Source organism: Elaeis guineensis, chromosome 2 (genome assembly GCF_000442705.2).
Source record: "Elaeis guineensis isolate ETL-2024a chromosome 2, EG11, whole genome shotgun sequence".
Lineage (NCBI taxonomy): Eukaryota > Viridiplantae > Streptophyta > Magnoliopsida > Arecales > Arecaceae > Elaeis > Elaeis guineensis.
In genome coordinates this window covers 70,160,458-70,232,546 of record NC_025994.2, presented here as the reverse complement: position 1 = coordinate 70,232,546, position 72,089 = coordinate 70,160,458, and the positions used below count along the sequence as shown (strand labels likewise).

Here is a 72,089-nt window from a genome sequence, read left to right as displayed (position 1 = left end):
TGCTCTCATGATGAAGGTCTCTTTGGTGTACTAATGATTTATATGTTGCTGAACTTCTTTCTCAGAGAATATGATCACTGTCGCTGTATGATAGAATGGTATACCAGTTAACTCAAACTTCTTGCACCCACAAATTTTTCTCAAGGTCAACAATCTAGGTACAATCATAATGGTCCACCTCAAAGCTACTATCTCCACCCCATGTGATATGATACTGCATGGCCTGTAGCTTTACTAACTCAACTTTTTTTTTAAATTTTAAGACATATAGGATCATTGTACTTCAATGCTGTTTGCCTTTTTCTCTGGAACCTCTATATCAGAAGCCTTCTAATGGTCTCCAGACAAGTGTTAATTGACTTGTCCTTGGCTTCTATGATGTAATTGTTAAATGATTTATATATATTATTCAGTATCATATCACATCTCGGCTTGAGACTGAATGCATGTGTGTACCATAAAGATAACTCATGCCTAAGCAGCCAATCTATTACTTTCTGATTCAAGTCAGCTAAGACCTTCATCCTTAGCTTGGATTCAAATTAGATAGATGTCCGAGCTGTGGCATATAGGGCATCTTTAAAGTTTTTTCCTTTGAAGAACTTTCTAAAGTTGGCATACAAAGACCTCACATAGAACCTATGATCAGCATTTGAGATCATGGAGTTGAATGTCTCCACTAACCCATTTCAAGATAAGACAAAGGTCAATATATATTTATGAAATATTAGAAAGCCTAATAAGGATAGATAAGTGTTGGTACCTTTTTTCTATTCGAAATGAATGTCCAACATCATTCTTCATTTGTTTCTAGGTCTGCTAAGAGGTTAGTTAGAAACCATATCCAGCTCTCTTTATTCTCGACCTCAACAACAGCCCATACAATAGGAAAAATGTCATCATTTCCAACTCTCCCAATAGCTAATAGAAGTTGTCCTCTCATAGATCCTTTCAAGTGGCACCCATCCAAGCCAATAATAGGTCTGCATCCATCAAGAAAGTCTCTCTTATAAGCATGAAGGCAGATATACAACCTTTGGAATATGGGCTATCGTCTTTCTTGAGGTAATGAACTGATGAGCATGGTACTATTGGGGTTAGTTCTCTTAATGGCATCACAATACTTCCATAGTTTCTTATATTGCTCCCCATGCGACTTGTGAATAGCTAGGAGTGTCTTTTTTTCGCTCTATAGGCTTAAGTCCTGAAAATCTATACCTTGACATCTCTCTTCATCCTTAAAACAAATTCTTTAACACTTCATTTGGTATCATCCCTAATATCTTTCATGTAGGCTTCAGACAATCATCTAGAGTTCACAAGATCATTATGAAAATATCTCTCACATTTATGTATAGGTTGAAACTTTCTAATCTGATAAGTGGATACCCTCTATAGGGGGAGGCATGTATCTTTCAACCATAATTTTTCTTTCACACTATAGTTGCTCTAGCTTTTTCGTTGTACTTGTACTCATAGTCAAACTCTTGTTCTATAGCATATTGCTTCAAAGTCTTTCTAAATACTTTGACTGAAGCAAAAAGCATTCCCAACTTCAGATATATAGGATTTGAAAAATCTATGACCTAATTAAACTTTGGGAAGCTAGAGTTGTCCTCTTCACCATCTAATGAGTTGCTAATGCTTTTGAGCTCATCATTATCAATAAGGTCAGGCTCTTTCCTAGCTGTCTCCTCTTCTTCCATAACTCCATCCTACCTTTCAACATTTGTATTAGCAATTGAATCACCAACATACTCAAACAATTTATCATCCTCCTCATCAGAAACTAAGAAGTCACTCAATGGTTGACACGATCACTGTCAAAACTGACTGTGTCATATCCTTCTTCATCCACAGGCCTTTCCCCCTGTTCTTGCTACTGTCCCTGCTCCTGCACCTGGTCATGCCCCTGTTGCTGCCCCTACTCTTGCCCTTGTTCTCAATCCTGCCCCTGCTGCTAATCCTGCCCCTCCTCTTACTGCTCTCCAGCTATCTTATCAATGTTTTGGGTGGACAGAAGTATAAGGGATGGCTCAACTGTATCCAGATCAATCTCATCGATTACATGTTCTACATAAATTGCTATATTTCTCTCCCTCTTACAAACAACTAATATTTGGAGCACATTTTGATTAGCGTATAGAAACTTTAGTCCATCTTCCAAAGATTGTTGGAGGACTGCATAATATAATTGTTCTACCTTCCAAAGATTGTCGTAAGATTTTTCAGCCTTATATAACTCATTAAGTCTGGATCACAATTATCAAAATAGTTGACAGAGCCACCAATGTACTGCATATTAGGGAAGAAATGAAGATATCTCTCATGATGTATCTCTAGTGTAAATAGGTTATCCATTCTGCATACATATCTAAAACATTGTTAACGTAATGTTGTTACGTTGTAATGGTGTTAGCTAACTTAGTTAGCATGCAACATCGTTGCCTAACTTATCTCAAAACAAAATCCTATTAGAATACAACATTATAGTAAGGATAAGGGTTCAATTCTTTAGAGTTAGATCCCTAAGGATGGGGGTTCAATTCTTTAACTTAGATAATAGTGTTGCTTTCATTACTTAATTATTGTCTCAACTAACATGATTAATATAAAATTAACAATCCACATGGCTTCCACAGTGGACCATTATAGTTTAATTACTTTAACAGTCTACATGGACATTGGTTGTTGCCTTTCTGCCATATAATGACTTTAGGATTTGGGAAGGAATGGTGGTTCCCTCTCTTCACCACTTCTAAGTGCTTTAGGTCCACTATCTCCTTACACTGAGATAGAAAATGCCTATCAAAGCATTTAGACAATGGCCCCAAAAAAAGCTTCCCAACTTCGATAGAGTAGAATCCCAACAATGCATGTGGATGAAGGCCCCAATAAAAATAATTTCATAAAAACTCCAAATCAGAATCAACTATAAAGCCCCAAAAAGTATACATATTATCAAATACAAATAAATTAAAATATGAAAATATAATAAATCAACTGTTATTAAGCATAAAAAATTTAAACGGCAATGGAATCCCTTTCAAGTACAAACACAAAAAAATTTCAAAATCTATCTCTTCAAATCATCGAATCTATTGAGGAAATCGTACCTATGAATCGACAACTAGTGAAATTTTGGCAAGATCCAATTTCTCCACTAATTAAGAGATGAAAGGGCTATGGCGGATTTGGAGATTAGGGCAACAAATGCCTTCCAATGGAGATGAAAGAGCTCCAACAATTTTTTCCCCAAAAGACAAACCTCCTGATAGTTAAAAAGTATGGAGGGCATGGTGGTTATCACCCCCTTTCTGTTGATATTATTAAGATAGAGACTGACGGCTGAGACTCATTGCAACGTTTGAAAAATTTTGTGGAATGTTTGAAACTTTTTCTTTTGGGATCTAAGTGTAAAAGAACTAAACTTTAAGAGATGTCTTTGTATTTTTTCCTTCATTTTAATCAAGAATTCTTCAAATTTCTTAAAAGGGTAAAATAGGCTTAGAAAATACAGATACAATGGATACAACGTAGAGATGGCAAAATATGATCCAACCCATATTACATTGTAAAAAAGTTTGGAATTGGGCTAACTAGATTTGGATTATAAATATATTGATTTATTTAATCTATTTAATATTTGAAGATGTATGAGCCATTTAATTCATTTATTAATCTAGTCAGATTGGATCAAGTAAAGAGATTTATTAAATAGAATGCATGCTAGCCGTTTGGGCTGGATTGTGTGTTTAGTTTATCGAACAAAAATTATATAGGCAGGCACTATAAAATATCATATGAGGTGGGCTTCATAATGTGCCACGTATCTCTTAATACTAATCTTAAAGAATAAGTCTAAAAGTCAAATTTCTTTTCTACTGATTATTAGTCCCATGATTAAAATATTCTCTTTCTTCTTCGTTTTTAGCATATAGAAATATATATTATATGATCATATGATACACACTAAATATATAATCAGGTGATGCATACTATAAACTTTTTGATATACATCCAGCAATGACTCAATACATATTTACAGCTAAATTGATACATAGTTTATCAAACTTAGTATTCACTAGTATACAGCATATGACTAGTTGATACATATCTAGTAAAATATTCATCCAATATCTCAATAGACATCTCTACATAAAGCAATATATAGTTTTCAAAATATAGCATTCATCAACACAGTATATGAGCAAATGATACACACTAGATGGCTTATTGATAAATACTATAAATTTTTTTGATACATACCGAGCAATGACCTAATGCACACATCGAGGTCCTTTCTCCTCTTTCAAATCCCTTTACTTTTCTGAAATTTTTGTATCTAAAAGTTCACAGAAACTGTGTATCATTTTATCTAGAGTATGTATTAAAATATTAGATAAGTATTTTGCTAGGTGTGTATCAACTGACCATATACTGTGTACTAGTAAATACTAAATTTGGTAAACTATATAATTTATCTATAAGTGTGTATTGGATCGTTGCTGGGTGTGTATCAAAAAAAATTTCAGTATATATCAATAAGCCGTCTAGTGTGTATCATTTACTTACGTGCTATATACTGATGAACTATGTACTGATGAATGTTATGTTTTAAAAATTATGTATACTTTTTTAGAGATGTGTATTGGGATGCTAGGTGAATATTTTACTAGATGTATATCAACTAGTCATATATTTTTATTGATGAAACTACGTTCGATAAACTATGTATCAATTTAGCTGTAGGTGTGTATTAGAATTATTGCTGGATATGTATAAAAAAAGCTTACGGTATATATTACCTGATTATATATTTAGTGTATATTATATGGTTATATAGTATGTACTGTCATGTGCTAAAAATAAAGAAAAAAAGAATATCTTAATCAAGGACTAATAACTCCATTAATAAAAAAAATCTTTAATTTTAAGATTTATTTTTTTAAATTAATATTAAGAGAAACGTGGGACACTATGAAGATAGTCCTATATGATAATTTACGGCACCCGCCCATGTGAGTTTTGTTCCACTTTATCATGCTCGCCTCTCGCCTTCCATTTAAATGGCCAAATCCCATCCCAACCTTTTCTCGATTCCCACCCACCCGATCAACCCATCACGATTAAGGATTAGGATTTCTTCTTTCTCACCCCTACTTGGCCGGCAAGGCCTTTGAGGTTGGCCCAAAGAGGGCATTCCGAGCGATGGAATCATAGGCGGAGAGCTGAAGACACAAAACATCGGGTGCACATGGGAGAAGAGAATGCAAGCGGCAAGGAGGAAGAGCAGGAAAGGGAAATGGTAGGCAATGGGAGTTAGACCAAAGCCAAGGTGGGTGAATGGGAGAAGACTATGCAAACGACGAGCAAGAGGAGGAGAGAAAGAGGGAGGGAGGGAGACGATGAGGGTATGAGGTAGTGGGAGCCAGATCGAAGCCAAGGGGAACGTGCGGGAACCAATCACAACAGCGGTGCTAGTGGTTCTGCACCGCCTTGGTGCATAAAGAATTTCTCTTTAATAAATTAAACATATCAGATTGAGTTAGACTATCCCACAAATTATTTATTTATTAAATAAGCAAAATAGATTAGATCATATTGAATTAACAATTATCTATTTATTAAAGAGGTTAAACAGATGAATCTGATTAACTTTTTATTAAACATGATAGATTCAGATTGTAAATCCTGATCAGTTTAATAAATAAATCAAGTTTAGATTTAAAATTTTTAATCCAATCCATCTCTTATCCAACTTATTTATGATCCTACCTGATCCAATTACTACCCCTAGCACAAGTAATGGATGATAATGATCTTAACAGGATAGTTAAGGATGTAGGATATTTTTAGCCGAAAGATTTTTTTAACATCCAAATAATATTTTTTTTGTTTTATTTGGGTTTGTAAATATATATTTTTACAGTTTTATTCTCCAAAATTTTGATTGTTATATTTTCATGTGTGTGAGATGATTGAATGTCTGATTAGAAAATTTTGAGATTTTTTTAGGAGAAAATGAAAATAAAAATAGTTATATTATTTACTCAAATTTTACTATTTGGACAAAAAATATCAAATAATAATTGTTAAACTTGATGAATGATAGGATTGTAAAAATATGTCTTCATCTGATACAAAAAATTGAATTCAAATTTAATTGAAGAATGCAAATGCTATGTAATTATCATTATATTAAAATAATATCAACAAAAAAGATAACAGAGGGTGAAAAATAAAGATCAAGTTAATGTTATTTACAATTCTTTCAAAACCAATACTAGTACTACCAGATCCATAATTCGAAGCTGGAGGAATTACAAATTTCACTCCAAAAAAGTCCAATATCAACATATCATGAGAATAAAATATTATCAAAATTAGGTTAATGGTTCCAATGAGAAATATATTGGTCAAAGAAAGATCAGTGAATACCCTCAAATAATTTAAAAATACAAAGAGAAAGTCCAGGACAAGGACATGATATAGGTAATTAGGTCACCCAAATTCATGGTAGTGCAAGTATCTCTATTTTTTTTTTTTGAAAAAAACAAACATCAAACCATTGATCAAGCAAATGGATTCAATAATGAAATATCTGGTAGCTCTCTTTGGCTAGTCTCCCTATAGAAATATGTTGCCTCAGAAAGTCCAATTAAGGATGAACTTTCACTAACCCAGATTATGCAAAATTTTAGGCCTAATTGTCAATGAAGTTATACCAGTGTAACTTGTGCATGTCCTGAATCTTCCTTCTTGCTTGCTCTTTTCTTCCTTCTTTTGACGATCTAGTGTAATCTAAATTGATGAAAAGCATTCAACACGGGCGCAGCTTGCTGCCAGAACAAAAAAATAAACATAATATTCTTTATCATAATTCACAAGATATCTCATCCATTTGACACTTTGATAATACAATTAAAAAAAAATTAAGAGGCAATACTTATGCTAGGCTTACATATCATGTATCAGAAAACCGAACATTGAGAAGTTTGTCTATTCATCTAGCGATGTCAACTTGAGAAAAACAAATGCACTCGTGTAGGAAAGTCATCAGAAAAGCATCTAAATACCTAAGGGGTTATTCTTTTGTGGGTAAATACCATGAAAAAATTGATCAAATTTTTCATTGATCAATTTACCTATGTTCTCACACTTTTCAAGATGAGTAAGTTACTTTACCATGGACAACATTTATTCATTTGGAAAGTTTTACTCATTCAGGAAGTGGCTAAATCATTTTCTCGTCAGTCAGTAAAGTAGATATTTAATATTGTACCTAAAATGCCCATCCTCATTTTTAATGTCTCCATCATTTAATGCTTAATAACTTAGTCAAATCTAAAAAGCATAAGGGATATCGTGAAAAATATGGATAAATTTTACCAACTTATTCAAAAAAATAATAATGTAAAAGAACATGGGTAACAAATTCCAAAGTCACTTTCCTATGTGTAAAAGAACATATGTAAATTATTTTTTTATCTAAATATTGCCTGAAAAATAATAAATTTTTAGACAAATCTTTTACCTGCAAAAGAACAGACCCTTAAGCTGCATTCTTCTCAAGACTACCAAAGATTGTAGAAGTAAAATATTGTTAGGAGCTTCCTACATTATTGGTTTAAATGTCCTGGTGAGTTGAGCATTTGAGTAGTAGCATACTGCAATGGATGCTACGTGGACAATGTACAGGGCTTTTCTATTCAAAATCTCTGAACTTTACTCTTGATATGATGAGAGGATTTCTGACTCTGATTTGGAGTATCCCTTTTATTGTTCCTTTTGGTTTGGAGGCAGACATTTCATTGCTATTTTATTTGTGGCTGCTGTCTACCTTCACTTTTGTTAATTGGGCCTTGGTTTCTTATGGTTGTCATTTCTCCCCCTCTAATTCCTATATTACGTTACTCGTTCTGTATTTTTCTGCTGATCTTGCAAAGCTAGTCCTCCAAGTTCGCTGTATTTTTCACCTCTTTATCAATAGAAGTGGATGGTTCACGCGTCCCTTCTCTTAAAAAAAAAAAAAAAAAAAAAAAAAAACAAACTATAATATCAATGCCACTTCTAGACAATATTTTTTCATTTTTAGTTTCTTATTGGTTATCACTTTTGAAATCATTTAGTTTATCTTCCTAAGAAGGCCAAACATTCATTTATTAAAGGAAGACCACTTACTCGGTGACCCATAATGATAAAAAACAAAAAAAGGATAAAAATCTGAAGCTGGTGAGTTACCTCAAAAGAGTGCAAAAGATAGATCTCCAAGGATCTGAGAGGTAGAATAACATGTTTTCTATTTTTGGAACATACTTTAGGTCGTTTGTGCAATCATAATGAAACATAAAGAAATCCACAGTGCAAATGCTTTTGATGTAAGAATAAGATGACAGAGAGTTATATCTTACTGTTTCTCTCTTTGAGACACTTGAAATATTACTCGGGAGAGATATTGGACGTGAATGAGTTAAGGAAAAACTTAGACAAATGGAGGGGAAGGAGTAACTACTTGGTAGTTTCTTTCCTTTCCCAATTATTCCCTCTCATATTTAAATTTTAGGTGATCTTGGTTAGGCAAGCTCATCATACATAGCCCAACCAGATCCAAAACCCCACATTTCTCACTCACATATGATTGGGTTGATAAGATCTGAAAACATATGTATAAGAATAATTTTCAACTTTTATCCAAATTCAATGCTATGCATACTCGCAAATGAACCGAACAATCCATGAGTAGACCTGCACTTGAAAGCTCAATGTTATGTACCTGATAGAAAGCAAATACAGTCTCTACTATCCAAAACCAATATAATAAATAATACCCTGCCATGTTTTAGACATATTCTATTACATTAGTTAAAGCATATCCAATTTTTTAAGACTATGTTTAACTTTCTTTTCTCACCTATCCATAATTATGTTAAGCCATATCAAGGTAATATAATTGGTCAACTGGTGAATACATGTGATAGATGTAATCAACAATGGTTTTTGTTTCATACTTACGCATTTTAGTTTTAGACCAACTGCTTTCTTAGATATATTCCACAAGGCTAAATTATTTCAGCATCATCCGAAATATGCTAAAGTAGCAATCATCAACCTGGCACTTTGAAAACATTGTTGAAAGTCATATAGGACATTGATTTAGATTAATTCTGGATGTCATGCCTCAGAAAGAAAATCACATAAATTTGAGGATGCAATGGTTATTATATTTAATCATCCACTTTCCTTATGGATTGAACCAAATACACATAGTATGAATTATATGCCATGGTGGTTTATCTGAGAGAGCGTAGATCTTGATCTAAATATAACTTTATATTACATATTCATATGCAGTTAGTTTGAGTTCTTCATTAGTTCACTATTAACAGTGCCTAGTTTAGTATACATATCTGGCTTTTTAGCTATGTTAACATGATTGTGGGATTATCATCTTTGATCCAAAAATTGTATATACATATGTTAAATATGGATCTTATCTTAATTCAGGTCAAGGCGCACTTATCATCCAAACTTAATTTTGCATACTTTAGCTTGCTCTCTCAATGTCAAACAAGTATATTAATAACGTTGCATATGGAGCATCTATATCCTTTTTTTCTCATCTCAACTTGTCCTTTCAGCACTTGAGTGGTTGCTTGTATGAGAAAGCTATCTATTTCTGGTGATGTACTTTTAATATATGTTTCTGTACTAGTTTTAAGATAAATTTGTTCCATTGAACCATAAAATAGTATAAACTAATATGAAACTAATATCAATTTATTAATGATAGAATGTTATATATTAAAGTCATACTGGACCTTAATAATACAATTGCTCATGAAATTCTATCCAATACCAAAGACTCAACATGAGATAAGCATACACCAGTGGGAATAAATTTACTAAAATGATCAGCAATTATCAAATGCATAGAAATATATTTTAGAATCATTTCCTTTTATGCTACTATACCTCTAATAAAATTATTTTTAATATCAATGTATTTCATCCTACCATGATGCTCAGGATCCTTTTCATATTCAATGGCAGCTTAGCTATCACAATGAATTGCCCAATTCTCTTGCCTAGTCAGCATCTAAATAACTACTCAAGTGCAAATTATTTTTTGATGGCATAGATAATCTACAGTGCCTTTAAGATATTTTAGGATCTTTTTGATCATTTTTCAATGCAACCTTTTAGGATTAGCTTGATAGCAATTCACTAATTTGACGGCATAGCATATATCAGGCTATGTACACATCATAGTGTACGTCAAACATCCAATAATGCTAGAGTGGGGAACATTAGCCTTTTTTCCTTCTCATCTACGATCATAGGACACATTCTAAGATTTAGTTCTTAGCCTCTTACAATGGGAGTGTCTATGGGATTATAGTCTTGTATATTAAATTGTTCTAAGATCTTTTTAATATAAGATTTCTGCATCAAGCAAAAAGTTTTCTCATACATATTTTAATACTTAGCACATAATTTGCTTCTCCCATATCCTTTATTTTAAAATTTGAGGATAGTCATTCTTTTATGGTCACAACAAACTCTTATCATTTTCAATTAACAAAATAAAATATCATTTCTATACAATGACTAAATCACAAATTTATGTTCCAAGCATTTGACATACACCTAATGGTCATCATTCATTTCTCCATTGAGGAATGCTATCTTAATATCAATTTGATGTAATTCTAAGTCCAGATGTACAACAATGGCTAGGATAAGGTGAATGGAGGTAAACTTAAATATTTGAAGAGTAAGTTTCCTTATTGACTCTACCCTTCTATTGGATATAATCTTTCGTCACTAGATAAGCCTTATATTTTTAATAGATCCACTGCCTTCTGCTTAAACTTGAGTACCCATGTGTTCCCAATTATCTCATGGTCCGATGGAAGATCAATCAAGTTTCAGGCATAGTTTGCTTTCACAGATTCCATCTCTTCCTCCATCACCTTCTACTTTTTCTTTGCAAGGCATAAGAGAGCCTCTTTAACTATTTTAAGCTCGGCATCATCATGCAAAACTATCATAAAAGCTTTCCCTTCAATGTCAAGATAATGACAAGGAATACTTTTATGATGCTCATACGTAACTATAATTCTTATGAAATTGATCTGCTCAGCAATATGTGACTTCCATTAGGTTTATGAGGTTGAGGCAATTTCTCATTCACCTTAACTTGTTGTACAGGCATACCATAAATATTAGGATCTTCCATCTCGAAAAATTGAAGACTCTTATTTATCTTGTCTTTTCTAGAAAAATCATTCTCTAAGTATGTGATATCTCATGATTTAATTTTAGTTCAACTTTCATCTACCTGCTCGCTAACGAACTCACACCCTTTGGAGTATTTCAAGTATCTTCTAAAGATATAATTCTTTCCTCTAAGATTCAATTTTTTATATTTGTGAGTAGGATCATGAACATAGGTAGCAAACTCATAGGGTCATAACTAACTCAGGTCAGATTTCCTATCTATCTATAATTTATAAGGTGTAGAAGAGACTAATTTGGAGGGCACATGGTTATTATATACAGTAGACAAAAAAGCATTTCTATAAAATGAAATAAAAAGATTCGTTTACATCATCATTGACTTAACCATCTCTAAAAATGCTCTATTCTTTTTTTCTACATCACCATTTTACTGTAACATTTCAGAAATAGTCAAGAGTCGATCCATACCTTGCTCATCATAGAGCATTGTAAATTGCTTAGATATATATTCACACCCATAACCAGTTCTAGAAATTTTAATTATTTTATCTAATTATTTCTTAACCAAACTCAAATATTGTCTAAAGCAATCTAATGCTTCTAACTCATGAAAAATCATGTAAACATGACCAAATATGATTAAAATCAACTATAAATATGATTAAATAGGAGGCCCCATGCCTCACCCCTACATTTATTGGATCAAAAGTATTAGAGTAGATTAATCGTAATGAAGCTTTCGCTCTACTTCCTTTACCAAATGATTTTTTAGTTATTTTTTCTACCAGGTAACGCTCATAAATAAGCAATTCTATTTTAGTGACTGAGCCCAAAAGGCCTTCTCTCACTATTTTATACATTCTCTTGCCTTATATAACCTAATCTAGTATGCCATATATTTATGTTATCATTTACATTGTTTGAAGAAGTAACTAACGAAAAACAACTATCATCATAATTAACATATGCACTGTAATCTACATTCAATACAATATAATCATCTAATAAATAATCGGAGCCATAACGAGTTGTCCCTAAATACGTGTTAACATAAATACTATGGAAGTTCAAACTATATTCCAAATAAAGAAGGATAATTGCATAAACAAGTTTTGTCAAATAGCTAATGCATAGAAGACATCATGTAGGAGCAAGGTATGATCATCATAAAGCATTAACTTGCAAGTATCAGTACCTTTTACTCCAAATCTGAAATTATCTTCTACATATATCCACTTGGTGCCTAGATTGATTCGAATATACTTCAGAAAAACTCTCCTATCTATAGCTATATGATCTATAGCTTTTGAGTCTACAGTCGACATAAGAAGTGATTCAAAAATCAAAAAATAGCTAAAAGCATAGGCATAATTTAGTATAATGAAGCAAAGATATACCTTCTTCACTTAATGCATTCACAAGCAAATTGACTTGGCTTTCCATAATTGTAATAACACATCTTAGCCTTGTCCATTTTATTGTCGTGCTTGCCTCTCTTCCACCAAATAGCCTTGCGAAATTTGGATACTTACTCTTTCTCCTAACCCATTTTAGAGGATGTCCAACTTCTCTTTTGCTTGAAATCAGAAGACTTTCATAAGCTAAATTCAACCACATAAGCTATCCCAACATATTTAGCTTCCTTGAGATGCCTATTTTTTAGCTCCAAATGATGTGTTATATCATCAAAAGTCTTTATATTGTCATTGTATGTCACAATAATTATCATATGCTCCCAGCTCTTAAGTAGGGATCTAATCATAGTCTGAACCTGTTGCTCATTAGTGAAAGTATGGCAACTACCTTCAACTCCTTATCATATTTGGCATCTTATTGAAGAAAAAATTCATCCGATCTGATCGGATTGTTAAGATACATCTGAAAAATTTTCTATAATAAGCTAACATAAATTTTTTATTTACCTGATATGCAGCAGAATAGGGATCAAAATCTCCAAGAGAACTCAAATCCGATGCCTTGCGAGATCTGAATGTATAGAACCTCTACTTCGTGTGTACGCCAAGCTTAACAGGAAAGTTGAATGATCTTCCTTGCGCCAATCCTTCGGAAGGGATCAAGGGAAGGAGGAGATCTAATCTCACGAGTGGATGAGATTTTGGATGGGAGTCCACACACCAATAAAGATGATGCCTTGAATTCCCCACTCCAAGAAAGAAGAGATGACCTCTCTTCTGTTGTCACAAACACCCCTTTATCTCATGGTGATGTGGGAATTATTTTGTCGCATAAATTTTTCTTAATCATCAGTTAGTTGGGTTCTTCCCTTTAAATAGGTGAGGCATCTTATATCTGATCAAAATCTATTTGATTTAGAACTTGAACTCATACCAACTTTGAATTGGTCCTAACCATATCCAAGTAGGAATCCTACATGAGAAAGGATAGCACCCAAAACTCTTCACGGAACACCCTTCATGTGCACCTCCATATGGGATGAAAAAAATCAGTGCTCCTCTCCCTTATGGTCGGCCACTTTATGAGAGAGAGTCTTAGGTATTTGGGACTCTTTGGTTCTAAACCAAATGGGCTTAAATTTGACTCGTTTTAGATCTGATTTGAATCTGACTCGAACCAGATTCGAAGAGCCTGTCAATCCTAACCGAATTAAGATTCTAGTCTAAGTCTAATTTAAATTTTTAATCCAATTAAGTCTTAATTAAATCAGATCAAATCTAAAATTAATTAAAATATAAATTTAATCTCTCATAAATCTCTTGGATGATTGATCAGATCATCATCATCTCCAAAATTAAACCTGAATCTCATATCCAGTACTAGCTAGACATAGTCAACTTGTTTTATCTCGTATGATCCTTAACTTAATTCTTAATTAAGCTAATCTATTTATTCAATCAAGTCACTTACTTCCAAATTGAACTTATAGACTTAGGTCAATTCTTTCTTACGTTGTTTGAATTTGTGTGTGACTCTATAGGTTCGAACACTAAGTTGACAGTATAGGAACCATTTTCTGTACTAATAGAAGTTATCATCTAGCAATGAGTTCCGACATTCAAATAAATTAAATATTTGTAAGATAATATTTAAGAATCTACATATATGATTACTGCATAATTCATTCTTTTAACCTCGAATGCTCGAGGATGACTTAGGATTTAACTATCAACTCTGGATGAGTCATTCATATATATTTCAATCTTTCACATCCATCATATAGATTATCCGGACTCAGATTTTATTAAATTAAAATACAGTGATACATTAACTCTTATAATTCAGAGGAGTCAATCCCATCTTGATCCACGTATAGACTTCGTAAGTACTTGACTATACCTAGTAGCCTTTCGTCACTGCATTAGAAATATAGGTAGTCCAGCATCAAAGTATAATGAGTTGCTTGCAAGTCACTATGGTGATCTTAGGTCTGAAGGATACTTATGTCCATACACTTCATGAGTTACTTTTGACAGTAGAGCGCTCCGAAGGTGAGTCACTTGTTCAATGATGATGTACTCCTATATCTCATCTATATGCCATACCAGTGTCTTTACACTTTTTGATTATGAGGACAACCAACCTATATGGCACACAATGACCTACACTTGATAAACGTCATCATCCTTTAATGACAAATCATTTGGTTGCGAACATATTTAAGAACTATTCAATAAATCCTCTTTTATCGATCATACATAGTTCTAAGAATTTCATCATAATACAAGAGTTCTAATAAGGAAGATGTATACCTTATGATGAAAAATATCAAATAACTTTTATTATTTCATAATTTATATACAATTACAAAGAGCACAATCTTCCAAATGATTGACTTTAGGATATATTTTCTAACAACTCCTACTTGGACTAAAGTCAATACAGTATCTAATACCCATCTTCTATTTGTATTTGTCGAACTCTTTGATTCTAAGAACTTTAGTAAATGGGTCGGTCAAGTTCTCCTTTCCATCGATCTTCTGAAGCTTGACGTCATCTTGATCCATGATCTTTCAGATCAGGTGGTAGCGATGCAGATTATGCTTGGTGCGTTGATAAGACTTCGGTTCTTTCACTTGAGCTATGGCTCTAGTATTGTTACAGTATAGCAGAACATGACCCTCAAGGGAGGATGCCATTCCAAGCTCACTGATGAACTTTCGCAATCAGATAGCTTCTTTCACAACATCGGATGCCACGATATATTCTACCTCGTAAGTTGAATCAACTATGGTGTGCTGCTTGAAATTTTTTCAATAGATCGCTCCTCTATTCAGGATAAATACATAATTCGAAATGCTCTTGCTGTCATCATGATTTGACTAAAAATTGAAATCAGTATATCCCATAAGTTTCAAATCAGTGTCTCCATAGATAAGTCATTGATCCTTAGTATTTCTCAAATACTTAAGAATTATCTTTACAACTTTCCAATAATTTTTATCTGGATCAAACTGGTACCTACTCACTATCTCTAGTGAGTGTGCCACATTCAGCTTCATACATGTCATGGCGTACATGACAGATCCCACTGCCAAAATATATGAAATTCTACTCATATGCTCTCTCTCTTGTGCAGTTATCAGACAATCTTTCTTAAAGAGAGTAATTTCATGACCTATCGGAAGATAGCCTTTCTTAAAATTCTTCATGCTAAACCATTTCAGTACGGTATCTATGTATGCAGATTGGACAATCTAAACAGCCTTTTAGATTCATCCCTATAGATCTTCATCCTTAAGATGTAGGATGCTTCTCCCAAATCCTTCATGAAAAACTGTGAAGACAGCTAAAGCTTCACATTTTATAAAGTAGAAACATCATTCTCCATTAATAGTATGCCATCCACATACAGTATAAGGAAGATGACTATAGAACTATTAGCCCAGTTATAAATGCATAGTTCTTCTCCATTCCTAACGAAGCCATATATTTTGATCACCTTATCAAAATGTATGTTCTAACTTCGAGATGTCTGCTTCAATCCATAAATGGATCTCTAAAGCTTGCATACGTTTGATTCATCTGTGGATGTGAACCCTTCAGGTTGTATCATATACACTTTTTCTTTCAGCTCTCCATTAAGGAAAGTAATTTTGATATCTATTTGTCAGATCTCTTAATCAAAGTATGCTACTATCACAAGCATAATCTGGATGGACTTGAGCATTGCTATAGAAAAAATATCTCATCATAGTTAATACCATAATGTTGACGATATCGCTTACAACCAACAGACTTTATAGGTCTCCACCTTTCCATCTGCACCTTTTTTCTTTTGAATATCCATATATATCCTATGGGTCTAATCCCTTCAGATGGATCAATAAGTATCCATACACTGTTGATTTCTATGAACTCCATCTCAAATTTTATGACCTCAAGCCATTTCTTAAAGTCGGACCTTTACATGGCATCCAGTAGGTGATCCGATCCTCATCGTTCTCATCAAGTTAACAGGATCATCATTTCGGACTAAAAAATCATAGTATCTATCTAACTAATGTGGTATTCTATCAGATCTCCTTCACGGTGCCTCACTAATAGGCACTAGATTTGATCTAATCAAATCAAGTTCTGTAGGTTCATTTGTCTATGTCAGTTTTTCTACCTGTCAAACTTCATCAAGCTTAATCTTAGTGGTATCAGTTTCTTCACTAAATTTTTTTTTTTTTCAAAAAGTATGCCTTCAGACTCATGAATATTTTTTGTTCGTTAGGAAGGTAGAAGTAATATCCCCTAATTTTTTTTGGGATACCCTACAAAATAATACTTATCAAACTGAGGTTAAATTTATCAGTTTGTAAATATTTGACATAAGCCAGACAATCCCAAACCCTAAAGTAAGAGAGTATTGGCCTTCGCCCAGTCCATATCTCATATATAGTCTTTGCAACTAATTTGCTTGAAACTTTGTTTAGAACATAACAAGCAGTCTCAAGAGCATAATTCCAAAAGAGATTGATAAACTTGCAAATCCCATCATGGATTGAACCATGTCTAATAAGGTTCGATTCCTCCTTTCTGACACCCCATTGTGTTATGATGTCTAAGGAGGGATCCAATGTGAGAGAATTTTATTCTCTTCTAAATATGTCAAAAATTCATTAGAAAGATATTCACCTCCTAGTCAGATTGAAGAGTTTTAATACTCTTCCTAATTTATTTTTCTATCTCATTATGGAATCATTTGAATATTTTAAATGATTCGGACTTATACTTTATAAGGTAGACATATCCATACTTCGATAGATCGTCAGTAAATATAACGAAATAGTAATATCCTCCTCTGATGGCTATGTTCATAGGTCCATATACATCATTATGTACTAGACCTAGAACATCACTGGCTTATTTATCTTTTTCAGTAAAGGATAACTTGATCATCTTTCTAAGAAGATAAGACTCATAGATCAGCAATGATTCACAATCATTGATTTTAAGGATACCCTCCTTAATTAACCTATCTATCCTGTTCTTGTTTATATGACTAAGCCTACAATATCAAAGATAGGCATCTGTGATTTTATCTATTTTTGGATGTTTATTCGATGTATATATTACACTCATAGGTTGTGATAATATGTAAATTTTATTTTTTAATTGTCCACTCATAATTATGACACCATTCATAATGATATCATAATATTTTTTTTAAAAAAAATTATAACCTTCCTTGGTCAAAAATCTATGGAAATAATATTCATAAGAAAAGATGGACAATAATGACAGTCATCTAAAATAATAATATTTGAATTAAGAGCAAGCTGAATTTTTTCTATAGCTAGAATTGAAACAGCTCTTCTATTTCAATATTCAGGAATCGTTCGCTCATATCAAATTCTCTACTAACCTGAAGTCTTTGCAATAAATTAGAGATATAAATTAAACTTTCAGTATCCAATATCCAGGTAGTAGTATCATAGATAGAGAAATTATAAGGTGTTATCATATAAATACCTTATCCAGTAATTTTTTGTTGATTTCTCTTCCTAGGCCTGTTCAGATCAAGAGAAGCTAGGTATAGAGGATAATTCATCTTTCTGTACCCCAGCTTCTTGCAAAAGAAGCATTTTGTCTGACTTCGATCTGCCTTAGACTGGTTAGTTCGATTGGACTTAGAAGCTCTAGCACGATATCTCTGCACCATCCTTTTCTTTCTTCTCTCAGAGGACCAATGTCATATTGAGGATAAATCCTCAAGTGTGTCAAAGGACTTGTTCAACATTTGAAGCATCTCTTTTGGATAAGCATTAACAAATTTACAACTAAATTTATTACTCATAGTAGCTTCCATTATGCAACATACTATCGTACAGTCATTGATCCACTTCTGATAAGTATCTTTGATTATCACAATAGCATTGGGAGCTGGTACTTTAGATGCAGAATTCTTAATCACATGTAGGATCCTCTCATGCTCGAAAATTATTCTCAACTTTCGATATGAATTATCGAAATTTGATCCTATAAGCTTGTCACTATTCAACAGTGAGTGAAGCAATAAACTACTAGCCATCACTGAAAAAAATAAAAATCTATTAGTATATGAATAATTAATCTAAAGATTTAGATTTTAGTTTAAAAGTTCTCTCACTATTTTATACGAATTGGTAGCCTCTACCTCTGATTCAAAAAATTATCTTAATTTCTTAGTGGGTACTAGAATCCACATAGACTGCATACGGATCGAAAAAAGTTTGGCCAATCCATGTGCATCTATGAGTAAGTTTTCAATCAATTATTTCTTCAAATAATTTTTAATAGTTGATTTTGCCTCAGGTATCTTTTTAGCAGACGAAGGCCTCTACTAAAAGTCCCGATTAGGTCCAACCATTAATATGAACATACTCAGTGATTCTAACTAATGAATGACTAGACTCAAAGAAAACTTGGCTAATCAAATCATTATCAGATAGTAAAACAAAGTCATTATATAATAAATGATATTTCCAATATCCAGATGAACATCAAGCATAGAGCGCCTGCAATATTTATCTAGACTATTGGACCCATTACCATCCATCTTATTGGAAGGTTATGATTTTGTTATCTCTATAACATTATTATTTTAAGGACCTAATAATTTAAAAATTTAATTTTAATGATTTAATAAGCAATTGACCAACGAGTCTTAAATCCTTCCACTGACTTCATTAAGTCATGAAGAGGACTATACACACGCTGGTCTAAGAGCATCTAATTCAGTCAAACTGATTTAATGATTTGAGAATAAGAGAAGAGATTAATCGTTAAGTCATAAATCCTCTCACCACTTCACCAAGTCATAAAGAAGACTATAGACAAGTTAGGTCTAGAGATACTTAAATCAATCACACTGATTTACCTTAATAGAATGGGTCAGCTAGAATAATTAGTGACTTAATCAAAACATAATCTATAAATTGGCCAGGTAAGTGAGATTGATGGGAGGGTCTGCCTCAGCTTGTCTTAGGTACCATTGAAATGACTAGGTAAGCAGACTGTTAATTAAAAACTACCAGTCATATTGCCAAACAATATTTCCAAACTTATCTTAAACACTAATTGATTGATTAGTTTTGATTCGATCAATCAAAGGAGTCAGACAAAACCACTGAGCCACAATCAGGTCCATTTGGTATGGTAAAAAATATAGACTTGATCAAGCTACAACTATTGAGATTGATCTTAGAAAAATTCTGACCTAATCTAACTTAACTGTTAATTAGATTTAATCAATTTTTCTAATTGATCCATATTTATTTCTAATCCTAGATCTAATCTAGTTAGATGATCTGATTCATACTAACCCATTGTCCATCGATTTATAAGGTATTTTAATATCTTTAATTTCAAATTTAAATTAGTTAATTTTAAATTATGTGAAATGTGTGTTTCAGTTTGTAGAACTATTCTACTAGGATTTTAAGTGAAACATACTTGATATATCATACAATTTTTAGATCCTAAAATTTAATTTTTAGATCTATATTTAATAATTAAATATGCATAAATCTGATCTAAATATCATATATACATCATGTGTATCATGGCCACTTTTAGATCACTATCGATTACATCGTATGCAGCCTACAATTCAGATCTTAAAATTTTTTATATCTAAATTTATTTTATTAAAATAATAATTAATCATAAATTATTTTAGATTTATCTAAATATATTTATGATTAAAATAATTTTAAATTTTTTTGTGTTCTTTTTTATGAGACTTGATAATAGTGGCACCCCTATACATCATAAGAGAATCCATCGAATGGACAAGAAAAAAACTTAATCCCTGCTTCCTCTTATAATCGGACGGCTTGATGATCATAATCATAAAAATCTAATTTTAAAAATTAATTACATCTATATATGCAATAATCAAAACAGGCATGCATTCATATAAATATGATCATATCATTCATATTATGTATCTAATCTAATTAGATCAATGCATCAGATTAATTTTAGATAAATTTTATATAAATTTCAAATTTGAACCTATTTTTGTATAGAATATAAAATATTTATTTTAGATCTAGAATCACATAGAAAAATAATTCAAACACATATATGAATGCATAGAAATAAAATTTCTGGTTAGACCTGATTTTACGTTGTGCAGAATTTTGCTTAAAATTAGATCTAAAAATATATCAAAATAAATTAAATTTAGATCTTGATTAAGTCTAACTTCCAACCTAAAATAATATCATAAAAAATTATTAAAATAAATTTAAAATAGATTTTAATTTGATTGTTATTTCAGCAAAAATCTGCATCATGAAAATTCTGTTATAATAGATTTATAGTTAACAATCATCAACCATGGATTAGGTTCTTGAAATTTGATCAAAATTAGATCAAATAATTTTTAATTAATAGGTCTAAATCAGATTTAATATCTAACATAAAATATCTGGTTACATACAATATATAATGATATCAGAAAAAATTAGTTATGCATCTATATATCAGGTCTGGCTCTGATATCAGTTGAAGAAAAAATTTATTTGATCTGATCAGATCGTTAGGATGCATCTAAAATTTTTTTTATAATAAGCTAATATAAATTTTATGTTTACCTGATATGTAGTGGAATAGGAATCAAAATTCTTAAGAGAACTCGAATCTGATGCCTCGCGAGGCTTGAACATATAGACCCTCTACTTGTGCGTATGCCAAGCTTCGCAGGAAAGTGAGATGATCTTCCTTTCGCCAGTCCTTCAAAAGAGATCAAGAGAAGGAGGAGATCTAATCTCATGGATGGATGAGATCTTGGATGGGAGTCCACATGCCAATAAAGATGATGCCTTGAATTCCCCATGCCAAGAAAGAAGAGACGCCCTCTCTTCTATTGTCACACACACCCCTCTATCTCACAGTGATGTGGGAATTCTTTTATCACACAAATTTTTCTTAATCACCAGTTAGTTGGGTTCTTGCCTTTAAATAGGTGAGGCATCTTACATCTGATCAAAATCTATTTGATTTGGGACTTGAACTCAAACCAACTTTGAATTGATCCTAACCATATCCAAGTAGGAATCCTATATGAGAAAGGATAGAACCCAAAACTCTTCACGGAACACCCTTCACGTGTGCCCCCATATGGGGTGGAAAAAATTAGTGCTCCTCTCCCTTATAGTCCGGCACTTTATGAGAGAGAGTCTCAAGTATTTGGGGCTCTTTGGTTCTAAACCAAATGGATTCAGATTTGACTTATTTTGGATCCGATTCGAATCTGATTCGAACCAGATTCAAAGAGCCTGTCAATCCTAATCTAATTAGAATTTTGATCTAAGTCTTACTTAAATTTTTAATCCAATTAAGTCTTAATTAAATTAGATCAAATTTGAAATTAATTAGGATATAAATTCAATCTCTAATAATTTTTTTGGATCATTGATCAGATCATCATTATCTTTGAAATTAAACCTGAACTTCATATCCAGTGCTAGCTAGATATAGTCAACTTGTTTAATCCCATATGATCCTTAACTTAATTCTCAATTAAGCTAATCTATTCATTCAATCAGATCACTTACTTTTAAATTGAACTCATAGACTTAGATCAATTCTTTCCTACGTTGCTTGACTTTGTGCGTGACTCTATAGATTCGATCATCAAGTCGGTAGCACAAAAACCGTTGTCTGTACTAATCAAAGTTATTATCTAGCATGATTTTTGATATCCGGATAGATTGAATATTTGAAAGATAATATTTAAGAACCTATGCATATGGTTACCATATAATTCATCCCTTTGATCTTGAATGCTCGAGAACGACTTAGAATTTAACTGTCAACCTGGATGAGTCATCTATATTGTATTTCAATCTTTCACATCCATCACATGGATTATCCGAATTCAGATTTTACTAAATTAAAATACAGTGATGCATTAACTCCTGTAATTCAGATGGGTCAATTCCATCTTAATCCATACATAGACTTTGCAAGTATTTGACTGTATTTAGTAGCCTTCTATCACTGCATTAGAAATACAGATAGTCCGGCATCAAAGCATAGTGAGTTACTTGCAAGTTATTATGGTGATTTTAGGTCTTAGGGAACTTATGTCCATACCTTCGCGAGCTACTCTTGACAGCCGAACACTCCGTAGATGAGTCATTTGTTCAGTGATGATGTACTCCTATATCTCACCTGTATACCATACTAGTGTCTCCACACTCTTTGATTATAAAGATAACCAACTTATGTGGCATACAATGATGTAAACTCGATAAACGTCATCATTTTTTAATGACGCATCATTTGGTCGCAAACATGTTTAAGAACTATTCAATAAATCCTCCTTTATCGTTCAGACATAGTTCTAAGGACTTCATCATAATATGAGTTCTAATAAAGAAGATGTACATCTTGTGATGAAAAATATCAAATAATTTTTATTATTTTATAATTTATATACAATTATAAAAAGCACAATCGTCCAAACAATTGGCTTCAGGGCATATTTACACTTACAATATTATTCAATGCTTCTTATAGTAGTCAAACTTGATAAAGAGCATCCTCAGTTTAGTAGCTGAAGTACTCCCAAACTTATCTTTCAGGGCAAGCCACATTTCCTAAACTATGTTATACTCCTCGAACTCACACATAAAATCATTCTAAATACTATTAAGTAGTGTGAAGCAAGCAATACTATTTTTCCTCTTTCAAGCCAAATAAGCCTCATTATCTCTCTTATGTTGAGCATAATTATCCTGTTTAGGTTTAGCCATGGTATGGTTGAGTATTTCTAGAACCTCTTATTCCTTAAGTATGTATTGAACTTTTTAACGCCAAATATCATCATTATTACTGCTCGGCTTATTATCCTTGTTCAAATCAGCCATGATATTCTTTTTATTATTTTTAAGAAAAAACAAATTGAATCAATGATAACCTAACATAGGACATATAACTGAAAGTTTGCTGTACTCCTAATCACCTTTCATGCTCAAATATCTAGTCATCGTTGACTTAGAACTATTTGGTCCAAAATTTTAAGTTTTATGTGAGTACTGTATTTGAATTCTAGCAACCTTCTCAACAATATATTTAAGCATATTGTAACAACAATCAATAAATAAATGTAAGCAAAAATATATAACATGCCATTTAAAAAATGATAAAATTAAGTTCATACATAATCATATGCACAAGAGACTATATGCAAGAATAGAAAGTTTAATAAATAAAATTTAAGACACATGTTTTACAATCAAACAGTGTTATTTCAAATCATAATTTTTGTTAAGTCTTTTATACTCTCAATATGACAATTGATACCCTATGTCGAAAAGAAACTACTCGAGTATGAGCCATGGATCCCTAGGATTCTTATCGCATCTACAGTGGTCCAAGTATTTTGCATTGTGAAGATTTGGAGAAATCGAGATGGTATTGCAGTTCATCTAATTCCAAATAATAATATACGATGCTCAATTAACTCAATAGTCCAAGTATTTTTCTTTATTTTCCCACAGAGTTAGTGCTACACTTTTCCATTTTGTTGACAGTAAATTAAGCAGAGCGAGTAATAATCTGTTTCCAAATAGGAACACGGATGTCATAACATCTAATAGATCTTATTAAACTGTCCAATTTTTCTGTGTATTTGTATAGTATATTTAGGATTCATCTTATAATTTTTACATTCTTCAAAACTAATGTGCATTCCATCATGTATTTTCACTACATGCACATGAGAGAAAGAGTATAAATATGCATGCATATTGTACTAATATTAACATTATTACATTTAACAGATGTGCAGTGCCTAGATGCATGTGCGCGCACCATGCAGACACGCAGCGCCCAACCGTGCCAAGGTGCATTGGCACGCGACCATGCTCTGTTGGCCGTTAGGGCATTCTGTCACGTGTGAGGCCACACGAGGGAAAATAGGGCTCGGGTGCTCCCGCAATCACATGGAACACACACAAGATATCAGGACCATCCTGACCGCAAGCACATTTTAAAACAAAAGTTTCGAAGGCAATATCTTTCCCTATACAGCCCAAAAAGGACATATTATATACCATTAGAAAGCTTACTTTAAGTTTTCAATGATACCAAGATTCAAATGTGAAAATCATTGAATAAAAAAATATATTAAATAAAAATTTCAGTCTCTTAAACTAGGGGATTGTAATATCTTTCAATACAATGCATATTGGGCCATAAGATTTCCTGGTTTAAACAGCTCATATAGGAGTACATACTCCTATAACATCTCAGCCTAACATCAGGTATAGAAAAAGTTGCCATTAATTAGGCTTCAAAAACCCAGGCTTGCAAAAATAAGAGAATAATTGATATATATAGCAGCCATATTGAGAATCTTTAGCATATTAAAAGTCAAAAAAAATCACGAATTCATCAATATGGCTCTATACTAATGATTGAAAAAGCTTGGAAAAATCCAATTTTTGTGAGTTACCTCGAAAGAGCACAAAAAAATAGAACTCCTAAGATCTATAAGAAGTTGAATCATATGTTTTCCTCCTGAAATGCACTTTAGGTTGTATGTGCAATCACAATGAAAAGCATATAAAAAAATTCAAAATACAAATACTTTTAATACAAAAATAAGATGAAAGAGAGTTATATCTTGTTGTTTCTCTATTTGATACACTTAAAGATTACTTGGAAGATATGCTGGATATAAATGTATTAAGGAAAAACTCAAACAAATGAAGCAGGGGGAAGAAAAAACTATCCGCAGTTTCTTTCCTTCACCCAACTTATTTCTTCTCATGCTCCTAACCCGAGGTCACGAGCTGGGAACCATAAGCAATCATCAGATACTCATCAAGAAGTTTTTCTATAAGTGTGCAGGGCATTTTACCTATCAGATAATGCTATATAATTCAAGAAATAGAATGTACTTCCTGGACAGCCAGTTGTATTTATCAAAATAACTAATTATTATGCTTACATTGCGAAACTTTGATATTTAGATCATTTATACATTATCTACATACATATCTTAATATACTAATTGATTCGAGGTACAATCAACCATCTATAGATATTTAGATCATTTATACTAATTGATATTTAGATCATTTATACATTATCTACATATATATCTTAATATACTAATTGATTCGAGGTACAATCAACCATCTATAGATTGGTTTTGCCTCCATGAACATTTCCAAAATGCTGATGGCTGCCTCAAAACTTGGATTCTTGAATTTGAAAAATATGCAAATATTATGAGCTTCGCTCCTTAGTAAGTGACAAAATAGTTCAGGATGTATCGAAGCATGTTGAGTCATAACAAATTTAAACATATATAATTGGTTGAGCAAAATTTTATGTTCATCAAATATCAGAGGACAATAATTCTTTTTAGAAGCATACTTTTACAATAGAGAACTAGAAATAAATTTTCAGCTATACTTTCAATTTAAAAGTAGCTATCTATTTGAGTTTCAAGTAAAAGTAACTATCTATTTGAAACATAAGTTAAAAGCAACTACCTATTTTGACTGAAATGATCTTTATATCTTTATGCTCTTATATCCTTAAAAATACTGTAGTATTATATTATCATAATATAGTATTTCTTTACAATAAGATAGTTGTTGGTGTGGATTTCCATTAAGCACCAGAGTGGCTGGAGTCGGTGGAGCATCGCTGTCAGGGGTGAGACCTGCAAGAAAATTTCGACCGGAGGTGGCTCCGACGAAGACCCTCCGATGCTTAAATTAGAAATCCGACCATCAGACAGGAAAGGAGAGCGTTCAAGGGAGAGAAAAGTTGCCTACCTCTGGGTCCCTGTTTACCTCTTTTTATAATGGAGGTTGGAGCCATGGGAGAGCATGGTATTGTCAGAGATCTTTTATCTCCTATTAAATATCCTCAAGAATCATGCTTGACAATATCACCTCATGGCATGTAGGCAACCTATTAATGGCATGGGCAGAGAACTAGGAACTGAGAGTATGGAGGGCTTGTCTTACTCATGATTATTTTTATTTTTTAGTGGGTAATGTGATGGGACCATAAAGAGGCCTCTTGAGAGCCAATGGCCAAAGCTGGGAGTGGAGGCCAATGCTAGGATCAGTAGCCCAGGATTGGTCAGCCAAGAGTGGGTCGACAACCAGTGTAGGGACCAAAGTTGTCGCAGAACTTGTAAGCCGTGTGTAGCCAGTTTATCAAGAGCTCATAAGTGCCCCTGGCCTAAGCCCTTCGGGGTTTAATGGTTTGATATGATTTGGCACGCACCCTGATGTCTCCATAAGGATTTGATTTAAAAGGAGCATATGGAAGCTTGCTGCCAACCTTTCCATGTTCAGTGGATAGATCAGAAGTCAGTTGAATGGATTTCGTTCGACTAAAGCATAATGATGTCCACAGTGGTGCGGAAGCCGAGGTATGGATTGAAGACCATCACCCCAATAGTGGTCGATGAAGATTTTTTAGCACTGACAGTAGGCTGGTTAGATTGAAGATATGCTAGGCCCTCAATCTCTTCTTATCTTTAGTCTAGATGAAATTTTTTCTAACACATGCCCCCTACTCCCGAGTTCGAGTTTTGGTCGGACGAAGGGAGTAATCTTGTGTACGTCGATCAAGAATGTGAAGATCTGTTTCGTCGGTGGGATGTGCATGCGATTTTCGATGGATATGAGGGGCAACCACGATCGATTTTGCGAGCGACATTTCAAAAAGTGGTGCCATATCAGAGAGTGTGGAATTATATGCAGCATCTGGCCAAGATGTATGTATCTCATGCATGACACCAAATCATTATTAGGAGGCACCACTGGGGTCGGGTCAGATGAAGCCCGAGTTTGCATGTATCTGAATTGGGCGTTGGAGGACATGTGGTAAGTTTCTTTGAAGAGGACAATACCAGAAGTTTTATTGTACGGTCCTCAAAAGTAAGGTTTGAGACCGCAGATATCTGTGCTAATTTAAATCTCCCTAAGTTATTAGATATGACGGCATGGAGCTCTTGAAAGATCTCATCTTCCACATTAGGAGGCGAGCGCAGCCCTCTTTCTCTTCATGCATAGATGGTGGCTTGTCGGTGCATGTGCCAGCTTCCTCTAATCTTTTTCCATATTGGGGTAGGTAAAGCAGTGAAACTGAGTGCGGATGTGAGCTGACAACTTTGGTGTTGTCCGAGGTTGGATGCATGGGAGGCCTCAGCATAGGGGGTTTTGGCATAGACAGAAGCGTGGCTTTGCAAGGAGCTTTGATGCTGGTAAAGCCCGTCATAGGTGCACAAGGAGCATGGGGTCCATCCGTGGGTGGCTTCGATCATGCTAGGAGTGCATGGGGAGGCTTTAGGCCAGCCTATCCTGGCCTCAGCACCATCGGAGGTATGCACGTAGAGGACCTCGAGGTCGCTCATGGGCGGCCTCGGCATTGTCGGAGGTGCGACGTGCATCGAAAAATGTCGGGGCCGGCAAGGGAGTTGCATAAGTTCGGAGACTGTAGACCAGGCAACGACCAAACAGAATCGGGGTCACAGGGTGACCTGGTCACTTGAGGCTAAAATAGTCCGCATTAGTGGTGGATTTGATCTGAGGGGTTGGCGATGCATTGTCTAGGGTGATTAGGCCCAGCTCCAAACCTGAATGCCTCGACATGTGGCTCGAGGGTGCTTGTCGGGTTTTGCTGCTTGGAGTGGGTGGTGATGAGCTCGTGGGGGTGAGGTCAGCCATGATTAGCTCATGAAAATAAGGTTGGCGATGTCGAGCTGCAGGCGACCTCGATATCATGAGAGACGAGTGTAAAAGTAGGGAGGGCTCCGGATTTACTTGCATGTGGACCCTTTGGTGCTGTTGGCGATAAGGCAAAAGTGGGGGGAGCTCAAATATGCTCGTGGGTGAGCTTCTCGATGCCGTCAAAGGTAAGGCACAATCAGGGGGGAGCTCGGATCCCAAAGAGAACCCCAGACCTATTCATGCCCATGTAGACGGCGGGCTCCACCCATCTTTCTTCCAGAGGAGAAGCATGGATCCATGGGGAACCTCTGATTCCTCAGATCTATTCATGGATGGGGTCCCTAGCACCATCGACAATGAGGCCAGGGAATGGGATGACCTCAGATTCATCCGCGAGCGGGCTTTTTGGCACCGTATGGAATGAGATAGGGGTGGAGAAGACTTCGGATCCGTCTACAGGCGACTTCCTTGGTGCTGGGACCTCAGACCCATCTACAGGCTAGGTTAGCAGTGATGAGCTCATGGAGGTGAGACTGAAGCTGCCCGCAAGTGACCTCGGGGCCGCCAAAGGTGAAACAAGCACATGGGGAGCTCAGGTCCATGGATCCGTCAGAGCACGACTCCATCGGAGGCTAGACGTGCGAAGGCTGATGGGGGCTTGGTTGGAGGTGAGGCATGTGGAGGCCGACAAAGGCTCAATCGGAGGTGAGGCATGTGGGCCGACGAAGAGCTCGATTGAAGGCGAGGTGCGTGCAGAGGCCAACGAAGGGCTCGACTGGAGGGAAGGCATGTGGGCCGACGGAGGGCTCGATCGAAGGTGAGGCACGCATGAAGGCTGACGAAGGGCTCAGCTGAAGGTGAGGCACGCATCGAGGCCGATGGAGGCGAGGTCGGAGGTGAGGCATGTGGAGATTGATGAAGGCTCAGTTGGAGGCAAGGCATGTGCGGAGGCCGATGAAGGAGGAGTTACGAGGCTACCAAAGCTGGCTCCTGTTGTGCAGATTCTCAGGATGTGGTTACTCGAGAACACCAGCAACCTGCACCAAAGAAGGCGACATCAGGATTTTGCTTGATCTCTACCTAGGGCGGCATGCAAACTAGAGAGAGATGAAGGATTTAGGGAGAACAGCTTTATATTGGTTCCATCTCCAACAATATGTTACAATACATGATTTATATACCCTAGGGTTTACACACATCTTAATAAATCCCAGTTGAAAAACTCTCCTAGCTAAACCTAATTACATAAAAGCACTCATCCGAGCCTATGTACACTCATGTCTCATATGTTCTCACCCTTTGACTTAATCTCAGTCCAAATTTTTGAGTTAGCCACCTTAAGACCTAACAAATCAGACCTTAAGATCTTAGGATCAAAATTTGATCCCAGATGAAACTAGAAATCCTGCTATGCTCTGTCTGTGCATGCGGGAAAGGTCAATGATCGCCGGTCTCTTTCCCTTCTTCCCCACTTCTTTTCTCTTCTCTCTCTCTTTCCCTCATCTTTTCTTTTTTCTTTTTCAAACTTCTATGTTGTTCGTGGTCTTAGGGATCTCGAGCATCTCTTGAAGGGCAACAAGGATCTGGCAATCCCCATAGAATTTAGGATCATTTATGGGTGGACACATTTTTTTTATGTTGAATTTGGTCGTCAGATGGTGTGGACCACTATAGTCGATGCCCGCATCCAGATAGCAAGAGCACTGAACTGGTGCTAGTTCTTTTTGGGAGCCGGTAGAGAGGATGGTGGAGATGCTTTCAGCAACTAGTGCAGGGTATGATTTTCGATCAGAGCTTCCATCAGTCAACATATATTGAATAGCTTGCCTCTTTTCTAAAAGCGAACACAATCCTTCCTCTAGCATCAATCTATTAGTGTGAATTTTCATCGAGCATCGAAACGACTGGAGTCGGTAGAGCATCAGACTATCAAAGGCAAGACCTGCAAGAAAAGTTTCGATTGAAGATGGCTCCGATGAGGATCCTGCAACGTTCAAGTTAGAAATTCGACCAACAGGCAGAAAAGGGGAATGTTCAAGGGAGAGAAAGGTTGCTTACTCTGGGTCCCTGTTTATTTCTTTTTATAAGGGAGGCTGGAGACTTGGAAGAGTATGGGATTATCAGAGATCTTTTATCTCCCCTTAAATATCCTGAGAATCATGCCTGGCAATATCACCTTATGACATGTAGGAGGTCCCACCTATTAATAGCATGGGCAGAGAACCAGGAGCTGAGAGTATGGAAGGCTTGCCTTACTCATGATTACTCTTATTTTTTTAGTGGGTGACATGAGGGGCCATAAAGAGGCCTCTTGGGAGCCAATGGCCAAAGCTGGGAGTGAAGGCTGATGCTGGGATCAGTAGCTGAGGATTGATCAATCAAGAGTGGGTCGGCAGCCAATGCAAGGGCCAAGACCATGCGAAACTTGTAGGTCGTGTGCAACCAATTTATCAGGAGCTCATAAGTGCCCCACCTAAGCCTTTGGATTTAATGGTTTGATGTGATTTGATGCACATCCGATGTCTCTATAAGGGTCTGATTTGAAAGGACATATGGAAGCTTGCTGCCAACCTTTTCAAGTTCAGTGGATAGATTAGAAGTCAGTCGGATGGACTTTGTTTGGCTAAAGCATAATGATATCTGTAATGGTGCAGAAGTCGAGGCATGGATTGAAGACCATCACCCCAATAATGGCCAATGAAGACTTTTTAGTACTAACAGTTGGCTGGTTAGATTAAAAACATGTTGGGTCCTCGATCTCTTCTTATTTTCAATCCAGACGAAATTTTTTCAATAGTAGTATTACATTATATTATGTAGTATTGCTTTATAATAATACAGTATTGCTTTATTGTATTATATTAGTATATATTTTTTTACAATAAAGTAGTATTATATTATATTAGTATAGTATTCTTTTATAATAACGCAGTGTTATTTTAGTGTATTATATTAGTGTAGTATTCTTTATAATAAGGTAGTATTAAATTATCATAGTATAGTATTTTTTTATTGTAGTATTACTTTAAAATAATGCAGTGTTGCTTTATAATAATGTAGTATAATTTTATAATAGTATAGTATTACTTTATAATAGTGTAGTGTTGCTTTATAACTATAAGGGTACTTGGATCATTTCATCTATATTTAGATAGTTGTTTTTAAGTTATATTTCAAATGGATAGCTGGTAGGGCTGGAACTGAGCTCGGACTGGTCCGAAGCCTATCGGGTCGGACCAACTTTGGGTCGAGCTTTGGGCTCCGCCGAAATAGTTCATGCCAGATTTGGCCTAAATATAGGCCCTTTCATATTTCAGACTGGGCTCGGGCATACCTTTAGCCCGACCCAAACCCGAGCCCAAATTATAACCCGAAAGTAGCCCGATAGCCCAAGTCCGATTTCAAATGGGTTAGTCTAGGCTGTAAAATCCCTCTTCCCTTCTTCATCCACCCGATTGCCTCTTCCTCCATTACCCATCTGTCCGAGCCCTCGTCCGTCCGTCGCCACCTTCATCCGTCCGCTGACAGTTTCGTCCGTCTGTCTTCCGATCTTCCCCAATCCTACCTTCACCCATTCGTCGCCACTCGCCAAGGCGGGGAATCCTTCATCGCTTCATCCTCCGCTTCCAACACCACACATCATCCACCACCCACAGACCATTTGTGTCGTTGGCTTTTTCTTCCACAGCACCATCGGATCCAGCCTCACCGACTGTGGTGCTACTGCCATGGCCACTGATGTCGAACCAGATGACACTGGACGATGGATCTGAGATGAGATTCCCCTTCATGGGGAGCTAGAGGAAGAGCTCCTCTAGGAGAAACCCTCTACTCCCTGGGTGCCCGTAGCTGAGGTTGCTGGGAACCACCTAGTTGAAGTAGACAAGCTCATCGTACATCATGTAGCAGGGGCCATCGAGCCAAACCCCGAGGAGGCCAGACTCCTAATCGAGGTCGAACGACTCGCTCGTCTTTGAGAGGAGCCTGGCTTGGAGGTTGTGCTCCTACAGGAGCTCATAAATCGATCCGCCATCGTCGACGACCGTCGTGGGGGACAAACAAAGAGAAAGGGAGAGAGAGAGAGAAAGGAGAGAGAAGCAGAGGGAGGGAGAGGGGGGATCCGGTCGGGTCTCGAGCTTGGTCTCGAATTTGGGCCGGCCCAATTGGGTTCGGACAGGGCTCAGGCTTGGGCTCAGGCCAGGCTCGGCCATGAGTTTGAAAAAATTTTCGAACCTAAGTGGCCCGAAACCCGAAAATATATTTCGGCTGGGCTCGAGTAGGGGTGTAGCCTGGCCCATTTCCAACCTAGTAGCTGGTTTTACTTGAAACTCAAGTGGATAGCTACTTTTAAGTTTAAACTCAAGTGGATAGTTTTCTCTAGTTTATCTTTTTACAAACTGATACTAAATCTAGTATTTGGCTATAGCCATATAATCTAGTATCATGAGTCAGTACCAAATAGTAGATAACAAATAATGGGCTCTCAAATAATCACTATTTTGATCACTGATGGTGTCACGTTGAGATTAGTTTCTCGTATTACAAATCAACATAACAACATATAAGGCTTTTGGTAGGCCTAGAATAGGTCATAGCCATATTAAATATATACACAGATATTTTCATAAGGTATCCAGTCATGTTTTCTCAAATCATTTTTCAGAATATATCATATATCCAAACTATTTTATTTGCAGAAGTATCTAAATATATATTTAATTCTTATATCAGAGACAAAATGTAACATGTTTGGCCGATTAATCAGGTAGATGTATCAATTATTAAATTATTTTAAAAACACATCAGGAAGTGTTAAGTCCCTTACCTTTTTAACAACAAAGTCCAACTCATAACCAACGCTTACCACTCTCCTTACTAAACACCTATAACATGGTACAAAGAACCATACTCAAACCTTCCCCAACAACCATCTTTTCCCTAATTTTTAAACTTCCAATCACAGAAAAAACCACTATTATCAACAAGGCACTCCCATGCGTTCATCCCCTTCTCAGTTTCTGTCGAGGCAATGCCCAAAGACTCCTTCCATCTTCAAATCCCAGTATCTTATTCTTCATTTTCATACTTTCCTTTGTTGTCTTTCTATTCTAATATTCAAGTCTTTTTAAATGAGCATAGCAAGCAGCACTATACCCGTTTCTTATCCCAAACAATCTAAAGTCAATATTTAGAATCTTCAAAACCTATTTCTGTCTCTCTTAGGAAGGTGGGAACAACCCCCTTCCTTTTCTTTCTTTTTGATTCCCTAACAAAGAGTGAAAGGAGAAGGAGTGGGTGGAAACGGCCTTCTATTCCTTTCTTTAGTTTATTATATTTTTCATTCTCTTTCTTTTTCTTTCCTCTCTTTTCTTTCTTCCTCAACCATCAAAACATAAGGAACAGGGGTTGGCCTCCATCTGACCCACCACCCACGGCATGACAGCCAGGTGCCATGGGAGAAAAGAAGAAGGGCCTAGTAAGGGTCTTTGAACAATAGATCAATGCCCTCGTTTCCATTCCTCTAAAATACTATAAAGAAATAAAGATTAATGAGAGGAAAGAAGACTTACCAGGCTTGAGAGGGAGAATAAAAAAAAGCATGAACAGTGTCGGGTATGTGTGAAATTTTAGATGATCTTGGTTGAACTTACCCATCATGGATGGCACAATCAGATCCAAAACCTAGCACATCCCTTACTGGCTAGGATGAATATCGGTATTGATGTGCATCCATTGCAACAACTAATCTTGTGTGGCTGGCTCTCAGGAGGAGCAGACATCGGCCCATGCATTCTATTGCTGAATAAATGTATGCATGTCATGAACATGGGTTAAAACGTAAAAGAACTTTCGTAGTAGTTGCTTGCACTAAAACTAACGAGTAATTTATAAAGTTTTATCTAGCATAAACATGGCAGAGAAGAGTTGATATGACTCGGGTTTGACGCCATCTACCGCTGAACCCACCAACCAATGGTGAGATGACACATGTCATGCACATCTGGTGCCAGGGCGGATCAGGATGAGCTAGTACAGCTCCGCACAATTAATAAGCACAACTAAAGACAGATCGTTACAGCTGGTCCATCAATCTTGGAGCCAGCCAGAAATGCAGCGGCACTACACCCTCGTTTCTATATAAACAGAGTTAGGGGACCTCAGGTGTAAGATATATCTCACATCTCATTTCACATTGCTCGCACCTTCATGTGTCCTCACTGCTATTGTCCTAAAACTCTATCTAACTTTGACATAGAGGGTCCTTCAAGGGATCAAAAAATGGATGAAATTAGATCCTCTAATCTCCAATTAAGCCTTAACGTTTGCCTGCATTCGGTAGACTCGAGGTGCCAAGCTCTTGAGTCAAAAGTAAAATTTTACCTTCTTCAGCCGCTCAACTCAAGCTCAGCACCATCCAGCGAGAAAGAGAGAGAGAGAGAGAGAGCATATTACTAACTCACATATGCCAACAACAACCAAGAAGTAGAATGGTCACCGTACATCATGATATAATTGAAAACATCATCTTTTCGACTGGAATGGTTTTTAATCTTTGGACGGACATGCGCCCTCCACCAACTCGGCATATTCCCTTATTTCAGTGCTGCTACAACCAGAAAGCGTATGGTCAAAAACGATATCGACTCACTGCGGAGACCAGAGATTTGTGTGAAGTGCTTTGGGACCGAATCAGGTGCCGGAAAAAGCCTCCCTCCCATTCTCGGAACCTCACCACACTCTTTTTCTGGCACATGACATGACATGCCAGTATATATATTAAGTGTCTTGTCTTGGTATCACTTATATGTCAAACTACTTAGACAAATGCTCCCACGTAGTTCTCGACCTTCTTAAAAAAAAAAAAAAAAAAAAAAAAAATTGAGCTCACTAACGTTCTTTCCCACGTACAGCCCTATGTATACATCAGTCCTCTTACCATCATGCCAACCCAACAGCCGACAAATTCACCTAACCTAATTTCTTGTGATTGAGAAGTCAGAATATAGGGATATAGGTTTCGACTTATCTTGATGGCATGTGCTTGCTTTTGTAAGCACAATGTTAAGACCCAGAGACTGGCATATATGCCCCTTCTGCCATTAAAACTCCGGGTGCAAATTATATCTTTCGCGATGTCAACCATTAGATCACGTATCTTATGGATCTCAAAGCATTTGAAATTTCTTTTCATTCATCTGCATGAGTCTTAAAATATTACTATGCGATTTGATAGCTGACATCACGAAAGAAAATGAAAATTACAACCCAGACCCCAAAATACAAGTCGAATACGAATCCAACCTGTTGATGATGGTGACTAGGTTCCAAACCAGCATGAGCGAACCTTCAGCATTTGTAGTAGGTTTCGTTCGGTTGGACCGCTTTGCTGCGTGGATATAAACATTGTTGCAGCTGTATTGCAGCCAAATAGCATCTCGTGATGGCAACCATCAGCCTAGATGCTGTCAGGGACTACTTCAAGTAAGGAGCATTCATTCACCAAATCCAGCAATTGTCTATATTTTAATTTATCTAGGGTCTTGAGATTCCAATTCCAAGTCCTCATATAGGACAATACATGCATGGTCTAGAGTGAGACTGGTAGTGGGCTGAAATTTAATTGCCAATTTGCCTCAGCCGGCTGACAAACTCTGCTGCCAACACCTGCTGTTACATCCAACAGTGTAAATATTCTCTCTTGATACAAAGTGTTCGATTTTTTTGCAAAAAAAAAAAGAAAAAGAAAAAAAAGCTACGGATCATCCACCAGATCACTCAGTCAATTCATTTATAAGATGTTAAAGTTGGATTGGTTCAATGGCCGGCGCCCAACAACCAACCTTCCATGTACCTTACCAATCTCTGATTGAAATATCAACCTGTTGAACTGGATAGTAATTAAGTGGGCGACTTGTACAATGCTTGATATTTTTTTCTCCAAAATCTGTCTACAAGACTAGAAGAATTCATACACATTTCATCACTAATAATGGTATATGTGATCCCATGACTTGAATCAGAGCTAATGATGACTTTGTTGGAGCTGTTCCTGGATGAGGAACTTGGATGACACAGATTGTTTTGATCATTAAACTAGTTCCAATTAATGATCACACATGCATCATCTAATTTATATTCCAAAAGATCGTATTGTAACCTAGCCTTATGGTAGCTCAGAGGCGCCTGCTCAAATTGAGATACAAAAAAGGTTGAACAGGGAACTGTAACCACACCTAATCTTTCCAGTATGAAGTGACTATTTCAAGACTCAAATCCTTGCTATTGCACTCTTACAATTAAACCATGCAATGACCCTTTGTTCATGCATCAAATAACTAAACATAGCGACATGGACAATTGATAGGTCTCTCTATGCCAACAGCCACACCACCCCCAAAAGGAGGGGCAAAAGAAAAAAAAAGCTGTACTATAGTCAACCTAACATGTACCGAATATAGAAGCAATGCCATTGTATGGCGATATGCTTAATGGTTGGAACCGCAAACGACTTATGATGCACGATGTCCATGATGAAATAATATTAAGGAGGTCGGCAGACAGGTGGCTGACGGCTGGCTGAAGAAGGAGAGGTGCTAATTTGCTTAGTGGAGAGCTTAGGTCTTTAATTATTGATGACATATATGTATGATGAATGCCTTTGGGCTTTTCAACAAAACTAAATGGTATTGACCTTATGAACAAAATCTCTGAAACTATAGACATGAAAATTTTCCCATGTGATATATGCGTCCGTTTCAATGCACCCTCTCAACATTCCAACCTCACCCATATACTATATCAGCACAGAAATGATTCGTATCTTCTCGATATCAGGTCAATGAGACAAGCCGAAGCATCTCATATGCAAGATAGCACAAAAAATAACTGAAAAATAGTAGGTGTGGAGTTGACTTTCTTTTCTTGTGACTTTTTTATTACTTCTTTGCTGCTGATATTCTTGTTGTTTTCTTTCAGTTTCTCCATAGATGATCAATCAAAAGATTCCCAACCACAGTATATATAGCACTGATTATACAAAAAGCAAAGCCATATCTTGAAATATAGATGAGTGACTAATCATTCATTTAGCTCTTGTTCGTAAGAAAGCTAGTGTTCCTAAGAAGGAAATGGTGTGCCTCAAAACCTCAAGAATGTATCAAATATTATGTTGTCCAGTTTACTGATTCAGTTGTTGTTATGACCTCAGGGCCTCTCGAGGGATGGAGATGGCAAACAGAGGCATGGAGGGACTAGAGCTGCTTTATTTGTCTATGGTCAAGCCTCTAACAATTTTTCTTTTGATATGGCAATGAAATATTTTGGGTTATTTCCGGGCTATTTTTTCCTTTGTTTTTTCACTTGCATATGTTTTTGATTGATTTAATAATTACAGCCATGGAGGGGCTTGAGAACATGTCCTTTGTTTCAAATGCTGTCAGCTTGGTCATATACTTCTTCGGCTACATGAACTTTGGACTGACGAAGTCAGCCACCACCCTCACCAACTTCATGGGGACGTCCTTTCTGCTGACCCTCCTTGGGGGATTCATATCGGATACCTACTTGTCCAGATTTAAGACCTGTGTTATCTTTGGATGCATTGAGTTGCTGGTAAGTGGGGATAGTTTTGGTGATGATAGCAGTTTCTCTTTCAATTTGGTTTTGAAATTCCTTTACACAAGAATTAATGTGGAATCCAAGTATGCAACGAGGTGCATCAATCCAAAATACTCGAAAATATGAAGTATATTTGCTCAAAAAAATATATTTATTGATATAATTAATACCGGGATATCCTTCTATGTCGGTAATAAAATTTGAATATTTTGATTCTTTAGAATTCCTCAAGGCTTCCATCTTAGTCACAAGTCATCCCCATACCAGCCACCCATGAAATAGCTGAGATATATTAGATCTTTTTCATTTTTTGAGGGAGGATATCAGTGATAGAATTCAAAAATCATGATTTTGAGCTGCCAGATAATTTTCTGTATGGAGCTAACCACTAGAAGCAGTGCTATAGTAATATCAAAGCAGACAAATAACCTTACAAAATCAATATTATTATCTAAAAATTTTGTTTATAGAAGGGATCGTTAGAAAAATGTTATCTAAATAAGTTCTCAGTATCTGCCGCGAAAGACCCATACTGGGTGTAGCTTTGATACCACTGTAATACTTCAACAATTTAAACTATTGCACCAAGAATGGCCCAGACTTATAAATCTATGCGGCACCCTTTTCTCAGCCGGTGTGGGTCTTTTCCCGATTTCTAAATTTCTTCGAGCGAGTACGTGCACTTTGGGCCGTATAAACTCTGACAGTGAAGGCCACAAACTTCACCTTTTCTGTTGAATAGTTTAAGCCACTCTCCTGGATTGTTTCATCTCTGGGCCTCAATTAGCTCCAAATGATAAAAAGCTTAGAAACGACAATTGTTGTTATATATGTTCACTTCTTTAATTTTCTTGCATAACAGGGATACGTTCTGTTGACGCTCCAAGCCAGCTTCCCATCGTGGCGACCCGCGCCATGCCACGGCCAGATCACCAACCAGTGCGAGCAGGCCGAGGGAGGCCAAGCTGCCATACTCTACGCGGGGCTCTACATGGTGGCGCTGGGGACGAGCGGGGTGAAGGCGGCGCTGCCGGCGCTGGGGGCTGACCAGTTCGACGAGAACGACCCCAGAGAGCTCCCTGCGCTCTCGAGCTTCTTCAACTGGTTTCTCTTCAGCCTCACCGTGGGGGCGGCGGTGGGGGTGACGCTGGTGGTGTGGATCAGCACCAACCAGGGCTGGGACTGGGGCTTCGGCGTCTGCGCCGTCTCCATCCTATTCGCCGTCGTCTTCCTCTCCATGGGCCGCTCCTCCTTCCGGAACAACGTCCCTGGAGGCAGCGCCCTCACGCGGATCCTTCAGGTATTGGCGATATTTCAAGTCATTCACTATAGATCCATATCAGTGTGGCAACTTGGCCGTGGTTTGCATGGCTAAGCTTGCTAGGCTCGTTTAAATTTCATTTGTTTAAAGCTCCAATTTTGATTCAAATGATAAATAAGTCGAGCTCAATATATAAAAACCAAGCCTAGATTGGCGTGGATTAACCTTTTGCATATGACACTGAAACTAAAATTTGGTGTACACAGAGTTCGCCCTTATATTGCATGTGAAAGAGTTGTACCATTTGATCAGTGTAAGATTTGGAGTCTAAGGGTAAGAAATGCCCAAATTTTTGTAGTTCTGATCTTCACCCTAACATACAAGTTTTAGTTGGATCAAGTCTATCATGGAAATGGCGGATCAGCCCAACCACGAAGTGATATGTATGAAAGTATATGTATTGCACTTTTTTCTGATTTGTGCGTGTTTCTCTGTGGTTAGACTTCCATCAACCCAGTGGCTGGACATGTCCACCAATTGAGCAGTGGACCTAATGTTACCAATAATCATTCCATCCTAACTTATCCCTAATTCCTATAGAACTAGAGATGATTTCCACCAATCAAGGACTCGGAACCGGTGACTGGACAGAAGATCAGACCCCACTATGATATATGTTTTATCCTGCCCTAGTTTGCTAGTATTTGTGACATCCATTTATATGAAGATTGAAGAGACAGAGATAAAGAGTCAACTCAGATCTAATCCAATGTTACGGCTAGAACCCAACTTTTTTGCAGTATGGATGATGCACCATAGCGTACAGTGCATCGTGTTGACCATCCATCACATTATGGACAGCTAGCAAACAATGTGCACTTTGTGTATGCACGATGTGTGCATTATTTGTTGGTCGATAGTGCCGCATTATATATTGCAGTACGCCGTAGAAGATCTGTGCTCTTTTTACTCATCTTGGCCTGCAAGTTGCAATACTATCTGCTGGATCACTTTGAAATATTTCCTTTCTTTGATAAAAGGATAAATTTTGAAAAACTTTCTACAAGCCTAAAGTTTACTAGTATTTACACCCGCAACATCTCAGGTGTTGGTGGCCTCCGCGCGGAACTGGAGACGACCTGTACCAGCCATGATCGACGAGCTGCACGAAGTCGATGACAAAGAAGCCGCCCCCAACACGGAACTCCTCCAAAGAACCGACCAGTTCAGGTATCCTATATACATACATGTAGACGCTCACTTCCCAACACCATCAAACAAGCTGCAAGCATGTTCGATCTAATCTCACCTCCACTCTAGATTCTTAGACCGCGCCGCCATCACGACAAACCCTGATGGCACCCCGTACTCGACGACCCCCAGCTCATGGCGGATGTGCACGGTGACCCAAGTAGAGGAGACCAAGATCCTCCTCCGAATGGTGCCCATAATCCTCAGCACGGTGTGCATGAACATTTGCCTGGCTCAGCTCCAGACCTTCTCCGTCCAGCAAGGCACCACCATGGACACCCGCATCGCCGCCCACTTCCGCATCCCCTCCGCCTCCCTCCCCATCATCCCCCTCCTTTTCATGATGCTCCTCATCCCCATCTACGACCGCTTCTTCGTCCCCCTCGCCCGCCGCCTCACCGGCATCCCCACCGGCATCCGCCACCTCCAGCGAATTGGCGTCGGCCTCGTCCTCTCCGCCATCTCCATGGCCGTCGCCGGTTTCATCGAAAGACGGCGTAAGTCCGTAGCCGTTGAGCATGGTTTGGTCGACTCGGCCGCACCGCTGCCGATAAGCGTTTTCTGGCTATCGTTTCAGTATGGAATCTTCGGCGCCGCGGACATGTTTACGTTGGTGGGGCTGCTGGAGTTCTTCTACGCGGAGAGCTCCGCGGGGATGAAGTCTTTGTCCACGGCGATCTCATGGTGTTCCCTGGGGTTGGGGTACTTTGGGAGCTCGGTGACGGTGGAGGTGGTGAACAAAGTGAGTGGGGGGTGGTTGGCGGAGAATAATTTGAACAGGGATAGGTTGGATTACTTCTACTGGCTCTTGGCTGGTCTCAGTGCGGTGAACTTTGGGGTATACCTGGTTTGCGCGTCTTGGTATAGGTACAAGAAGGTGGAGATGAAAAGCTTGGAGAAGGTTGAGGAGAAGGAAGTCACTGGATTTTGATTGAGTTTTATGTACGAGTAATTGATGTTCCAAGCTGTGATGTATGTTCTATTTCGACTTATGTATGATATAGTACCCATATCTTTGTTTTTGTGTTCTGTACTTTGTGTTTTCCTAACGTTGAATCTGATTTATTTATATGAAAGTAGAAATTTCTTCCAACTTAAACATGGATTCAGAGAGACCATTAGGAGTTTTGTATCACTGGCCTGTGGAATGGATAATTTATTTTCTTTTCTTCTCTAGTTCAAGATTGAACCAAAGCTATGAATGGTTGCTCCCGCAAACTGAAAGAGTTGAAGTGGCTGGTAGTGTGATAAATCTAGTTAGATATGGTGATGCTTGTTGCTTTTGGACCACTACTTCCTCAGCTGAGAAACTCTTTGTGCACCTGGGCAGTGCTGCGGGGCAGAGAGCAGCACGGAAAAAAAATTTTTTTTTCGTCCAGCCCTGCACCCAAGCCAATCACTGCGGGCAGTAAAAAAAAAAAATTTTCGTCCAGCCCTGCATCCAAGCCAATCACCGCGGGCAATGCGGCCGAGCTGCACCGCCTGCAGTGTGCAAAGAGTTTCTCTCCTCAGCTAGGGTAGAAGCCCCAAATGTGATCCTGGACTCTTGGGGCTGGACTAGATCTGTATGTTGATGTGGGCCATCTCAACTAACAATAGGACACTAACATAGAATGCCTTTATAAATTTATACAATCAGTATAAAAATACTGGCGTTTATGCCCATTAGGATTTTTGTTGCAAATAATCAAATTATATACGGAAATCAAAAATGAAGAGCTCATTTGTCATTTCTGACATATTTTACATAATAGAAAGACTAGTGTAGATAATTGTGATCATAACTCATAAGAGGAGAAATATTGATGATTATGCTTAGTGCTATTAAATGAATAGAGTAGGTCAAGCTAGGCTTAAGAAATGCTCGAATGAAGCTCAATTTGAAGCTAAATAAAACAAGCTTGAACTAGTAAAACAAGCTCAAAATTAATTTCAAGAAAAAATATAGACCAATTTAGCTTGATCATGCTTAGTTCCATATGGCTTAGTTAATGAAATGTATTTTGTTTGTTCTCTGAGCCAATTAATGTTAATTCAGAACCGACCTTAAATTAAGATTGAATCAAACTACAATTCATTCTTGATCCAAGTCCAATTCAAGCTTGGATTGGTTTCAAGTAAACTTAGGATTATTATGCTGATCAATTAGCCTCATGTTCTACTCATCTGAAAACTAAATTATGGCAAACAAATCAAACTTAGTCTCAAATTTCAAAGTAATATCAAACAAATCTTAATTAGACAATCAAGCCTGATTAGCATAACTCCAAGCATAATTATAATATCATCTAGTAAATGCACTCTTACTTTTAGCTGATAAAATCTACTTGTTTCTCTTAGGGGTGCAAACGAGTCGAGTTGCTCGAGCTTGACTCGAGTTCAAATTCGATTCAGCTTGGTTATTATCTAGCTCGAATAATTTTTTGAATCAAGCTCGAGTAGTAAAATACTTGACTCAAAAACTCACAAATCTACTTGAATTTATATATATTTTTAATAATATTATTTTTATTTATAATATATATATTAATATATATATTATTAGTAGATTAAGACTTGATTTCAAGTACAAATTCGAGCTTGAGTATTGCTTGATCGATATTCGAATCAAGTCAAGTTGATCTTGAGTTTTGCCTATTGTTCATTGAGCCGAGCTCAAGCTTAGAATATTAATTGAGGCTTGATCGATCTAGAGCCGAGTTTTGAGCTTGAGTATCTTGAATCAAGTCGAGCTCAAGCTTTTAGCTACTCGACTTAGCTCGGCTCAATTATACCCCTAATTTCTCTGCTTCAAGCAACATTTAGATGAGTATTTTTTTAAAAAAATATATATTTGTAAAGATGCATTGTATGTAGGTTTTGCAGCGCTCTTGTTTAGTTTTTGTGTAACCAATTGTCTGATTCTAAGACCTTATTTGCAATTAAATTCTCATTGACATCATGATCCAGAAGCTACCACCTATCAAAAGGTTGGGAATAAATGGTGAGCTGTGAAGTGTACTAATAAAGCTATCACTAGTGCTTTGAATAGGGCTAGAATTAGGCTCATGTCAGCCCAAGGCCCATCGGCTTAGCCCAATTTTGGGTTGAGCTTCGAACTAGATTCAAAATAATTCAGATGGAGCTCAAACCTAATTATAGGGCCCGTTTGCCTTTTGGATCGAGCTCGAATATACCTTGGTCTGGCTTGAGCCTGAGCCTGAATTCAAGCCCGATGAATAGTCAATTAGCCAGTTAGCTAATTAGCTTTAAATTTAAGTAAATCTCATAATCTCGAAGAACCTTAGAGTCCAATAGAAATTAGAGTTCATCTTTTTGTCTTTCAGTCTTCCCTCATTGCCAATGCCAGCATCCTTGATTCCTCATCCTCTCAAGATTTGGGAGTTCTCTCTGCCTCCATCGTTAATTAGCTACTCTAAGATCCACTGATGTTCCTCATTGCTAGTCATCCTTATCCATCATCATCAATCGTCGGTCATCATTTGTCATTCACTATTCATCAGTCATAACAAGTATAGCTCCTATTGACTCCTTCTCTTGGTCTTCCCTCATTGCCGGTATTCCTCAATTTCTCATCCTCTTGAGATTTGGGGCTTAAAGTTTTAAAGTTCTCTCTGCCTCCATAGTCAGTTGGTCACTCTAAGGTCCATCAATATTCCTCATCGTCGATCATCCTCGTCCGTCATCATCAATCATCGATCGTCATTCGCCATTATTAGCCCTAGTAAGTACCTCCTAGCCAATTTCTCTTCTATTTCTCTCTCCTATTATTTTGGGATAAAGGAGTACTAGGGCCAAAGAATGGTTGATGTATCGTCAGATCAGTCGTGAGGGCTATTTCAAGAGGGTGTGATACTCTAAAGATGTGATTGAGTAGGACTTGTGTACAAACATCAGTAAAATCTATGCATAGGAGAGAGAAATAACGACACTACAAGAAATCTGATCTTTTACGATGAAATTTTATTTGTTGCTAAAGATAAAATTTTCATTGCTAAAACTATTAGCGATAAAAATTTTCATCGCTAAAAATTTGTAGAGAAAGTCTCGTAGCAAAAAGTTTTGCAAAAGTTTGTAGCATTAGCAACGAAATTTTTTTATTGCAAAAGCTTATACTTTTATCGCTAAAATTATGATGAAAAATATTTTTATCATCAAAAATGAATATTATTTATTGTATATTTTTATTTTTTATTTTTTTAATTTTAGTAATGAAAAATAAAATTTCATCGTAAAATTTAGCAATGCAAAATAATTTTTGTTGTAAAATTTAGCGATAAAAAATAATTTTCATCACTAATTTAGAGATGAAAAAATATTTTGTTACTAAATTTGTGATGAAAAAAAAATTCATCACAAAATTTGTGATGAAAAAAATTTTATCGTAATTTTAGCAATGAAAAAAATAATTTTATCACTAATTTAGTGATAAAAAAAAATTTTGTCACTAAATTTGCGATGGAAATAAAATTTTTTCGCTAAATTTGTGATGAAATTTTTTTGTCACAAATTTAACGATGAAATATAAAATTTTATCGCTAAAAAAATAAATAAAATAAATAAAATTTATGATGAAAAATTTATTTCATCGTAATTTTAGTGACGAAAAATATTTCATTGCAATTTCAAGTGAAAATTTTTATTTTAAATAGGAGATGAAATTTTTTGATGATTTTTTACATTGAAATTAATATTTCATTGCTAATTTAAGTTAAAGATAAAATAAAATATTTTTTACTATTTTTGCTATGAAAGCACTTATTTAAATAAAATTTTCACTAGATTAAGCATATTTTACATAGAAACATATGAACATAATAAAAATATTCAAATTTCAAGTAATAATAAGTTTCATAGCTATCATTATCAAATACAAAAGTATGAGTTCATACATCATTTAAAATTAAAAAAAACTACAAACTATATATCATCACAGTTGTTGACCTCGTTCTCTCCTCCAAGCATCGATCCCTGGCTCGATGTGTGTTGTGATGGCTGTGCAGAGGTGGTATCATGTGGCTGTAGAGGTGCTCACTTAGAGGCATCGATATCAAGTCATCCCACCATCATAGCCACTATCATTTCGACTGTTTGACTACAATTCAACCAATAAATAATTTGATCCTACATCATATTCATCGATGTCCTGACTGTCTCTGACATCAAGGCATCATCAGATCGATCGGATGACGAACTGTTAGATTTTTTTGAGTGTATATTGTGCCCAGACCCTTGCTGTCGTCTAAGAACGACATCCAGGATCGCATCATCTGTCATCAAACTATTAAAGGGAAGCATGGTGGTTTTGTGCAAGCATTTTTAAAATTTTACAGTGAAACATACATAGATTAAATAATTTAATCTACAATACATACATAGATCAAATTTAAAACTACCATATAGGATCTATGACATAAACTAATATGCATATATATAAATCTGAAATCTAAAATTCAGCAAATATAGATCACATCTATATCAAATTAGAACATATCTAAATATGAATTGAGTTTAAAACTTCATACTTGAGTGCGAATAGCAGATCACCATATCTAAAATCTATGGTAGTTGATTCTTTATAATACTTAGCAGCCGCACATGTGTCCATCTCTATGGGTATCCACAAAAGCCCTTGTACTGATCGATCTCTCTAGAAGTACTAGCTCGTGAAGACACCACACTCTTAGCTGATCTAAGAGGAACATGAAGAGGATGAAGAATAAGAAATCCTCTCTTTTTCTTTCTGATTCACGCATCAAATCTCTATGATAGAGATCAAGAGAGAAATCCTTTCTTCTCAATTTTCTTACGCAAAGAGAGAACCTTTCTCTCTTCTTTTCATACATTTAACAAAAACTTTTTTTTATTTTTCATGATAAAAATTAGATTCAATCTGATTTTTCATGTAGAAAATAACATAAAAATTTAAGCCCTAGAAGAACCCAAAGAGAGACCCAAGAGAAGAACCGTTCTTCTCTTTTCTTCTTCTTTTTCTTCTTGATTTAGAGCCCTAGTAACCCCCAAACATCCAACCAGATTTTTTTAATATTTTTTTTCTAAATTCTTATGTTAAAAGTTAAATCCAATGTGATTTTCATTCTAGAAAAAAAAAGAAAAAATATGAGAGAAAAACTCCTTCTCCAAGCCTGCGCACAAGAAAGAAGACATTTCTTCTTCCTTCTCTTCCTTTCGTTAGGAAGAACTTTTCTTCTCCAATTTTCTACTGTAAAACCAGCAAAGAACTCTCTCTTTATACCTAAGAACCAGCAAGCAAAGCTCTCATAAATCTCTTCAAGATGAGGAAAGAAGAGGGGCTTCAACGTGTGGAATTGGGGCGTCTAACTCTTGGACGCCCCTCCTTATTTTTTTGACGACAAGAAAGAGGGAGGGGACACCTTCTTTCATGCATGGAAGAGAGGAGAGGGTGCAGCATATTGGATGGGGCATGAGTTCTCATGGTTAAGAGGAAAGGAGACATGGAGAAATCTTAAATAGATGGGTTTTGAGTTGATTAAGTACTATTCCAAATAGGACTCATGAAACTTGTTCCAACTCTAACTAATCTTGGATCCAATCCTAACTAACTTAGAAATTAGTTATAACAAACTAAATAATTAAGTCCTAGCCCAATTATGAAATCAATTAGGTTCTAATCCAATTGAGAAATTAGTTAGATTAAGACCCCATCAATCCAGAGATTTATTCTTCTCATCTTATTGTATATAGGGAAGCTTTTGATAATAGGGCTTGACTATCAAGCCTATTATCCAATAGAATTTGATCCAATCAAATCTAAATCAAATTAAATTAAATCTTATTCAACTCAAAATTTATTTTTTATCCCAAAGATCAATTGAAACAATCCTGTTATACAATAGGGATGCATCCAATCAATCCAAAGCCAACCAATTGAATCCAATTCAATTAGATCTGATCCAATCTTCAAAGCTCAATCAAATTGATCCAATAATAATCAAATTATTAATTAATTATTCTTCTAATTTATCAACTATTAATAAATAATTTATTACAACTTTTACGTAGGATTAATTATCAATTACATTGATAATTAAATCCTTCAATGATTCATAATCGTCGATCATTTATTTGATCAGACAGGTACTTCTATGTATGTGATCCCATGGGTTCGAACCTAAGTCAGTAGCATAAGAATAATTTTTGTACCAATCGATGTAACCATCTAGCAATGGGATCCGATGTTCGGATAGGTCGAATGTATGTCCAGCAATACTCTAGAATCTATATGGATATAGTTACCGTATAATTCATCCTTTTGACTCTCGATGCTTAAGAATAACTTAGGGTTAAACTGTCAACTCTAGACGAGTGATCCACGTGTGTCTCAACCTCAAAAAAATCTTGTGACTCCTTACTAGGACTACTTTGATCAAAGTTTTGCTGAATTGAAACACAATGATGCATCATCTCTAATTTTACTTAGAGTAGTGAATCTCATCTTTGCTTATACTTAGACTTCACAAGTACTTGATTGTATCCAAAAATTTTCTGTCATCGAATTAGAAATTCGGATAGTCTGGCATCAAAGTACTATGAGTTGCTTGCAAGTCACCAAGATAGCCTCAAGTCAGAGGGATACTTATATCCATATCCTATCAGAGTAATTTTTGATAGCAGAGTGCTCCAGAGATGGTCATGCTCAGTAAAATATATTCCTACATATCACCAATACGCCATACCTGTGGCACCACACACCTTGGTTAAGAAGACAACCAACTAATATGTCACACAATGACCTACACTCGATACAATTATCATTTTTGTAACAATTATATCATTTGATCGCAAGCTGGATTTAAGAACCACATGATAAATCTTCCTTTATCGTTTTGGAAGTAGCTCTAAGAACTTTATCATAACATATGAGTTCTATTAGGAAGATGTATTCTTTATGATAATCTATCAGATAACATTTATTAATTTATAATTCATATATATAGAGAGAGCACTATCATTTATAACCTAAATGATTGACTTTAAGACATATTTTTCAACAACTTTCACTTGGACTAAAGCTAATCAGGTCGCTATCAAATATCTCTCTTCCATTTGTGATCATCGAACTCCTTAGATCTGATTGCTCTAGTCAATAAATTGATCAAGTTCTCCTTTCGGTCAATCTTCTTAGGATCGACTTTATTTTGATCTTATCGAACAAGATGATAGTGATACAGAAAGTATTTGATTTTTAGATGAACATCAATTTTTCAGCTTAAGCTATGGCTCCAGTGCTGCTGTCAATAAAGAAAGACCGGACCATTAACAAAAGATGCCACTCCAAGCTCGTTAATGAACTTTCATAACCAAACAACTTCTTTACCAGCATCAAATATCGTAAAGAACTCCATATCTTAAATAAAACTGGCTACTGAATACTGCATGAAATTTTTCTAGCATGTCGCTCCTCCCTTTAGGATAAGAAACATAACTTGATATAACTTTATCGTTTCTATCCGACTAGAAATAAGAATCAATACTCTATAAGTTTTAAGTCAGATTCTTCATAAACAAACTATTGGTCCTTAGTATTTCATAAATACTTAAGGATGGTTCTCATAACCTTTCAAATCTTTATAGAGAACAGAGATGACAACCAAACTTTTATTCCCTATAATATAGGGATGTCATTCTCGATTAAGAGAATTTCATCCCAAACAACACAAAAAATACTATTACAGAACTATTAGCCCATTTGTACATATAGGATTCTATTTTATTCTCAACAAAGCTATACGTTCAAAACGTATATTCCAACTCTGAGAAGTTTAATTCAATCCGAATGAACTTGAGGATTGTCACAATAAAAATATCTCGTCATAGTCAACACTATAACTTGGATGAAATTCTTAGCAATCGGACAGAATTAATAGGTCTTCACCTTTTATCTGTGCCTCTTATCTATCTAAAATTCACTCACACCCTATGGATCTTATCCCTTCAGGTGAATCAACGAATGTCCATACATCATCGATCTTTATAGACTTTATTTCAAATTTAATGACTCCAAGCCACTTTTCAAAGTTAGATCCCTATACAGCATCCATATGAAAGATCAAATCTCCATCCCAAATCTAAAAATCAAAGTATCTATTCAGCTGACACGATACTCTATCGTATCTACTCAAGAATTTTTTTATATCGAGCTCTGGATTTGATCTAATCAACTCCAGTTCTGTTGGTTTGTGTCAGTATCGATTCCTCTACCTATCAAGCTTCACCAAGCTTGTTCTTAACGGCATCAGTTCCTTCACCAAAGAACTTCTTTTTCAAAAAGAATGCCTTAAGATTCATGAACATTTCATGTCCATTAGAAAGATAGAAGAAATATCCTTAATATAATATTTATCAGATCAAGATCTAAGCTAGTCAGTTTGTGAACATTTCACATAAGCTCGACATCCCAAATTCTAAGGTAAGAAAGTATCGAATTACCTAAGTCCATATCTCATATGAAGTTTTGGTGATCGATTTGCTCAAAATATTCTCAAACACATATTAAGTAGTTTCTAAAACATAACCTCAGACACACTAGCAAACTCACAGTGGATCGAATCATGTCTAACAAAATTTGATTCCTCCTTTCATACACCCTTTTAAACAGTGACATCCCAGGAGAGGTCTATTAAGATGAATCCAATTCTTTCAAGACATATCAAAAATTACTATAAAAGTATTCACTTCATCGATCTAACCGATGAGTTCTACTATTCTTTGTAATTTATTTTTCTACCTCATTACGAAATCGTTTGAACATTTCAACCAATTCAAACTTGTGCTTCATAAGCAAGACGCATCCATACTAAGATAGGTCATCTAAAATTTTAATAAATTAATAAGCCCTCTTCTGGCACTTATGTTCATGAGTACAGATACATCAATATATATTAAACTCAGAACATTATGGACTCATTCATCCTTTCCAATAAAAGGTGACTAAGTCAACTATGCCAAAGGTAGACTTCAGTGATATTATCTAATCTAGGATACTAGTTAGACGTGTACATTACACTAACAGACTATGGTACTGGATTTATGTCATTTTCAATTGCCCACTTATTATTGTAGTATCATTCACAATGATATCGCAAGAATCATTTTTATTGACACCATCAATAAGATTAGATAGTAGTGACAATTACTTAAAATAACATCTTCAGGATTGAAAACAAGCTCGATAATTTTTAATGTTAAGACTAAAACAGACTTCCATCTCTTACATTCAAGAGTCTCTTGCCATTTTCAAACCTTCTATTATCTTGAAGTCTTTTGTAACTATTTGCAAACATGACTTATACTATCCATATCCTACATCCAAGTAGTAGTATTACAAATAGAAAAATTTCAAGGAGTTATCATATAACTATCTTGACCAGCAACTATTTGTTGATTTCTCTTTAGACCTGTTTGGATTAGCCTTAGACTTTTTGATCAATTCAGCTTAAAAACTATATTCAACTTCTAATATTGGCTATCAAATTTAGGTCCGATAACATTGTCACTATCTAACAGTGAATAAAATGATAATTTTCTAGTCATTTCTGAAAAGAGAACAATTGACCTATCAGTATATAAACTATTTTAAGCCTAAAGACTTGGACTTTAGTCTAAAAGTTCTTCCACTATTTTATACAAATTGATAGCCTCTACCTTCAATTCAAAAAATTACCTTAATTCCTTAGCAAGTACTAGAATCCACACAAATTGCATATGAGCCCGACTTTGGCCGACCAATCTATATGCATCTATGAGTAGGTTCTTAAAATAATTATTTATCAAATAATTTTTAGTAATTAATTTTGCCTCAAAAATTTTTTTAGTTGATTTTGGTCTTCTCTGCAAGCCCGGATTAGGTCCAACCATTAACATGATCATACTCAAAAATCTAACTACCAAATGATTAGGTCCAATTTTGATCAGCTAATCTACTACTTGCTAAAGAGACTCGATTGAGTCATCATATTATGAATGATAATTCTAATAGTAAATGAGCATCAGGTCTTTGGGCTTCCAATATCATTATACTAATAGATCCATTATCATCCAACTTAATGAAGGCTATGATCTAGTTATCTTCATAACTAACTCATTTTATGATATAATAATTTAAAAATTTGGTTAATATAGTTTAGAAGTAATCAGTCAACCTGCAAGTCATAAATTCTCTCACTGATTTTATCAAGTCATGTAAAGGATTAGAGACTAGCTGATCTAATTGGCAAGCCGTAAATTCCCTCACTAACTTTATCAAGTCATGAGAAGGATAAAGACAAGTCGGTCCAACCGACAAGTCATAAATTTTTCACTGACTTTACCAAGTCATGAGAAGGACAAGAGACAAGTCAGTCCAAGACATCTAAATTAGTCATACTGATTAACCTTAACGGCATGGGTCAACTCGAGTCACCTAGCGATCTAATTAGTCCAATGACTCAGGGCTCAACCACTGAGTCTCAATTAAGATCCATTTGGTTTAATCAAAGATATGGATTCGATCTTCTATAACTATTATCTTTGATCTAGAGTATTCTTGATCTAATCTAAATTAACTATTTGTTAGATTTGATTAACTGCTCTTTTTAGTCCATTAAGTCTTTGATTCTTATCTTAGGTCTAATCCAATTAAAAAAGATCTGATTTGAGCTAACCCATGCCTCATATTTTATGCAATGTCATTAGATCATTAATCATAATTCTAGATTTAAAATATATTTCTTAATTTTTAATTAAGTATGGCATTAACATGAGTTAAGTTATTAATTGAAACTATTTCAATTTTATAAAATAATTTTACATCATTTTTATGTAAAATTTTTTGTTCTGAAAAATTAGATCGGCTCATTCAGTGGGTCGACTAAGTCTGATATTTGATCAACTAACTGATCATGAACAGTAACCATTGTGTTTGACCTGAGATAACTAGGTCGTCTCAGTCAACACTAAGCTGACTAAATCAGAGGACTGGATCGACTCAGTTCAAAACTGAGTCGGCTCAGTTACCGTACCAACATGTATCATATATTTTAAATCTAAAATTCTCGCATAAACTAAAATAAAATTAATCATAAACAAATTTTAGATCATATCTAAATATTTATAAATCTAAATTTTATTTTTCATGATTAAAATAATTTTAATTATACAGATTAGATGTTCTACTTTTTATACAACTCAAGTTTTGTATCACATATAACAAATTCTAAAATTTCAACATCTAAAATTTTGCAGAAAGGTAAGTTCTTTCTTTCAGTTTCTTCTTCATGAGATTAAATCATATGACATCCCTACACATCATAAGAGCATCCTATCAAATAGGAAGAGAGAACCTTTAAACTTTTTTTGCTCCTATGGCCAGACAGCTTGGTGATCAACCCAATACAAATACTTATTAATCAGATCATCTAATCTACTCACATATTGTATATGTAAAAAATTTAGATCTAATCTAAATTATATCAGATCTGATTTTTACATTAGATCATCTCTAAAATTAGATCATAATACATCCCATGCATTACTAAATTTAGATTTTAACTCTACATGCATATATGTTCATGTCATAATAAACCTTCGCACTAATACTAGTTGAAGGAAAGCATGACAGTTTTGCACATATATTTTTAAATTTTACAGTAGAATATACATAGATTAAATAATTTAATCTACAATGTATGCATAGATCAAAACTAAAACTATCATACAGGATCTATGACATGAACTAATATGCATGTATGTAAATCTGAAATCTAAAATTCAGCAAATATAGATCACATCTATATCAAATTAGATCATATTTAAATATGAATTGAGTTCAAAACTTCATATCTGAGTGTGGATAGCAGATCACCATATCTAAAATCCATCATAGTTAGTTCTTTATGATGGTCAGTAGCCACACATGTATCCTCTATGGGTATCCACATGAAGCTCTTGTACTGATCATTTTCTCTGAGAGTGCTAGCTCGTGAAGACACCATGCTCTTGACTGATCTAAGAGGAATATAAAGAAGATGAAGAACAAGAATATCTTCTTCTTTTCTTTCTAGATCCACACATTAAATTTCTACGATAGAGATCAAGAGAAGAATATTTTTTTTTCAATTCTCCCTTGCATAAGAGAAAATCTTTCTCTCTTATATTCATACCTTTAAGAAGAATTTTTTTCTCTAATTTTTTATAATAAAAATTAGATCCAATCTAATTTCTCATGTAAAAAATAATATAAGAATCTAAGTCTTAAAAAAATTCAAAAGAGAGATCCAAGAGAAGAACCATTCTTCTCTTTTCTTCTCCCTTTTTCTCCTTGATTTAGAGCCCTAGGAACCTCCAAACACCCAACCAGATTTTTTTTAGTATTTTTTCTCTAAATTTTAATATTAAAAATTAGATTCAATCTAATTTTTATCCTAAAAAAAATTTAAAAAAAAAATTGAGAGAAGAACTCCTTCTCCAAGGCTGCACACAAGAAAAAAGATATTTCTTCTTCCTTCTCTTCCTCTCATTGGGAAGAACTTTTCTTCTCCAATTTTTTACTATAAAATTAGCAGAGGACTGTCTCTTTTATGTCTAAAAATCAGCAAGCAAAGTTCTCACAAATCTCTTCAAGATGGGGAGGAGAAGAGGGGCTTCAATGTGTGGAATTGGGGCATCCAACTCTTGGACTTCTTCTTTCACGCACGAAAGAGAGGAGAGGGTGCGGCATATTGGATGGAGCATGAGTTCTCACAGTTAAGAGGAGAGGAGGCATGGAGAAATCTTAAATAAATGAAGTTTTAAGTTGGTTAAGTCCTATTCCAAATAGGACTCATGAATCTTATTCCAACTCTAACTAATCTTTAGACCCAATCCTAACTAACTTAGGAATTAGTTATAACAAACTAACTAATTAAGTTCTAGCCCAATTATGAAACTAATTAGGCTCTAATCCAATTAAAAAATAGTTAGATTAAGATCCCATCAATCCAGAAATTTATTCTTCTCATCTTATTAGATATCAAGAAAATTTTTGATAATAAGGCTTGACTATCAAGCCTATTATCTAATAAGATTTGATCCAATCAAATCTAAATCAAATTAAATTAAATTTTATTTAACTCAAAATTTAATTTTTATCTCAAAGATCAATTGGAACAAGTCCTGTTATACAATAGGGATGCATCCAATCAATCTAAGCCAGCCTAACTGAATCTAATTCAATTAAATCTGATCCAATCTCCATAGCTCAATCAAATTAAGTCAATAATTATCAAATTATTAATTAATTATTAATCTAATTTATCAATTATTAGTAAATAATTTATTACAATCTTTGCATAAGATTAATTATCAATCATATTGATAATTAAATTCTTCAATGATTCATAATCGTCGATCAGCTATTTGATCAGACAAGTACTTTTATGTGTGTGACCCCATAGGTTCGAACCTAAGTCAGTAGCACAAGAATAATTTTTGTACCAATCGATATAACCATCTAGTAATAGGATTCGACATCCAGATAGGTCGAATGTATACCCAGTAATATTCTAGAATCTATGTGGGTATAGTGACCATATAATTCATCCCTTTGACTCTCGATGCTTAAAGATGACTTAGGATTAAACTGTCTACTCTGGATGAATGGTCCACATTATGTCTCAACCTCAAAAAAATTTTGTGACTCCTCACTAGGATCACTTTGGCCAAAATTTTTATGAATTGAAACACAATGATGCATCATCTTTAATTTTACTTGAAGCAGTCAATCCTATCTTGACTCTCACTCAGACTTCACAAGTACTTGACTGTACTCAGAAATTTTTCATCATCGAATTAAAAATTTGGATAGTCTGGCACCAAAGCATAGGAGTTGCTTGTAAGTCACCGAGACAGTCTTAGGTCAGAGAGATGCTTATACCCATATCCCATCAGAGTAACTCTTAACAGTAGAGTGCATCGAAAGTGGTTACACTTAGTGAAATGTACTCCTACATATCACTCATATGCCATACCCATATCACCACATACTTTGGTTAAGAGGACAACCTACTAATATGGCACACAATGACCTACACTCGATTTAATTATCTTCTTTGTAATAATTGTATCATTTAATCACGAGCTGGATTTAAGAACCACATGATAAATCTTTCTTTATCATTTTGAAAGTAGCTCTAAGAACTTCATCATAACATATGAGTTCTATTTAGGAAGATGTATTCCTTATGATGAATCTGTCAGATAATTTTTATCAATTTATAATTCATATATATGTATAGAGCACAATCATCTATAATCTAGATGATTGACTTTAGGATATATTTTTCAACACGAATAAACGAGCTGTGTTCCAGCATCACTGTTGGATCCAACCTTCCTCATCGTCTGCTCTCTTAATTGTAATATTTTTTTCTTCATAATAAACCAAATAACACCATAAGTTTGTTTCAAACGCTTTAAAAGTATTTTTTTCTTCACCTTCTCGATCACAAACTCGCCACTCTTGTTCTGATAGAATTTACCATAGATGTCAACCCTAGATAGTCTCTATTCAAATAAAAAAAAAAGACATCAAAGTAATTTATATATTCAATAAAAACTTACAACATGTAATTACAAATGCAGTTATGCACCATCTTCTTCATTCTTTATGCAAAAGTGGTACTCTTTTGCATGTCAATAGAATCAATTTTACTCCTATTTACCTTGTTGACCTCTGATCGTCGCTAAAAATACATATAGTTATAACCAATAAAGGATAAAACAATATCAAAATAACTTGAAATACTAAACATATCTTAAATATCTCACTCCCAAAATGCTCGCATAACCACCGCCAATCATCACTAGACCCAACCCAATTTTTGTAAGGCTGGGTCACGGAGTCAATTCCTTTCATCTGCAGTTGATTGCAGTACGTATGAAGTCAACATCGTCGATCTCTATATCTGTTTGCAGCTATTTTGAGAATACATGCGATCACTTGTTTGTCAGTACAATCTTCGAAGTTAATATTATCCTACACATATGAACATTCATCATAATAAGAAGCAAAGACATAGAATTATCCATATAACAAAGAATTATCCATGTAACATCCTTAAAGTCTAACAAAGAGATTAGAGAAAAGATAATATGGACCATGTAATGATGTATAAGACATAGAATTATCTATTATTTATAAGGATATTCTTATTATCCTGCACATTCGAAGTTAATTCTTACCTTGATGTGAGAGACAAGGGCATCACGGTATCAAGGGGTGACATGCTCGAAACTTTCGACAGTCTACAGAAAATGATTCCACATATACCGACTGATCTCATTGGTGACTATACTAGCCTCTGTGCCAATCGGATGATCTCGAAATATCTATACTTTTGATTTTTCGTTGTGCGTATGCACATATTTCTTCAAAATAAGACCCCTACTAGGACCACGCTGTTAGATGTATATCTTAGAAGTCAATCTGGCTGACATATTATTATAAGTCTAGGACATAATTTTATACTTAATACATTGATTTGATCAATAAATAGGCAAGTTTAATTTTCATTCAAGAGTGATGTGTCCTTGAATTATCCATAAAATTAATACTTCGATATATATTCTCAAAATATTGAGAATTAGAGGTATGTATAAAATTTTTAAATACTCTCGATCATAGTATCATCGTGAAGACGGTGATCGATCCGAATAGACCGATGCATAGATCATTTTTTTCAGGATAGATGAGTCTCTGGTCTATAGTGTAGAGACACTGAGCGATGAATGCGGATAGTTGTTAGAGAACAACTAGCACTGAGCATGACCATACGAGAGATCACTTAGATTTTTTATCGATCGTTAGTGATTGTCTCGATGCTGTAGTTGTGTGAATAGTCTTTTGATCCGCAATAGTACGACTACTCATAGTGAGGCTACTAAAGTTTGACTGACATATAAACATGACCTCATTGAGATCTTGTAGTAAATATTGATGACAGTTGGTCTACTGTAGGAGTAGAGTATGCATCTAGATGAAATCTATCGATCTTGATAGAAAAGAGTAGTCCTATAAAATTTGAGAGACTAAGTTCGAGAGTCTGTGACCATAGCAGTGTGATTGATAGAAAAGAGTTTTTATGAGGATCACAATTAGACTTGAACTGATTGAATTTATCATATGACTGATGATGAAGTTTGATGATTTATCCATGATCTGCCATCTAGTCAGGACTCACGATAGAGAGACTGAATTACATGTGAACTATACCTTGAGATTCTATTTTGGTTCTATTAGATTCTACTACACACTGCTAGGTGTCCTAGTAGATTGTGAGAGCTCACTAAGATTGCTCAGGATCGATAATTTTTGATGAGTTAGAGTGAAATCATTCCGATCTATTGAAAAGAGTTTCAATGATACTATGATAGAGATCATTGTATATCTCACAACCAAATAGAATTGAACCTATGCGATCACACAACAAAAAAGATTAGATCTGAAATAAGTAATTGAGCTTATGAAGTCTCAATTGGATTTAAAGAAATCCTATTAGGTTCAGGATAACCTTGCTAGCACATAGTTGAACTCAATTTTTTTTTATACTTGAATTACTTATTTAATAAGATTAAGTCAAGTTAATTACCTACTAATAATCTTAATGAATTAGATTCATTGAGTTTCAATTGTTGGGTGCCTAGGATTTTGGATCATATGAATTAAGAGTTCAAATCTTTAATCAATTTTCTTGATTGTTTGCATGGGGCGCCACTTGTTTTGATCAAGTTGGACGTGCCCACCTTAAAGAAGACATGTGAGACTAGCATGGGGCGTCTCCTATATCCCATGTGGTGTGTGAAAAAATAGGTGCAAAGGCTCTAATAGTTGACACCTAATAGATCTCCTAAAAGGGGTCAAATATCTAAGGCAACAAGGATTCCTAATGTAAGTAGGACTTGCATTAAAGGATTATTTGATTTTGAATAGGATCAAACCTTTTATCTATTTAAAGGAGTCTTCTCTAAGGCTCTTAACATCAGATTTTTAGTAGCCCATGCCTCCCATAAGATCTCCCCATACCTCCCTCTCTTCTCCCCTTTGGATCTAATGCCCGAAGGAGTTGATCGCGATCTAGACTTCGTTTAGATTTACAAGATGATTGTTCTTAGAGAAGAAAGATCAACATCAAAGAGGACTGTTCCAGGCTGATCCTGAGTAGATACCGTATAGGCCGGATACTTACGTGGCTAAGAGAGAACCTACCAGATTTAAAGAAAAAAATTATGAAACAGGTATGTGATTCGATCACATATTAAATTTCAGCATAAAATTCAGCATATGTTCAATTTTAGCATATGAAGTAGATCCATATATTTTATCTTTTATGCATGCATGATTTAGATTAAAAGATATTTTAATCTTCTATTTTACTGTGTTGTTTAAAAAAAAATTAAAATACATATGTGTGTCCCGACATAAAAATTTCAACACACGCACCGCACGTCGCTGCTCTTCCTGCATATGAAAATTTATGAAATGAACATATATCATCTACCAATTGATATATATAACAATAAAATATATATAGTTTATAAATTTGATAGAGATGTATCTACAAGAGGATAATACTGCGGTGCCATGACCTCTGGCTGGGCAGGCTCTGGCTAAGCACTAGCCTGCTCTGCGGACTCAGGCAGCTGAGTCTCATCTAAGTCTTTTAACTTGTCGTGTAAAATGCTAAAGTGAGGATGTGTATTATCAAGTGGGACCTCCTGTCTATCTCGTGAATGTCCACATCTAAGACCAGCATGATGCTGTAATGATTGAAATAATTCAAATCAGTACGTAATCAAAAAAATTCAAATACTACGTGATTGAAATAAATTAAATTACTTATTTATATTAATTATTATTCTTAGAATCTGAACTCGTGTCCATATAGTCATCCTCAATAGGACTCGTAGAAGGTATCGATCCTAAAATACTATCATCATCGTTGTTGATGAAGTTATCATCCACATGTGATTGTGACCCTAAATTATTATTGGATTGTACTCGTGCCTATGCTCGTGCCAACGTTCCAACAATAGGAACATCTTTAGATTCACAGTCGTCTCGTTGCAATTGTCCTATGTCGATCATGTCATCTGGTACTAATATGTTATCTGGTGCTTGCATTTGATATGCTTCATTTTCAATAATTGCATGGACTTTATTCTGTAGTGTGATTGGATGCCACGTTCATGAAAGACGTCACATCCGTAATATACTCGGGACAGAACTTATTGCGCAATGATATCCAACTATGATCCATGTCTACATGTTTATAATGTAAACTATACAGTCAATCTTATGTAATAATAGTTGACTAATGTCTTATATCTCCTACCTATAGGGTAGTGGTCCTATCCCATTCTGAAACATGAGAATTTAACATTGCCATACATATCTTCTATGCCAAAGAAATTTTGACAGTATTTTGACATAATTTTTCAGATACAGAAACACTAAAATTATGCTATGTACCCAAAGAACATAATCAAAAATATCGATGAAACTCTCTGATGTAAAAGCATATAGTATATAATATAAAATTTATTCACATGTCCAAACTGTCCACAAGGATAATTCGAGAATAGCGTGTACAACACTAATATTTTTTTTCATTAAAGGACAAATATTGGTTTATGCACACTATCCTCGAATGAAAATTCTAAGGTTTATAGATTTGTTATACTATGATTAACATATTATTATTATAACCATTTTTATTTTTAAACTATTTTCAAATCTCAAACTATGCTTCATATAAGAAGTAGACCAACAAATAATCATAATTATGCCTAACGATTCAAATCAATTAAAAAAAAGAGAACAAAATTTAAAACAATGCGAACTACCAAAGTTATTACTTTAGATTTGTGCAACTACTTAACAATCATAAAATTTAAAATAAACCTACTTAGCTTGACCCCTTAGAAGAATAATGATTATTGAGACAGGCAGTGAAAAATGATTAAGCATGTTAAGTTCATCTATTTTGATGTATCATATTCTACTAATATAGCAAACCATAATGATTGCTCCATATAAATATCAAAAAACATAGAATTTAAACAACAAAGCTACATAAGACATGCCTCAAGATAATATTTGACTTACACTTTTGGGATTGAGTATTCACATCAGAATTTTATAGAAGTAAGAAAAAGATGCGGTAGACATGCATATTATATATTTCACATCCTTTAAACAACAGCCTCAGGTTTCAGTAACTATAAATGTGCAAAATTCATTTTAAAATCATTTAAAATAGAAGAGGCTAATCATTAAACATATCAATCTTACATAAAACACATACCCAATGACAAACTCAAATAGTATAACGCTGCGTAAACATCCAATTGACAATATAAACCAGCAACACTAAATTTATCTTATTTCAGCCCTACAAATGTCCCACTCATTGGTACTTTTTGAAACCATATCCTTGATAATCACATGCATCGTAAAATTTTGTAGATTATAAATATGGTCTTAACAGGATGAAACTTCACTAGCCAATGAAGATCAACTTCACCATCATGAGACTATAACAACATATTGATAGAAAAATTGCCTCTCCCCATATTAACCCTTTATGAATCCTACCTTCCAACACTATTCCTCCTAAGACATAAAAGTGCAAACATATAAAAAAAAAAAATCAAATGCAAACAGCAAGAAAGGAATCCAAATGCCTGCTAAAACCACTATAATAGTTATGGAAGAAAAGTAGGAAGGACTGAAAGAAATCCTCTCAATCCATGAGAATGTTATGCCACAGTTAGGTGTTTCAAGGGGATATACCCACAGACCACAGTCCTCTTACATCATAGCCTTGATCCAAACACTTTCATGTTTAAACAAACACCCAATGGAATATCAACAGAAATAGAAGAGGCAATAGATTAGCTTGGATCACTTCAATTTCGATCCAGTCTCATCCCATTTTTCTGCCTTAGTCATCCCAAATCCCATGCTCTAATCTTCTGACTTCCCCCATAAATCTCAGAGAGAGGGGGGGAGAGAGAGAGAGAGGTACTGAGAAAGAGAGAGCCATAGAGAGAGAGGGGTCATACCTGAGAGATCTTAAGAGAGAGAGAGATCGCGGCCTCACGGACTTCAAAGAGGGACAGTGGCGAAGGTGGAGCGACGACAACGGTGGCAGCCCTAAGGGAAGCAAACAACTATAAGAGAGGGAGAGAGAGAAAGTGAGGGAGGGAGAGGGAGAACCAGGGGAGGACGATGATGGTGGGGGCGAAGGGAGGACGATGATGAGGGATGGCTCGATTCGACCGATGTGGTGGGATGGTGAAACGATGGAATGGTGGCACGGAGGGACGACGCCGACCAACGATCAGAGAGGGCTTGAATTGGTCGGTCGATGGTGCGGCTCGATAGAGTGAGAGAGCGAGAGAGAAAGACGAGGAGAAAGGGAGGATGCGGTGGGATGGTGGCATCGATGCTTGAGGGGGTTTGGGACAAAATTTTACCCTAAAAACCACCCTTCTTCCCTCCTTTTTTTTCAATGAAAAAAATTCTTTGCGATCACTACAACAAAATAGATTATTAACGATGAAAATTTTTTATCGCTAATAGTTATTAATGATGAAAGTTTCGTCGCTAATATTTCATCACAAATAATCACATCGTTGATCATATTTTACGATAAAAAAAAAAATTCATCATGAATAATCAATTATTTGCAACAAAAAAAATTTTATCGTTAAAAAATTTATTTTTTTGAAAACTATTTATGATAAAAAAATTTTAGTCATAAAAAAATATTTATGATGAAATTTAATATCGCTAACAAATAATAGATTAATAATGATAAAAATATTTTTATTACTATTAATTTAATTAAATTTTTTTATAAAAATTAAATTTTTAAAAATTTTTAATGATGAAAAATTTTATCGCAAATATGATTTTTTGCAACAAAAATTTTTCATCACTAATTTATAAAATATTAGCGATGTAATTTTTTTATTACAAATGTAATTATTAGCAATGAAAATTATTTTCATCATTAATAATTTAATAATAATTTTTTTTAAAAATCAAATTTAAACAATATTAGCAACATAAAGTTATGCCATAAATATAGCAATTTTTGATGTAAAGTTTCATCACTAATAAATATCAATTATTTATGATAAAAAAAAATTTATCACTATTAATTATATATAAAATTTTAATATTTTTAAATTTATTAAAAATTTTATTTACGATCATTTTTTTATCATGGTAAAATATTTTTAGCGATCAATATTCATCAAAAATAATTCCATCGCTAATAATTTACACATATTTTTTTTAAAATAATTTATGAATATATATTTTTAATTTATATTTATAATATTTTTATAATTTAAAAAATAAAAAATAAAAAAATTATATAATAAATCTATAAATAAATTTTATTATTTTATTATATTAAATTAAAATTATAAAAAAATTGAAATAAAAATAAAAAACTATATAAAGAGGCCGTTAAGTATCGGCATCTGTAGAAGGAGAACGAGCTAGGAAAGGGGAGCACTCGAAAGAGCTCGAACCAGTCTGTTGCTGTCTCATCAACTGTATCGTCCGTTCCATCTACGCCATCCGCTCCATCATTTGAATTTGAAGCCGCTGATGCTCATCGATGCGTGCAGCCAACTCATGAGCTCGCTATCAATCCTCAGTAGTCTGTCTCTGTACCTCTGTCAGTCGAGCATCACAAGCAGCATGGATGTCAGCTCTAGACGAGTATGAGGATAAGAGAGTAGTGATCCCATATCTTAGACCTCTAATATAACAAAAACTCATATCAAGCATCTGATCATAGATCTCGTCATCTGTAGGTACGATCGAACCCTCAAAGATAGGCTGGGATCTCATATCTATCATATGGTCCAAAAAATTAAAGTTATAGCTATTTTAATTTTATAATAAAAATCAGACTGCAAAAGAAAAAAATAATTGAAAAAACTTACAAAGAACTTCTAGCTCTCTGTCGTCCACTCTCCTGACCATCGTTGGTGGGTCCACTGGTAGATTTCGATCATACCAAGAAGCTCGTCTCTCTCAGTATCTCTCTGTAATTTGAGAATAATTAATTAAAAAAATTTTAAATAGCTAAAAAATTATATACTAATTAAAAATTACTTACTATCTGCTCCATGCAATGAACGAACGACCTCAAACCCCTACAATACGGTATAGTTTGTCTCACAAGATTCACGACGTTCTAGATATATCTTCTCTGTACAGTTACCAGTCAAATTAGTATATAACAAATTTAATTTAAGAATAAATGATTCAATCATTAAACTCTAAAAATAAAAGTTTGGATGTATAATCTGATATGTCGGATCTTCGTAATGCTGGCATATGATAGCCCAATCATCCATAGTGATGCTGTCATAGGGCTACTACCGCGCTACCTCCTTCTTATAATCCTGCATCATATGGTACCAATGCTGATGGATGCGGTGGTAATAATCTTTGAAACGCAAAGATAAATGAGTATCCACGGCTCGCCGCACACGATCCTCCTTAAAATCAATAATATCAAAAATACTCTGTCAATAAAAAATATTAGAAAAATATCATACTAATTAAATATTCACAGTATAATTTATTTTACCTGTAAGTGGATGTAGAAAAATTCTCTCTGAGCCAGTACAACGTGATGCCAATCGAAAAGCATCCGGGGGCATAGCTGCGACATATGATGCCCTGCTCGATCTGCCACGGCTCGCATCATCCCCTAATAGGCCTGGTGTAGCCGGGTGGTATCTCGATACTGAGATCCTGTCTCGGGTGCTCGCGTCTCCAATACTCTAGAATGATGTTCTTCGATGGATCTCGCCCTCATATCACTACTGATGAAGACTGGCCTAAAATAATAATAAATAAATCATTAGTATGATAGCTATCTAAATAAAAAAAATTAAATTTTATTATATAAAAAGCATAATAATACCACTCAAATCTACTTTATTCGAACCCACCTCACTCAGACCCGCCTCACTGGGTCCTGCCATTGCAAGACCCTCTAGCGATGGAGCTGGTGCAGCAATGGAAATCAAAGAAGGCACCTCAGCCTCTGGGGTAGATTGTGAATGTGAATGTCGTCGTCTGTCTCCTGATGCCATATCTGCAATTCTTGACATATTACTGAACATAATATTGAATAATAAAAATAAAAGATAAATTACATTCTAATGAATAGAATTATATTGCATACCATTATTGTAAGAGAAGATTGAACAAAGAAATATACATTGTGCTAGTGGAATAAAAAATTATTTATAAATTTCAACAGTAACACTAAAAAATTTTGCAACAAATATAAAATAAACTATAAGCAGTTAAGCATGCAAAATAATATTAACACAAAATAATAACAACAAAACTTAATCCTGAGGAGTCGATGATTTTTTATGTGTTTCATAATTATTTTTTATCTAAAAATAATAAATAATTTTTTATTTTTTAAAATATTTATTATCTAAAAAAAAAAATTTTAAATATTTTTTCTCCTAAATGAGCTTCGGACCCGGCCTCCCACGGCCCCCGCTCCTATGGTGCTGGTGCCGTCACACATCCCGCATCGTCTGAATTCAGCCCCCACTCCCACAGCACCGGTGTAGTCACACACCCCGCGCTGCCCAGACTCAACCCCCGGGATCCCCACTCCCACGATGTTGGCACTGTCACACACCCCGCACCACCCAGACTTGACCCCTGCGACACCTGCTCCTATGGCATCGATGTCGTCACACACCCCTCGCGAGCCACCCTATGGCACCGCAACCGTCTCTAATCCCTCACGACCCAGATCCCAACTCAAATCCTGATCAAATCCCGATCTTCATCCCAATCTGAATCGGGATCTCGATCCAGATCTCGACCTCGATCTAATTCGAATCGTGATCCAGATTTTATTTTTATTAATCAAATAATTTAATAATTTTATTAATATTTTATTTTTTTTTTCCTTTTCTTTTTTTCTTTTTCCCCCCTCCTTTCTCACTTTCCTTCCTCCCTCCCCACCGCCACCCCCTCCCCGGCCCCATCCTGCCCATCTCCGGCCCCAGACACCTCCCCGCCGGCCGACAACCTCTTCGTCGGCTAACACCCTCCCTGGCTCCATCTCCGTCGCTGTCGGCCAGCCCCTCTTCGGCCCCATCCCCCCCTCCGACCCCATCCCACCCCGCCCACACTTCTATCCAGCCCCCTCCCCGCCGGCCGACCCATCCCCAGCCTTGTGGCACTGTCGGCCGCCCACGATACCCCCCTACATGGATAGCTCTGCCGCCCGGTGGCCCAATCAACACAAAAAAAAAGAGGGTTGAAAACCTTACCTCCGACGGATGGCGGGCGACGCAGACGGCGAACGATGGTGGTGGAGAGGGGCTCGCCGGCAGAAAGAGGCAGAGGGGAGAGGGAGAGAGGTGAGCTCAGGGAGAGGGAGAGAGATCAGCGAAAGAAGAGAGGAGGAGGGGGGAAAAGGGTTTCGTGCGGTTTCGCACGAAGTGACGTCGATTTGACTGATTGAAAGTAGAACTATTAGCGACACAAATTTTCGTCGCTAATAACAATATTAGCGATGAAAATGAAATTTTTATCACTAATAATTTTTAAAACAAAATTTGCTAAAAAAATTTTTCCACCAAAAAAATTATTTGTGATGAAAAAAATTTCATCGTTAATTAAGTTATTAGCAATGAAAAAATAATTTTTGTCGCTAATAATTTCTATCAAAATAAAAAATTTCTTCTATTTTTTTGCTAAATAAATTATTTATGATGAAAATAAAATCTTTCATCATTAATTATCTTATTAGCAATAGAAAATAAATTTCATCGCCAATAATTTTTCTAAAAAAATAAAAAAAGTATTTACGATGAAAAAAATTCATCATCAATAAAGTTATTAGCAATAAAAACTAAAATTTTATCACCAATAATTCTATCAAAAAAAATAAAAAAAAAATCACTAAAAAATTCATGAATTCTAGCAGCCTTGGGATATGTTCATGCAAATCAAGATTTATGAAGATTGCATATCTGTGCACAAGAATGAAATGAATATGAGACAACCATGATATGGATCAATTAATTTGATTCTCCTTGATCATAAAAATAAGACAAGTTCTCTGATATTCTGTTTCAATCAAATATAATTTATAATTAAAAAAAATTAACTAATTAGATTTATTTTTTTGATGGTAATATTATCATGAGTTGATCGAAAGATTTGAATGGACATCTGAATTCAAATTTAATCTGTGAGCAGCTAAAACTCTTAAGATCTGATGCAAAAGAAGCATAGTAGAAAGAATAATACATGCTCAAGAGTATATCAATCTCAGGATAAATCTTGAACTAGATAGCAATCATAAGAGTTCAGCAAATTAGAAAGTACCTGCGACACACAATCATCTCATACTAAGACCATAAATGCACTTTTGAAAAATAATACTGAAGGACCCAACAAAGGCCTTCCGCATACTTTTTGACCTATATAAATGCAAAAGGAGCATTAAACAATAAAAATAGAAATGACAAAATGGTTATAACAAATCAAATAAATAATCTATAATTTTTATATTTTTATATTTGATCGTGTTCTTATGTTTTGACAGATATCTTGTTTGGATCAATTTTTAGGCAATTTGCTGGCCTTAGTTTCTATATAGAGTCTGATCTTTTTGATGAAGGATTGATATCAATTAGTAGTTCCAGGGATCTAAAAGCTGTGGTACATCATCTGTCACAGATTAAGGATAGTGTTCAAGAAGTTATATTTTTTTGTTAAAGATATTGTATGATTTTGTTGCCACAAGAGAGTATTGGTCAAATTTTTTTAAAAGTGGTTTAGAAGTAAATGACATAATTTAATCCATTATCGAAAATAATCTATAATTTTTATATTTTTTTATTTTTTTTATTTTTAATAATATTGATGATGAAAATTTTTTCATCGTAAATAATGAACTATTTATAATGAAAAATATGGTTTCATCATAAATAATTGACTATTTATGATAAAAAATATTTTTTTATCATAAATAATCTATATTTTTTAAAATTTTAAATTTTTTTTTCAAATATTAGTGATAAAAATATTACATTGTAAATAACTTATATTTACGATGAAAATGGCTTTTCATCACAAATAAAAGTTATTTATGATATAATATTTTTATTACAAATAATCTATAACTTTTAATTTTTTTAAAATTTTTTATTTTTTATAAATATTAACGATGAAAATGTTACATCATAAATAATTGAGTATTTGCAATGAAAAGTATCTTTTCACCATAAATAATAATTATTTAAGATATAATATTTTTATCATAAATAATTTTTAATTTTTAAATTTTTAAAATTTTTTATTTTTTTTAAATATTAGTGATGAAAATTTTATGTCGTAAATAATTGAGTATTTGAGATGGAAAGCTAATTTTCATCACAAATAAGCATTATTTACAATGTAATATTTTCGTCATAAGTAATCTTTAATTTTTAAATTTTTTTAAATTTTTTATTTTTTTCAAATATTAGTGATGAAAAGATTATGTCATAAATAATAAATTATTTATAATAAAAATATTTTTTTATCATAAATACTTAATTATTTATGATGTAATATTTTCATCGTCAATATTTTCATTGCTAATATTTAAAAATTTAAAATTAAAATAAATATTTTATTATTTATGATGAAAATAATTAATATTTATGATAAAATTTTTTTCATCGTTAACATAAAACTATTTATAATAAAAAATTTATGAAGATTGTAGATCTATGCAAAAAAATGAGATGAATATGAGACAATCATGATATGGATTAATTTGATTCTCTTTGATCACAAAAATAAGATAAGTTCTCTGATATTCTGCTCCAATCAAACAAAATTTATAATTAAAAAAATTTAACTAATTAGATTTACTTTTTTGATGGTAACACTATCATGAGTTGATTAAAAAATTTGAATAGACATCCAAACTCAAATTTAATCTGCGAGCAGTTAAGACCCTTGAGATCCGACGCAAAAAGAGCATAGTAGAAAAGATAATATTTGCTCAAGAGTATGTCAATCTCAGGATAAATCTTGAACTGGATAGCAATCATAAGAATTCAGCTAGTTAGAGAGTATCTACGACAAACAATTATCTCATATCAAGATCATGAATGCACTTTTGAAAAATAATACTGAAGGACCCAGCAAAGGCCATTTGCATACTTTTTGACCTATATAAATACAAAAAGAGCAGTAAACAATAAAAACAAAAATGACAGAATGGTTATAATATACTAAACAAATAATCTATAATTTTTATATTTTTAAAATTTTATATTTTTTTTCATTTTTTTTTGAAGGATATATTGATACTGTAAATTAAAACTAGTAGATTATTACTCTCTCGGACTTTTGTTTCACTGATCTACAGAAAGAAAGCAATAATTTCCTACAAAATAAGAGGAAAGGGGGGAGTATTTAAACTCAAATTCAAAGACAAGGTCTAAGCCTTAAGAATAAACTTATCTTATCATGCCACCATATGAATAATCTTTTTATGGATCATGTTTTAATGTATAAAGATCATGTATCATTTCCTTTTTATATTCTTGGGCAGATACAAGATCTTCGTAAAAAGGTTCATTGATGATAAAAAATTTTATCGTAAATAATCTATAATTTTAAGTATTTACATAATCTAATTTTATCTAATTTTTAAATAATTTTTTTATCAATTTATCTATATTTTATTTTCATTCAGAGAACCAGCAGATCAATACATTTTCATATACTGTCGGATAAGAATCATTTTTCTGCTGATACATTGCAGATGTTAACTAACAATCTTTGTTACACGTAAATTAAATTTTGATCGTATTCTTATATTTTAACAGATATATTATTTTCATCGTAAATACTCAATTATTTATGATATAATATTTTCATCATAAATAATCTATAATTTTTAAATATTTAAAATTTTTATATTTTTCAAATATTAGTGATGAAAATTTATCATCATAAATAATGACTATTTCTGATGAAAAAAGAATTTACATCATCAATACTAAATTATTTAAGATATAATATTTTTATCATAAATAATCTATAATTTTTAATTTTTTATAATTTTTTTTTTTTTTAAATATTAATGATAAAAAATTTTCATCATAAATAATATAATATTTATGATGGAAAGTTAGTTTTCATACAAATACTTTATTATTTATGATGTACTATTTTTATCATAAATAATCTATAATTTTAAAATTTTTAAAATTTTTTATTTTTTTCAAATATTAGTGACGATAAATTTTTATCATAAATAATACAATATTTATAATGGAAGGTTAGTTTTCATCATAAATACTCTATTATTTATGACATAATATTTTTATCATAAATAATATATAATTTTTAAAATTTTAAAATTTTTTTATTTTTTTTAAATATTAGTGATGAAAATTTTTCATCATAAATAATGACTATTTGCTATGAAAAAAGATGTTGCATCATTAATACTCAATTATTTATGATGTAATATTTTTATCATAAATAATCTATAATTTTTTTATTTTTTTTAAATATTAGTAATGAAAAATTTTTATCATAAATAATATAGTATTTGTGATGGAAAGTTAGTTTTCATTGTAAATACTTCATTATTTATGACGTAATATTTTTATCATAAATAATTTATAATTTTTAAATTTTTTATTTTTTTAAAATATTAACGATGAAAATTTTTCATCATAAATAATTACTATTTGTAATAGAAAAAGATGTTACATCATCAATATTTAATTATTTATGATGTAATATTTTTATCATAAATAATCTATAATTTTTAAATTTTTTTAATTTTTTCAAATATTAGTGATGAAAAAGTTTTATCATAAATAATATAATATTTATAATAAAAAATTAGTTTTCATCATAAATACTTTATTATTAATGACATAATATTTTTATCAAAAATAATATATAATTTTTAAATTTTTAAAATTTTTTATTTTTTTAAATATTAGTGATAAAATTTTTTTATCATAAATAATTTATATTTATGATGAAAAATAAGTTTTCATCATAAATACTTATATTATTTAAGATAAAATTATTTTCATTATAAATATTTAAAAATTTAAATTTAAAATAAATATTTTATTATTTATGATGAAAATAATCATCATAAATAATAAGTATTTATAATAAATTTTTTTCATTACAAATATAAAGCTATTTATGATGAAAAATAAATTTTATCATAAGTATTTTATTATTAGTGATGAATTTAATTTTTTATCATAAATAATCTTATTATCGATGAAAATATTTCTGTCACAAATAAATTTATCATAAAAATTCTCTTTTCTTGTTGTGGATGAAAAATTTTTATCTCAAAAGAATATTTTTTGTGATAAAAATTTTATTCATCATAAATACTTAATTTTTTATAATAAATTTTTTTTTATTATAAAAAATAAAAACTCTAGTGATAAAATAAATTTCATCATTAAAAATCTATTTTTAGCAATAAAAATTAACATTTCATCGCAAAAGAGTCAATTTTTTATGATGAAAATTTTTTTTATCATAAATACTTAATCTTTGACAATAAAATTTTTTTCATCTCAAAAACATACCTATTTATGATGAAAATTTTTTCATCATTAAAATTTCATCGCAAAACATTAGATTTTTTGTAGTGCAAGAACTTACAATGGATTTTGTTTGAGTTTTAGGCTCCTATGGATGCTAGTTATAAAGTGCTAAATTGTATTGCTGATTTTGTTTATTGGCATTATATATATTATAATAAGTTAGTAATATTATCTAAAAGAAGAAAATAAATGGAGAGGAACATCATTGCCAATTAACATACACATGTTTTTACAAATATTAATTTTTTTAATATTTTATGTTCTTATTTGGATAGATTGATTTTACTAATGTCTCATACTAAAATGGATGAAAATGAGGCCATTAAATATATATATATATATATAAGGGATGAGGATGATAAAAATAAAGATACTACTAAAGCTACTGGAAGTGACAAAGGTTTTATAAAAAATAAATCTTGGATATGGAATTACTATATTGAGGAAAGAAAATCTGATGGATCAATAGCTATGTATAAATATTATAAAAGATATTAAGTGATAGTACTAACGGCGGAACAAATCATCTAAAATGATATTTTAAAAATATTTGCAAGAAGTAGTATCAAAAGAATCTAGTTAATCAAATATTTATAGTATTAAATTCAAAAGATCCGATGAATTTTTTTTAATTCAACTAAGAAGAGAGCAAAAAATTTTTTGCAAAATTTATCAAATGGGTCAACCTTTCAATTTAAATTTTTGAGCATCTTTTTTTTTCAGATTTTATGAGATTTATTCAACTGTTGTTTAATGTTATTGATTGTAAGACAATAAAAAGTGATTATATAGCTTTGTAACAAGTAGAAAAAAATTATGTGATA

At 34.1% G+C, this 72,089-nt stretch overlaps 1 protein-coding gene across 1 annotated transcript; it reads left to right on the top strand.

The window, feature by feature from the left end:
• Positions 1-37,452: 37,452 nt before the first annotated feature.
• On the top strand, positions 37,453-41,629 carry LOC105034795 (protein NRT1/ PTR FAMILY 4.5). Its single transcript, XM_019847096.2, has 6 exons — positions 37,453-37,537; positions 37,615-37,681; positions 37,801-38,018; positions 38,887-39,324; positions 40,391-40,515; positions 40,606-41,629. The coding sequence occupies exons 1-6, from the start codon at positions 37,535-37,537 to the stop codon at positions 41,465-41,467; spliced, it is 1,713 nt and encodes a 570-aa protein (XP_019702655.1). The 5' UTR covers positions 37,453-37,534; the 3' UTR covers positions 41,468-41,629.
• Positions 41,630-72,089: the final 30,460 nt, after the last annotated feature.

What these genes read in the sequence shown, in the direction of transcription:
- LOC105034795 (XM_019847096.2), top strand. An exon ending in AGCTGCTTTATTTGTCTATG is followed by an intron (nt 37,682 to 37,800) that starts GTCAAGCCTCTA and finishes TAATAATTACAG; the next exon opens with CCATGGAGGGGCTTGAGAAC. An exon ending in TTGGATGCATTGAGTTGCTG is followed by an intron (nt 38,019 to 38,886) that starts GTAAGTGGGGAT and finishes CTTGCATAACAG; the next exon opens with GGATACGTTCTGTTGACGCT.